This window comes from Silene latifolia, chromosome X, assembly GCF_048544455.1.
Source record: "Silene latifolia isolate original U9 population chromosome X, ASM4854445v1, whole genome shotgun sequence".
Lineage (NCBI taxonomy): Eukaryota > Viridiplantae > Streptophyta > Magnoliopsida > Caryophyllales > Caryophyllaceae > Silene > Silene latifolia.
Window position 1 is genome coordinate 121,198,741 of NC_133537.1, and position 72,089 is coordinate 121,270,829.

Sequence of the window (72,089 nt, forward strand, 5' to 3'; positions counted from 1 at the left end):
AGATGGGGTGACCTTGTGTGGTCCCTCGGTGCTGACTCGATTTATGACGTGACGGTGTTTGACCGAACCTTTGACACGAGTCCAATCATGACGGCGCGACGCCATTGGACGGGTCTTGTGGTGAGACGACTCATAAGTAAAGACCCATAAGTACGTTTGCTTTGACTCGATAGACACGAGGCGGAATTGGAATGGTGGACTGAAGTTTTCGAAAATAGGAATTTTCAAAAAGATTCATTTGTCACTTTAATGGGCGGCTTCCAAAGATAGAGATCTCCGCAAGTCGATCAGTTGAAAGGGGTTGTCTTAAGTTTATTTGCAAAAGACGGTTAGAGTTTGAGTCGGCTCGGAAGACAGTGCATTGTTTCCCAAGACGGTTTTGAAATTCAAAATTGCATGTTTTGAAGATCGAGTTTGAAATGTTTGAAGAGGTCTCGGGGACGGTGCATGGTCCTCGGGATCCCGAAAGTGTCTCGAGAAAAGGGTGTGTGCTTTTCTCGGGCTTTAAAAGAGCCATTGTCGGCGCGAAACGGGTTAAAATCCGTGTCTAGACGCGGCGATTATAACGGCGTAAAAAGGTGATTTGAAATGGTTATACAAAACCGGGTTTGAAAATCGTCATTACGACGGCCTAGAAAGGCGTGTTGAAATGGTTATACGGAACTGAGTTTGAAAATCGTCATTACGACGGCCTAGAAAGGTGTGTTGAAATGGTTATACAAAACCGGGTTTGAAAATCGTCATTATGACGGCCTAGAAAGGCGTGTTGAAATGGTTATACAAAACCGGGTTTAAAAATCGTCATTATGACGGCCTAGAAAGGCGTGTTGAAATGGTTATACAAAACCGAGTTTGAAAATCGTCATTACGACGGCTTAGAAAGGCGTGTTGAAATGGTTATACAAAACCGAGTTTGAAAATCGTCATTACGACGGCTTAGAAAGGCGTGCATCGGTCGGCGAAAGACCGAGGTTTGAAATGGCCATTATAACGGCGTGAAAAGGGTGTTTTTGAAAGTATGAAAATGACACGGAAGGACTTATGATGAAGTAGCACATAAGCACTCACAGTTCATTATATTATGCATTATGCTGACACGGGTTTTGGCTTAAAAGGGTGGGTTACACACCAAGCAATCAAACCCCGATTTGCGAGAGGGATACCAATCCAAACAAAATGTGTAAGGAGGGTGCCCTAGCCTCGTGCTCGAAAGTGATGAAAGCTCTTTGACGAAACAGAAATGTGTAACGTCAACGGTATGCTTGACTCAATCGGGATTCGAAACGCGGGGATGAGAAAACTCATGCCGACGAAACGAGCCAATTGGTCGAAAAGGGTTAGGTTGTGGTCCCGGACAAGGAACCCGACCGTGACCGTAATATCAATTAATGCATTCCAACCAAGACCTCGTTCGAGTCTCACCATCTAGGGATCACAAAGACGTAAGTGTCCTAGTTTTCCCCAGCGGAGTCGCCAATCTGTGGACATGGCCCACCTGCAGGTCCGGTTCGATCTGCGGACATACAACGGTCTTTTTGAATGCCACGTTCGGCGGCGTAAAGGTGCTTTCGACCGGATCGTTTTATATCGGTCGGTTTCGTCTCGGTAAGGGTCTCAAAACGATTAGAGATGTTCAGAGTCGCCACCAAGCATTTGTGGGATGCCTGGAACCCGTTCGAATTCCACTTTATACCTCGGTCAAATCGAAGCACAAAGCAGCGTTTGACATAGGTACTAAAGATAAGGAAATCGTCCCTCTTTAGCATCCTATCTCTAGAATGACTCTCGTACGCCCTGGATAAGGTCGTCCACTATCCAAAGTTTCTGAGTAAGAGGTGAAGGTATGTATTGGGAAGCCCGTTAATCAGACACCCAATCCCGCCCCCGTTTAGCGGCCTATACTGATCGATCTTGGTTGGTTGAATGCAAAAGTTGATAAAACGGATTAAATGCATGAATGCGCATCCAATAATTTAAACCTAACATGTGAGAGCTTTCTATGTCGGTTGATTTAATCCAAGTATCAAGTATAAGATGTCGAGTTAGATTAATGGTTGATTTGCATGCAAGACGGAAATTAAACATCCATTTACCGTATTAGGTTTAGGGTGCATAACATGATCCATTTGTCTTAGTAAGGCATTTTGCAAATATGGTTTGAACAGTCGTCTGATCCATCCTATATCCGGGTTAATCGGAGTCGGGATCGTCCTAGACTAATGCTGGAAAGGAACAGGCCCTGTACCAGACGGCTGCATGAGGCGCGAGCCAGCCGGCGGTGTAAGGGGCCTCCCTCTGGTTTTCAAAATGAGAAATGAAGAGCCTATTTAGGCGCGGGTTAGCCCACCGTTTAGGCGCGGGTTAGCCCACCCGGTTTGATTTGAAAGGGTCGTTTAGACCGCATTTGTTGATTTGAAGAACTAGACTAGAATAATCATCATTATTTGATAATATCCGGTGTCGGGTTCGATTTGACAAACTTGACATGAATAGTTTTGAAAAATGATTATGGACTAATTGTTTTAAGTCCATTTGAATGTAATTAGTCGATACTCGTCATCCTACTCGGGTTAAAATCCGGCATGGTATGTAAAACCAAGGATGATTTTGTGTTGGTGACTAACATGTTTGTTTGGAAATGTAAAAAAATGAAATAAAAGGCTTTAAAATACCTTCTAAATGTCATTAACCAAATATTATCACCGAAACACGGATTTAACCGTCATGGTATGAGGAACCAAGGGTGAAAAAAGCTTTATGGTTAAAACATGTGAAATGAAACAAAAAGGTTTCGAAAATACTTGAAATGGTAAAAACCGATTACAAATATGAAAAATGGATTAAGGGAAATGACGAGAACAAACACGGTTGATTTCTGGTCTGAATACCCCATTTAGGCGCGGGCGATTGGCGACCTAAGGGGCTTCGCCTCGGACCAAAAATCGATTTTGGCTCGTTTATTCCATGTTTTGGTTCATGTTATGCATGTTTTAGCACGTTAGAGTCATGAAACAAATGAAAACATAATGAAAGAGGATTTTTACACCCTCATACTTACATGTTTGGTTATGGCGAGTGACCGACGTAAGTGTAATAACTCGTTTGATCGGAAAAAACTCGATTTAAAACCGTTTTGGTAAGTAAAAGAGTGTTTTAAAAGTTTAGTGATGGTGTAGTGGGTGGTCGGTCAAGTGGTTTAATGCATGATGACGGTACCAAATAATATGTAAGGCTCGTGTTTACGATCTGTAGGTCGTAAATACGCGTCGGATTGTGACTTTAGAAGTCGAGTCGAGAATTTTAAGGGAGAAAAGAGGGGGCGGACACTCGCGTAAGTCTCAAATGGGTGGCATTTGAGGGGTATTTATAGGAGAATGAGTGGTTGTGTGAGTTTTGAGTGACGTGGCCACCTGGGCTGCTCAAAGAGGCGCGAGCCATGTCGCGGGTCTTCGAGCTGTGTTGTCACTTTCACAACAAACACAATCATGATTTGTTCTATCCTAGGTTTTGTAGTCACATGTTTGGTACTTGACCATTCATGAATCTGGGAAAACTTAAGGTAGAAGGTTTGAAATGTTTGTTTTTGGTTGCTGACTCGGTTTGACTCATTGTTGGAGTCGGGATTTGAACTTTTGAGTCGGTTTTTGGTCCGGTGCCGGTTTTGACTCTAGTTAGTGTCATTGCGACCCCGTCGTCGTGCATTAAACACTCCAGGTATTTTTGAAATGTTTTGAGATGTTTTATTTTCGAAATCCTTTTAAGTTTTCCGACGTAAAGTTGTACACAAACTGTCGATCAAACGCCGCGATTCCAAAACATGTTGTAGTCCGATAATCATCGGGTGTTTGTCGGAGTCTCAGCAGATACTGGGTATCTACAGGACTACAATATAGAGATAATCTATCATGAAGGGAAAGCTAATATGGTGGCCGATGCCTTGAGTAGGAAGTCGGTGCACTCCTTGTGTACCAGATTGTCCATGCTAAGGTTGAAGGAAGAAGTGAGGAAAATGGGTATCCATGTGATACGGAAGAGGGAAGCAATAGAGATTTTACAAAGGTCGCCCGAGTTGTATGATGAAATCCGGGGAAGGCAAGCAAGTGATGTGAAGATCCAAGAGTGGAAAGGAGCACTGGAAAGGGGAGAGCCCTTAAGATTTGAGTGGCATGATGATGGAAGTCTTAGATTCAAGGGTAGATGGTGTATACCAAGCGATGATGAGCTTAAGAGGAAGATAATTAATGAAGCTCATAACACGCCTTATTCGGTGCACCCGGGTGGCGGTAAGTTGTACAAGGATCTTAAGCAGACCTTTTGGTGGTCAAACATGAAGAAGGAAGTGGCGGAATTTGTGGCAAGATGCTTGACTTGCCAAAGAGTGAATGGGGAACACAAGAGACCACAAGGGAAAGTGTAACCTTTAGATGTGCCGGAATGGAAGTGGGAGTCGATATCTATGGATTTCATAGTCGGACTACCATGAACTCAAAAGGGGAACAACATGATTTGGGTCATTGTGGATAGGTTCACCAAGTCGGCTCATTTTATCGCAATGAAGGACACTTGGAGCAAGGTAGAGTTGGCAAATGCCTATTGTAAATATGTGGTCAAACTTCATGGATTTCCAAAGGACATTGTGTCGGACCGAGATTCGCTATTTATTTCAAGATTTTGGCAAGAACTTCAAAGCTCTTTGGGCACCCAATTGAAGATGAGTACGGTCTTCCACCCGGCAACAGATGGACAAATGGAGAAGACCATCCAAATATTGGAAGATATGTTGAGAGCTTGTGTCTTGGAATTTGGAGGCTCTTGGGAAGAAAGGCTACATTTGATTGAGTTATCCTAGAACAATAGCTACCATGCTAGCATTGGCATGGCACCGTTTGAAGTTTTATATGGGAGAAAATGTCGAAGCCCGATATGTTGGGACGGTAGCACCGAAGCCGTGATAATCCGAGAGAAGATGAGAGCGACACAAGATAGGTAAAAGAGTTATGCCGATTTGAGGCGGAGCAACATCGAATTCGCGGTAAGGGATAAACTGTTACTCAAAGTCTCACCCATGAGAGGGGTAATGAGATTTGGAAAGAGAGGCAAATTGAGCTAAAAGTTTATTGGTCCCTATGAGATATTGGATAGAGTCGGGAAAGTGGCCTACCGTTTAACACTTCCCCTGGCCTTGGGCTGAGTTCACAATGTCTTTAACGTGTCTCAATTGCATAAATACATAAGTGACCCTTATCATGTACTCGAGGCGGAGATGATCAAACTAGATGATGCTCTAATGTATGTGGAAACACCCAAGGAAATCCTAGAACGAAAGGTTAGGAAGACAAGACATGGCGAAACGGCCTTGGTGAAAGTGTTATGGTCCAACCATCTTGTAGAAGAGGCTACTTGGGAGGCCGAGGAAAACATGAAAGGGCGATACCCTCACTTTTTCGCGTAGGTATGAGTTTGGTTACGTGGACGTAACCGTGTTTCTAGAGGAGTAGGGCGTATTACGCAAGTACAAGTATCACGAGTTTTCTTAATTCTTTTACTTAGCCTAATTCATGATACCCGACTCACCGCTTTTCACCTTGAGAATTTCATGGGATATAGAATTTTGTCTTTTATAGTGTCGGGTGTGAACTTCGGGGACAAAGTTCTTTTTAAGGGGGGAGATTGTAATACCTTGTATTTACAAAGACTTAGACTTGACCGGGAAGATGAGCCACTCGACCGAGTGGAGGACCGAGTACCCCTTGACAGTGGGCTGGAAGTCTGGAAAAGTGGTCACTCGACCGAGTGACCATCCACTCGACCGAGGTGAGCTCTCATTCGATCGAGTTGACCGACCACTCGACCGAGTGTCGGTCGAGTGCAGCTTTTACGAGAAATTTGTTTGGTGAGATGTCGCTTTCATGGCTTATCTCTTCAGATTTTCCACCTAAAACCCTTCCGAAACACTATTTCACCACTCTCTAAACTTCTCCAACATCTCTCTAAAATATCCACCAAAAAATCCTCTCAAAAACCCTAGCATCCAAGTGAATAATCCTTGCCTTCTTGTTCATCCATCTTGTTTGTAAGTTGATCTATACTCCACTTCCTCTAATCTTGTCTTAGTAATCTTAATTATCCTAGTATACTACCTCATAATTAAGTAGGTTATGAGAATTAAGAGGAGTAATTAAATAGTTTAATTAGTAGATTTATTATAATGTTTTATAGTAATGATTGTAGTTATTAATATGTGTAGGGAGCTTCATTGAGGAGCACTTCTAGTGAGTAGCTTGTGGATTTGTGAAGATAAGCTTGAGGTAGGGTTTTCCCTACTTAGCTATAATGATATGGGTGTTTAATTGTGCATTTATTATCATTAATTACATTTGTCTCATGATAGTTACATTATAAAATGTTTTGATAAGTAGGGTTTACCACATAAGATGACTTATTGGTAATTATGTGAAAGTAAGTATGGTGAATTGTCACAAGGATAATTACATTGCATTATAACATGTTAAAGAGAAATTAAATGAGAAGAAATGGATTAGTGAATAATTGAGCATGATTATACTTGTTGTATTGATATGGTTGCATAGTTGTGTTGGTTAGACTTGTTTGGTTTGTTCATGGCTTGGTTGACAATGGAGGTTAGTGAAGGGTTATTGGTTACGATTTTGGAGACGGAAGGCGGTTGGGAAACCGTCTTCCGCTCAAGTCACCCTTAGAGCTTCCCACTCCAAGGGGGATGTGCATATTTAGTACTTGGGTTATGGAGGGACTCATGTGGTGCGGCACGACGTCTAGAAGGGGACTCGAGTCGCACTCGGGCCTGGTACCACGAACGTGTTCCGAGTACCTTGTGTTGATAGTGACGTCGTGGGCATGTCCCGGTTACCGGATTGTGGAGGTGTATGTTTGAGGATGGCTTTCATGTATTTTCATATCTTGTTGGTATGTTGGTTATTGCTTTTGCATTGTCACATGAGTAAGTAGGATTAGTAATTCCATTCATTGAGCATTTATATCGTTAAGCTAACACTTGGGTTTTGAATTATCTGTGGTGAACCATATGGTGATTTCCGCTCATATGGGGAGCAGTGTTGACAGGTTAGCATGACAGCTTCAAGGACTTGGGGAGCGGTCTTCTTTAGTCGTCACCATTCTTGTTTATCTTAGGTTTTGACATTTAACTGCATTCACTTCAATTTGGTTATACTATTGGAATGGCTTTTATATCCCTTAAACTTGTAACCGTTTAACTTCCTACAACTTATCTATTTATATTATGCTAAGTACTTCTTTACTTAATTGTTCGCACTACAAACTTGGGAAACCAAGCCTTGTAATGCATCCATGTGTTGGGAATGCCTAGATGAAAGGATCCTGACTTATGGGGTTGTTACAACTTAAGTGGGCAAGGCTGTGGTCCCCCGCTGGTGGTGAGGGTCTCCTGTTGCGATGAGAACCTGGCACGGCTATACACTTCGGTGTGTTGTCGGTTACTGATTACGGATGGAGTTTGGAGGAATGTGTGTTGATTGGCTTGGATGTTATTTGATATCTTTCCTATCTTGTTTATGCAGTGAACTAACTCCGTTTATGTTTTACAAAACTGTGGTGATCCATTCGGGGATGGTGAGCAGTTGATTGAAAGGTGATGATGTATGATAGCTGCGGGATCGAGGAAGGGAGTGTCATCACCTAGAGTATTAGCTTCCGTCGTAATGTCTTTTGATGCTTTTTCAGCTGTAGTTGGTTTACATTTCTTTATACTTTGGATTTTGGTTTTGAGACATGTAATAAGTTTAACTATATAATTTATTAATTGTTCTTTGATGGTCCCTATTGATATGCTTACCTCGGGCAATCGAGATGGTAACACCTTTATATGCTAGGGTGATCCTTGGTAAGGCACCTTAGTATATGGGGGTGTTACAAAGTGGTATCAGAGAGACAATTTTGGAACCTAAAACAAATGAACCAAATGGATATAGGGTGTCTAAATAAAATGCACTCGGGTAGGAATTGTTTGGAGTTACCACAAAGGTTTGGGAGACGTCCTAAAACCGCAAATTGCCTATACAATTTCGAGCCAGTCACTACGAGGATGTCTTGGGATTTGTTATTTGTAATGCGTTGTTGTTGCATGATAGAGTGGATGTGATTGTTGGCTTGAAAAGTTTATATGATATGGAAGGGATGAAGGATATGATGTGATATGGCATAAAGGTGAACATGACTTATAGCATGCATGTATATTGTATGTTGTGTGTGATTTAAATGTTGGTATGATAAGAACTTATCTAGTATAATGGTTTTAGAGGTACTGAGTTGTTATTGTCTGCGTTATTGTTGTTTAAGTTGTTTGGGTAAGAAAGATTGATTTGTAAGAAGTCCGATTTTGGGAAGGCTGACTTTATATGGTCGTAAATTGAGTTCTAGGAATGATATTGATGTGATTCCAATTGGAGGTGATATCTTGTTCTCTTACGATTCTAACGATAGGTCACATGCCCAAAATGACCAAGAAACGAGTGAGATACGACTGTTTACGAAAAGTGGACGTTGCTAAGAACTTGCAGGAACTCGACCGAGTAGCTTGTGAATTCGGCCGAGTAACCCCTATTCGACCGAGTAAACTTTCTGTGATCATTTGGGTCAGCTTCTGGAGTTTGGAACTCGGTCGAGTTGTATAGTTACTCGACCGAGTGTCTTGTACTCGACCGAGTACATCATGTACTCGACCGATTACGTCATGTACTCAACCGAGTACCTCTTTGGGCAGTCGTTTTGAGTCGGCCTCTATGTTCTTACATTTGTTTTGAGTCATAGGTTGTGTGCACACGTATGTCTTGGGTCTTAAAGTATTCTTGTACATATGTGACGGTCCTGATATGTAAGTTACTAGATAGTATGATGTGGAGAATACCAGCTTATGAAAGATATGCGATTGGTACAGAGGAGATGAGTACACGTGATTGGGATGGATAGTGGAAAGAATAAGCGAAGTTGACGAGTTATTGAGATAAGGCACACATTCTGTGAGCTATGGTGAGTGAATTAGTCATTGGCTTAAGTGGTGTAGTGATGGCCGTATATGGTCGAGTGATGATGAGAGTGGTAATGTAAATTCGAGGAATGTGAGAAAGAAAGGTTGAAATGAGGGATGTGAAAATTATGGTAATTTGGGATATATAGTGATTTTTGGAGAGAGATGATTATGACGATGTTGGGTGAGGAGATGTATAATGGAAGGTTGTGATAAAAAAATGGAAAAGATTGGTGCCTAGTGTATAATCATTTGGGAGGTCACGGGATGAAGTGAATCTTTGTTTTCTAGAATTATTAAAAGAAGATGTAATCAATTAAGGAGAAATCATTGAGTGGGTAGATCTATCGGTGGAGAGTATGAGTGAGAACCATGATGAGATGGATTGTTGATAAGAAATGAATGAAAGATAATGATATAGACTAATGGAATTTGATTTTGGAAGTAATGAGAAGAGAAGGATGATGGTAAGTTGAGTGAATGTTCACAAGAATTAGGAGACACGAAAGTAAGGAATCATGGAGTTGGATGATACTATCATGAGGGTGTGAGTTAAGGGATATATATTACGTGCAGGACGACTTGTTAGTCATGAGTTTTGAGAAATTAAAAGAGTAGAAAGTTGATAGAGTATTTGCATGGTATGAGACTATGGTGGTGAGCTAGGTGACGATATAATCAAGTATAAAATTTGAATAGTTGTTGAGGTAGTTTTGTTTATTGATTTGATGTTCGTTATTTAGGATGATAACCAAAGAGATGAAATGAATTGTTATATTTAGAGGTGATGGTAAGAGAGTAGCTATATGAAAGATGGTGGTGTCGTGGCGTTGTCACTAGTGATTAAGGATGATGTTAAATAGGGAAGTTAGCCGTTCTAAAGAGGCTGATTTTGTGGAGGCCTGATTGGTATGTCTTGTTGGGAGAGAGTATAAGATGTGGATATAAGAGGTGTTTGCAAGTAGTTGGGTACTTATGATATAGTTACGTTTGTCGGGTGGTGATAGTTGTGCGGATGGGAGAATATGTTATGCAGGGCATCTGAGTTAAGCTCGAGTAAGAGATATCCATTATCAAGTGGTAACTTACGTGATTAGGATTGGCTAGTTAGATTTGATTATGGGTCTATGATGTGTGTAAGTAATTGTGCTAGGTTATGACCTAATGAGTAGTGGTATGGTACGATGTTCAAAAGTTGTTATCTGGTTGTTCCATGTAACTTGTTGCGTTGTTGGATGAGTCGTGAGATGATTGTTGTGCCGGGACACTGTTTATTAGTATGTGGATGTTGTGTTCCGGGTTGCGATCCGTGCACGGTACTCCATGTTGGGATATAGGTATCTTCACATTGCGGTGCGACTGTTGGTGGCGGTGTTGCGATGTCGTCATCGATTGTGGTGGAGTAGGCGGAATACTGGTGAGACGAACTTTTGAAAGTAAATGTCAGCCTATTATGAGCATATAGATTGTTATTCTGTTTACTGCTGTTTTCTACGATTTCCGGCTTGTAGGTGAGAGTAGAGTATAATATGGAAGAGAGTTGTGCATGTGGTTGTTGTTGTCATAGAACAATGATACTTTGTTGATGGGACATAGTTGTGGGAATAATTTCGATCTTGTTTTAGATAAGACATTGTTGACATAGTTGTGGCAAGTAATTGTGGGAGCATGTGTATAGTGAGCTAGAAGCTGCATGTGGTTCATAATCTTGATCGGGGCAGTAAGTATGGAGTATTAGGAATTAGTATCATATTAAGCTATGGACAAGTTTGGCGGCAGGAAAAGGGAAATTTGAGGACCTAGGGAGTGTGTAACAATTCATGGATCGTGGGTGATGTTGTGGGGTTAGGTACGTGAATAGGGAAGAATGTGGTTGTGGGGTAATGTGGAAGAGTTGAAGTAGTGGTTATGCTAAGGGTTTTGGTGGTATATGTTAGGTGGTGTGCGGAGTGATATGAGGTATGGAACTGTTAGAGAAAGAGAGCCTTGGATATGAGAATGGTTGTCGGTGTTGAGGTTGTAGTCGGTGATCGGTGACATGAAATGGTAATAATGGGAAGAAATAGCTAAGGATATAGTACTAGTTGGGTTACGAGGATGTAACGTTTATCTTAAGAGTTGTAGGATGCGACAGAGGAAGCTTGATGATTATGCTTGTTGCAGTGTATTTGGAAGTTTTAGTCTTGGTTTAGAATAAGGATGGACTTGTGGTTGATATTTAGTAAAAGTAAAGGCTATGCTTGTAGTAGTATGTATTTTATATGTATGGTTATGGACTAAGGTCGTAGGTAAGTATGGTTGCGATAGTGTTGATGGTTTTAGTGGTGACGTTTATGAGTGTGAGTAAACTTCGAGGATGAAGTTCATTTTAAGGATGGTAGAATGTAACATCTCGCTTGGTGGATTGTGTTGGTATTGGATTTGCTAGTGAGCGGTATGGAAGTAAGACAAAGTTGGCGGCGCTGGTGTTGTTGGTGTTCGATAATAGTATGAAGTTAGGAGGGCTATTCTATGGTTGATGCTATGTTGTGAACTATGTTGTTGAGGTAGACGTTGTTGGGTGAGTTAGTGTCAAGGTTGGAGGATGGGAGTTGAGTGGTGTTGGTGGTATGTGAGCGTGCTATGTAGGTATGGGTGTGAACATCGAGGACGAAGTTCGTTTAAAGGAGGGAAGACTATGATACTACGGTTTTCGGGTCCTTAGTTAATCGGTAGAGTAGGTAGTCCTCGACCGAGTAAGTTGTCATGTGACTTCTGGTCAGGTTACTGTCTAGGAGCACTCGACCGAGTAGTGAGATCCTCGCCCGAGTACCCCAGGTACTCGACCGAGTACCCCAGGTACTCGACCGAGTACCCTGTCTGATGGGATTAATTTCCGCGGTTTTAATTAAAATGATTAGAGAAATATAAGTAGCGAGTTGAGCAGTTTCTAAATAATTATTTTACAAAACTTAACGACGCTCTAAACTCCTCTAATCATCTTCATCATTTTCTAAGACAAGGTTGATCGATTGTGAGCTTTTGGATATCGTTTCCGTGTCGATTGTATTTGTAAGTCTCTAGTATTCCTAATCAGTTTATTATTATTATTGTTAGAATTTGTACAAACCCTAATTTGAGTTAATTTGGAGGAATGGTTTATAGTGATGGTATGTGATTATTGTGTGTAGGTGACGGCGTTATGGAGAATTTTTATTGATTGCTTGTGTGTGCTTGGATTGCAAAAGGCATGGTTTCCGTACTCAGTTGACTGTATAAATAAGTATAAGATGGTGAGTGAGTTACTGGCATGATTACTTTTATTGTTGAGATTGTTACCTTGGATTTGGCATGTCTATATTGGTATTGTGAGCTTGGTTGTTTGATTGTCTTTGGTTCGCGAGGTGCGCCCTCGGCTGAGTGGAGTCATCTTCGGGAATGGCTTCATGCCCTTGATTCGCCCCTTGTGGTTCCCATTACAAGGGGGATGTGCACATTAATGGACGTGGGTTATTCGCTCGTTGCGATGAGCGGGGCTTAGGTGGGTAAGGCTACGGTCCCCCACTGGCGGTGAGGGTCTCCTATTGCGATGGGAACCTGGCGGGGCTATACACTACGGTGTGTAGTCGGTTACTGATTACAGATGGAGTTTGGAGGAATGTGTGTTAATTGGCTTGGATGTTGTTTGCTATCTTTCTTATCTTGTTTATGTAGTGAACTGACCCCGTTTATGTTTTACAAAACTGTGGTGATCCATTTAGGGATGGTGAGCAGTGGATTGACAGGTGATGATGTATGATAGCTGCGGGATTGAGGAAGGGAGTGTCATCACCTAGAGTCTTAGCTTCTGCCGTCATGATTCTTTTGATGCTGTTTCAGCTGTAGTTGGTTTACATTTCTTTATACTTTGGATTTTGGTTTTGAGACATGTAATAAGTTTAACTATACAATTTATTAAATGTTCTTTGATGGTCCCTATTGATATGCTTACCTCGGGCAACCGAGATGGTAACACCTTTATATGCTAGGGTGGTCCTTGGTAAGACACCTTGGTATATGGGGGTGTTACACTTATTGTCTCACGCACGTTCGCTTTTTACCGAAATAGTCTTTGACTATTTACAGTTAAGAATACCTGCCCTTAAAACTTTCATGCAAAATATATAATACGACACGTAAATTGGTAAATTTGTGAGAAGTTCTTTGTAAACAATGTCCTTTGTGTGGCGTTGATACATTTGGTCTCTATTATCGATGAGAACCTTAATTAATCCCTCGGATGACGTTGACCTTGACGCTTTTATATAAAGCTGGCTATTACTAAAAATTGGTTTCGGCAGATAAATTTAGACATTATTAACTGTTTGTCTCCGCTTAAGATCGAAAGGAATCTGTGATCTAAGAAAGTTATTACTATCACCGGGTTCAATACAATGCCTTTTGCTGACTATAGAACTCGTAATTATCTTCCCTTGTACTATGATTTTTCCAAAACGATTGATATTAAGAGAGGCCCGTTTACATAATCCTCTTATGGAGTTAATGTTCCTCAACAACATAACTGGAATGCCACACCATTATGAGTTATATTAAAAAAAATGCATCATGTATACTGTTTTGGTAAGATTTTACCGACTAAAGATTTGTCAGTCAATGTAGTTATTCCAATTAAAATACGATATCAAGGACTTAAGTAGATCGGTAATAAGAACATAGCGAGAACAAAAGTAAACAACTAGTACGAAAGAAAGAAAAACGAAAAAGAAAGAGAGACAAGTGACACAAGCAAAATGGTGACGCGGGAAACCCAAAATGTGGGAAAAACCGGGGGGAAATGGTATCGCACCAATGATCCACTTGTAGTAATAGTATCCGAGGGTAAACCTGGCTGGAACGATGAGGAGGTACACCAGTGATCTCCAAACGACTAAGTACAATTGAGATGAACGGTGTATTAATTTTTAAGTGTGTAGATGATATTATTTGTTTCGAGTGGCGAATGATATTTCTTCGAGTGGAGCCAATGATGGATGCCCATGAATCTGAGGTTCGTTGCCCTTTTATAGTCCTCCCTTGAGTTGTTGTACATGCTCCCTACAAATGCACAGCCATACGCTCCACTTTCTATGAAATAGGAAGTGGTGGCTGACTTTGGCAAAGCTTCCGCTGATCGCTGCGATGTTCCTGCTGACCATTTCAACGTTCCTGCTGGCTGTTTGTTATTTAATTCAAATGTGGCCTTTTTATCACTCGTATGTCTAGGTTCATCCCCCTTATTCTTCCTTGCGTCTAACAGCATGCTGCCTTGTCATTGATCCGTGTGCCTTTACTTTGTCCAATCGCGAGTTGTCACGTCATGATGAGAATGAATGGGTATTTTTTACAGATACAATTACCCCCAAGCAACTGCCAGGTTCTGTTCTTGCTCGATGGATGCTGGGAGTTGCTTCCCTCATGGGCGCTGCATGTAGTGGTGATGTGGAAGGAGGCAAAGCGGAGCTTGAGCTCCTTCGCCACTTCCAGGTAGGCTATCATTTTAGGATCCCTGGCCGTGTATACGTTATTCACATGGTTTACGATCAGTTGGGAGTCATTATACACCTCGATGCTGCTGATTTGCAATTTTAAGGCTAATTGGAGTCCTAAGATTAGGGCCTCGTATTCAGCCTCATTATTTGTTGCTTTGAACTCACACCGTACTGCCTGTATTATTTGTTTCCCCTGAGGTGATTTCAGGACCAGCCCTACCCCTGCTCCCTTCGTATTGGATGCCGCATCAGCATGTAACTCCCATACCTGCTCTCCTTTAGCCTCACTTAGGGTCAATATTTCACTGCCGGCTTATTCTTGAAGGGTGGGACTAAAGTCTAACACAAAGTCAGCTAGGGCTTGGGACTTCATGGCTGTTCGGGGTTCAAATTTCAGGTCGTACCCACTCAGGTGGTTAGACCACTTAACCATCCTCCCTGACAGTTAGTGTTTCCTCATTATGGTTTTCAGGGGGTAGTTGGTCACGACTGAAATTGTATGTGACTCAAAATAGGGACGCAATTTGTACGAAGCAGTAACAAGTGCTAAAACGAGTTTTCCTAGGGATGTGTACCTGGTCTCTACAGGAAACAGAGACTTGCTTATATAGTATACTCGTTTCTGCATTCCTTCGTGCTCTCGTACCAGTACAGCGTTTACAGCCGCCTCTGTTACTGATAGATACAAGTACAACGGTTCTCCCTGTTCTGGCTTGGAGAGAAGAGGAGGGGTGCTTAGGTACTGCTTGAGCTCCCTAAATGCCTTTTCATGCTCTTGCGTTCACTCAAACATCTGGCTCTTCCTTAGGATGTCATATAACAATCGACACCTGTCTGAGGACCTTGATATGAACCGGTTTAGGGCTGCTACCCGACATGTGAGCCTCTGTACGTCCTGTGGCTTTTGAGGAGATTCTAACTGAAGTACTGCTTTGATTTGCTCCGTGCTGGCCTCTATCCCTCTTTGCGTCACCAAGTATCCCAGGAATTTCCCAGAGGAGACTCAAAAAGTGCATTTCAGGAGGTTCAGCTTCATATGGTATTTTCTAAGGATCGAGAAGGTATTCTCCAGGTAGAACATATGTTGTTAAGCCTTCTTAGATTTGACTACCATATCATCAATGTAGACTTCTATTGTTCTCCATATCTCCTCCTTGAACATTCTGTTCACCAGGCGCTGATAGGTGGAACCAGCATTCTTGAGGCCAAAGGGCATCACATTGTAGCAGTACAAGCCTCTATCAGATCTGAAGGCTGTTTTCTCCTGATCCTTAGGGTCCATCTTTATTTGGTTGTACCCACTCCAGGCGTCAAGGAATATAAGTAGCTCATGCCCTGCTGTAGCGTATACCATGGAATCAATGTGCGGCAGAGGGAACGGGTCTTTTGGGCAAGCTTTGTTACGATCTGTGAAATCGACACATACTCTCCACTTGTTGTTCTTCTTAGGTACAACCACAACATTCGAGAGCCATTCTGGGTAGTTAACTTCCCTGATCTTGCCTGCTGCCAGGAGGTTGTCTACCTCCTAGTTTATCACCTCGTTCCTTTCAGGAGCAAATTTTCGCCTTTTCTGCTGGACTGGAGGAAAGCTGGGGTTTACATTTAACCGTTGTATAATTACACTTGGATCTATGCCAATCATGTCGCTATGGGACCAAGCGAAACAATCCATGTTAGTACGTAGAAATTCAATTATCTGCTCACGGATGTTACCTGCACAATTAGCTCCCACTAGCACTGTTCTTGCTGGAAACTGTGGGTCCAGGTTTACTTCGTCGAATTCCTCCTGGGGAGGTGCGATATACTCCCTCTGGACGCACAGTTTCTATAATTGCTATGCTGGACCAGCTGCAGTGGGTTTCAGAGCGTTCTTGTAGCCATCCCGAGCTTCATTTTGATCTCCCCGTATCTCCTGTACCCCCCAGGGTTTAGGGAACTTCAGGCACTAATGGTACGTTGATGGTACCGCTTTTATTTCGTGGATCCAGGGCCTGCCAAGTATCACGTTATAAGTTGACGGACCATCAATGACCAAGTACCGTACCTGTTTGTTCATACCCCTTGCAAAGGTAGGTATCACTATTTCTCCAAGGGATTAATTAGTTTCTCCGCTGAAGCCTACCAATGATGATGCCTTGTGCACCAGGTCTTTCTCGCTGAACCCCATGTTCTTCAAGGTTTCCAGCATTATCAGATTCACAGAGCTTCCTGTATCTACCAATATCTTTTTAACAAGGCAATTCCCTATAGAAAGGGTAATGATCAAGGCGTCATGGTGGTGTTCTGCCTCATCAGGTACGTCTGCCTCGTCGAATAAGATTGCTGGTAGATCCTGTCTGCTGACCCTGAGGGAGAACTCTGGTTTATGTCATTTAGTCGGTTGCATGGCGCTTTGCTACTGAATAAGTGAGACCACATATCTCCGACCCCTCTGTGATGACGCTCACGACCTTTGAGTAATGTGGAGGTGGGGATGGTTGGGCCTGGTCAGCAGTATTGACCTTTCCAGATTTCGCCCCCTTGGGGAGCAGGTGATCCAAGCATCCAGCATTTTAGAGGTGCTTCACTTCCTTTCGTAGTACTATACAATCTTCTGTATTGTGGCCAATATCGTTGTGCTATTCACACCTTTTGCTGGCATCTCTTCTGTCGTTCTCCCTGGGGGTAGGCTTCTTGGGCCACCTAGCCCTCTGCCCTAGCTCCCTGATTACCTTCATTACCCCAGCAAGTCCAGTGGTGAACCCATACTCGCTGAGCTTAGGTGGAGACTCGGTGCTCTCTGTTTCTCCTGAGACTTTGTTTACCGTGTTCTTGCTGTAGGGTTTGGCTCTTTCATTCCTTTTCTCTGTTGTGATTTTTTTGCTGGACGACTCTGTTCCATACAGGTCCCTTTTATCCTGATCCTCCTATAGGCGATAAGTAGCCTCTGCCATTTACTTGACTTCCTTAAAGGTGGCGCATGGATGCTTGGTGAGATCCTTGTACAAATCAGAGTCGCGATGCAGTCCCCTTCTAAAGGCGTTGACTGCCGTTATAGGGTCGCACCTAGGGATAGATATTTTTTCTACATTGAATCTGGCGAGATAATCCATGGTGGACTCCTCGAACCTCTGGACGATCCGGTATAAATCACTGGATAATTTTTTTGGCTTGCGACTGCTTGCAAACTGCTGACTGAAAACGTTCACTAACCCCGCGAAGCCGGAAATAGACTTGTTGGGAAGGTTAACGAACCACTAGAGTGCGGCTCCTGACAAGGTGGAACTGAATCCTTTGCACATACATGCCTCCTTTTCAGGCCCTGTTGCTGCAACCACCATCATTTTCGGTTTGTACTGGTTGATGTGCTCCATCGGATCCTCTGTTCCATCATACAACGTCATTGTTGGTGTGGTGAACCCCTTTGGCATGCTGACAAGGGCAATGCTATCCACGAAGGGGGAATCCGCATAGCACTCCGGGGTTGCTACCTCCATGGCGTGGTAACCCTGGAACCTTACTGAGTAAGGACCTGATATCCTGCAACTGTTATTCTACATGGCTTCCTACCCCCACACCCTGGTTGTGGGGTACTAAGTAGATCCCATATGGATTTGGTGTTCCTTCTCGCATGTAAGGAGGTACCATGTAGCTTCTAGGTAATGGTGTTTAGTTCACAATAGGCCTGAACTGACTGTCTGGAGTATATGGCATATAAGAGCATATCCCAGGATATCCGTTTCCTGCTGACTGTTCCCCTGGATTGCTCCCTGGTACTACTGGCGTACTACTGGTTCTTGATATGGGATCTCGAGTTAGTGCTCCTAATCCCACAGGATTGAGTACCATGTGGTACGTTTGTGGCACCCTTGGTGGTGGTGGAACCCCTGGTGGTTGGATCATACCTTGGGTGGCCACCGTTCCTGTTGGATATACTTGCTCCGGTGGCGTTGTTACCCCTGGTGGCAGCATATCCATATCGAGCCTGGTTACTAGATTTTGCGACATTAGCCTCCCTGAGTACTCCCTGACATTCCCCTGGCCGAGTGTTGACCTGGCCATCTGCTGGGTCGTTCCCAGGGGTGACACTGGATCTATCTTCTCCTGCAAGGACTGGTTGTCCCTTTGTAACCCAATCACCGCTTGCTGCAAGGATGTCATCCCTTGGAGCAACTGTAACACCCCGATATTCAGAGGAGCCTTAACTAGGCCTTCCTTAGCATATAAGGGTGTTACCATCTCGGTTGCCCGAGGTAAGTAATCATCAAACGTCAATAAAAGAACTATTAAGCTTTATTACAAGTGATTCAAACCAAAATACAATACAAGGTACAACTCAAAGACTACTCGCTATGACCATCATATCTCGTGAAGACTCATCCCCTGCCCGGACTCCAGCTATCATCGACGCCAACACCTGCTAAGACCGACTGCTCACCATAAGGGATCACGGCAGACACATAACAAACAACAACCACACAAGGTCAGTACTGAGATGAGAAAGACAACTACACACAACAATACAAATAGTGACACCAGTCCCAACTGCAACCTCAACAATCCAACCAAACGCCCATCGATCCCTTTGGACCAATCTCGCAGTGGGGGACCGCACTGTTCCCACCTAAGCCCCGCTCATCGTACGAGCGATAACCCGGCTCATTAATGTGCACATCCCCTTCCGTGGCGGGTTCCACGAAGGGCGAAACTAGGGCGTGAAGTCACTCCCGCAGCGACCCCACTCAGCCGAGAACGCATCTCGAGAACCATCACAACGATCACAACCACAACCACAACACAATACAATTACTATGTCACGCAACCACAATACTATCACAACGACCGACACACTAGACGATCTACAGCAACTGAGTAGGCGAACCTACCTTTAAGCAACCGCAACCAATCCACGCTGATAGATAACACATCCAGCGACCAAGCAAAGCCTATTATCACCATACAAATATCTATTACTACAAGCAAAACCCTAACTATGGAAACACAGGCACGGATGATGATTATGACATACCTAATAGGGAGAGACAAGGCAAAAGACCGCTACCCGACTCAAGGGACGCTCTTCTAAGGCACAAGGATCTTCACAAGGGCTTCCATGGAGGTTTTGAGGTGAAGGAAGGGAAAAAGAGGCGGCTGAAGGATAGGAGGAAAGTGGCGAAAGTGATTTGCGGATTTAACAAAACGCGATATAAAACCCCCGCTGAAAACCAGGCACTCGATCGAGTACCCAACATACTCGATCGAGTAACCCCCTACTCGATCGAGTGCCCTAGTTACTCGATCGAGTAGCCTCTACTCTATCGAGTACCACTCTTAACACGCAGCTCAAAGAGGTTTTGGCATACTTTTCTAAGATTACTCCCGTTCCCGAGGACAGTCAACGATGGTCAAAGGGTCCTAAAAGGGCGGGTATTACAGTCTTCCCCCCTTAAAAAAGAACTTCGTCCCCGAAGTTCAACTCACCTCTCCTGCTCACAACACGGAACTCACACAACCTTACCAAACTTCCCGGTCAAACCATTACCTCTTGAAACTACCATCCCCCCCCATGTCATCATCATCACCGACCACATTTATACCTATCGACTCTTGCCACTATCATGCAAACTTTATCACAGTCAACCGTTATTTTATATATATATAAAACGTCCAACTTGCAATGTGAAACGTCATTCGTGATCTCCCAACATACCATAACACTTATCGAGTTGTCAATCTAGAACATGTCTCATATAAAACATTTCATGTGGTGTGACTACTACCGCCTTGTTATTTGGCAACACGATTCCATCATAAGGAAACATACAATCACACTCACTTTCATTTTAAAGGACTAAGATAATTCGTTATGCTAAAGCAGATCATAACATCAACAACATTTTAAACAACTACCGACAACGTTATAACCACGCAAAACATTATCCATACATGATACCAACAATATTACAAACAACTATTAACAACATTATGAACGAGCAAGACATTATTCAAAACAACCTTTTTATTCCGCGACATTACTCTTCCCCTCTAAAAAGGAACTTCGTCCCCGAAGTTCACCACCCCAAATTATCACGTATATAATTTACTACTTGTATCCTAATCATTAAAGATAACCATATTATTTATTATGGACATTACTCACTAATTATACACTCGTTAAATTAAAAATCATACACACGTCACCGGAATAACAAGCCACCGATTGATAACACATATTAATATGGTAAGCACAAAAGTACGAGAAGCTACAACTCCGATAAATAGGTCGTAAAAAGGCGCATACAAAATAAAAGCAACAAGAAATTATTACCGCCTCCCTAATTGGGACAGATACGCTTATAAAACTTCAATCATGACTTGTAACATGTGAAATTAACGGTTCAAATGTGTTACTACGCACTCGCAACAACTTTAAACATTAAACTTGCAATTATAAAACAATTGAACATTTTGAATTTTCAAAAACCCCCAGTAATGCTGACACTCGATCGAGTAAGTATAGACTCGATCGAGTGCCATGCTACTCGATCGAGTGTCTTGGCTACTCGATCGAGTAGCCCGAGATCAGAATGCTTTTTCTCATGTCATCCTGCAGCTACTCGATAGAGTACGGGGTACTCTATCGAGTACCTACAGGCCAACTCCTCATAAATCTGTCACGAGCTAACACCAATGCGTATACTTGACATATAAAATCGAGTCGGGACGACTCCCCGACTTCTAATACCCTGCAAACAGTTAGAATATCAAATTCGGCCTTATGGCCAATCATACAGGTCCAACTAAGTCTCAAAACAAAAGGAAACAACTATCAAAGTCTAACAACAATACCACCATCTAACATCAACTACTATCAACACTCACGAACGAAGATAAAACAAGGAGTATCACTCCCTGCTTCTTTCGCTCGAACATCACCTCATCATCACCACCACCACCACCGGATGAACCTACTCCCGCATCACCCCCCGCTCCCGCTCCGGGCCCACGTACCAAGGCGTCAAGCCTCCATAAGGAAAGGACCGAGGTGCTCCCCATGTCGATTGTTCCACCCCGTAGGCATGGAAAACCCCCGAGTAATTCCCAACGCCACTCCACTGAGACCGGATGCGGTCCCTCGGTCCCTATCCCGAGTGTACGCCATCTCATGCATGTTCCGGAGTGTCAAGGTAGATGACACTCTCTCCGCTAGGTAATTGGATCGCGTCTCCGGGGTGTCGAGGTAAGGGTAGTACGGGAGGGGCTGCCGCTTCTTTGCGGTGGTGCTGCGGGTCGTGGCCTAGCCTCCGGGGCCCTCTCCCTCACTCGACGGGGTCCCCTCACCACTCTGGGTCTCTCCACCCTCTGAACTTCCGCATTCTCGCCCTTCGTCGGCTCCGCATCTCCGGAGGATCGTGCCATCAATGAGATAGGTCTCGGTGGCGGGGTGTGTCCTCATCCTCCTCCTCCTCCTCCTCATCGTCCCCATCCACAGTCACCACGCGGTTCCAAGGGCTCGTGGGCTGGGAGGTGCTCGGAGCGGAATCTTCATCCAACTCATGCCAAGCACCCTCCACGCTAGGCTACCGTCAGCCAAGGTTCTCAACCATTTCAGGTCGAGATAGTACTCACGATCCATGGTAGGCACAGGGGTGGCTAGAGGCACGTACACTGAGGAAGCCTCAAAGGAGGTTAGCTTTTCAGCTAACCGAGTGGCAATGGCACCACAACTCAGGTATCGAGAATTAGAAGAAGCCATTAAGGCAAGAGCAGCACAAACTATGGAAGGAGCATTGAAGACCACTTTCTTGGTCCGCTCCGGGTTCAGATACGACATCAAAAGTAAGACCTCATGGTTGTTCAACTTACATCGATATCCTTCCTATCATAGAGGAGGTTTGAAAGAGAACGGAGGAAGATTCTCAAGGTGATGTCGAACGTCATTAATCAAAGATATTGCTCGCGGTGGGAGCTTGCTTCCCAGTCAAGCAAGGCATTAGGCGGCAGACGCCGCACTCTGCTGGAATGTCGGTGATGGAGTCCTTGGGAGGCTTAGCCAACCCAAGGTGAGAAGCAAACAAATCCATGGTCAACAAGAAGCTGGTATTCATCAATCTAAACTCGACAGTCTGACCCGCTGGGTCATAGTTAAAGGAACTCATGAATTCTAGGGTGAGAAAAGGGTAAGTGTGCTTCCTCAGCCGGTACAAACCCGTAAACCCCAAGGTCTCGAATATATGACGGACATCCGTCTCTATTTCCAACTCTTCCAACACAGCGGTGTCAATACACTTTGTGGGTCTCATCTTGCGTTTTGTTAAAGCTACAAAACGCTCCCTTTGCTTAAAGTCGACAAAAACAACAGAAGGGTACTCAGAGACTGCGGGTACTACCGGTCCACTAGCCTCCCCACTCTCAAGTGGATCAACCCTTCCCCGTTTACTCTGACGGGTTCCAAGGTTTAGTCTCGGCATCTGTTTTAGTTATAAGTCCAAACAACTTGTATAAACATCCAAACACTTATTTCATGTAACTTGAATTCACATATCCAGCTAAGCACATAATTTTCCAACAATTTTGACATGTGAAGCACATAACTCATGTGATTAACCTTGAATATCAAGATAAGTGCACATGTTTATCAACAGTTTCCAATTTTGACATACAAGTTCAAGCAATTTGTATAAAACATGTAGGCATACACTTCACACAATTCGAGTTTTATATAATTGGCAACTTCACTAACTCGTTAACCAATTCCATACTCGAGGCTCATAGTTAATGTCATTAAACTTAGATGTTTCGCTAGGTATTCATATATCATCAATAGTTTCCTCAATTTTTGCCCTATGATCTCAGTTTGTAGCCACTTATAAACCATAATTACGAAAGTTTGGCATGTGGACACATATACTCAGCAATTTGAATATCCTAGCATGCTTCTAAAGGTCGTTCCATTTACATTGCAAACTACATGTCACTAATGCAAGAGAAAGAATAATTTATGACAAATCAATATCACTCTTCACTATTATGTAAAACAACTCAGTCAAAATTTTCAGACGGTCTTTACAGCTGTGAAAATTATGGCATGTATTCATCAATCATTGGTTCTATTATCATATTGAAGTCCAATTCATACTTATATTGTCAATTACAACATCAATCTTCTAATTCTAAGTCACGAATTTCTCATAAGGCACTCTTAAGACGGAGTTTTAAGGCGACTTTCTAAGGGTAAAATCATCAAAATCTATCCTCCAACATGATATAAACCATAGTTAAAGCTCAATTTTACTATCTAATCATTATAAAACAACCAAAAATCGATTTTCAATTTGGAAACCCTAGAAATTTCGGGTTCAACTATTGCAATTTCCAATCTAATTTACAGCATATAATCACCAACAACCATGAAAAAGAGGGCATATGAATCATATTTCGACTATCTAAAGCAACTATTACATCATGAGAATTGAAAATTTCAGATTATCTCATCATTCTAACACATTCAAAGTAACATATCACATAAATTAAGAAGAATAACATACCTTGATTGATTAGTAAGATAAAGAAACGAATTAAACAAGAAAATCAACCCCAATAATCACCACTAACCCAAGAGAAAGAGAAGCTTTGAGAGAGGTTAAGGGATTTGAGAGGAGAAGTAAGGAATTGAGAGTGATATAGGGTGGTTGTGTCGAAATATGGAGGAATAAGAAGAAGAAATAGAAAGGTGAAGGGTTTTAAGAAAACCCGTAGAAATCACTGTACAGTAACCTACTCGATCGAGTGCCCGGGGTACTCGATCGAGTACCACCCTACTCGATCGAGTAGGAGCTAAATCATCGAGTAACTGCGGGAATTTTCCCACATCCCGACATCATAGCTTCCTAATTAGATCGAGTGAGGTCTACTCGGTCAAGTAAGCACTCGCACTCGGTCGAGTATAGTTAAGTACTCGATCAAAAATACGAAGTAACTTTGAAGATTCCTGCAAAAACAACACCACGTGTCGATTCCAGTTAAGTTCGGAATTCGACACTAATTATCGCATTCAATCACGTTTTATAACCATCGTCACGCAAAATACAACTCTCCAACAACTAAGAGACATAACACGTGACGTTATACAAATTACCCAACTCGGTCTACCTGTCACCGAGTTATGTATAAATCTAGCCGTGTCATTTTATTACATTTAACTTACTTTACATGCTATTACTAAACTCGCGTTTACATCAAATTGAAGCGTATAATTAACACTAATTCATTCTTTTACATATTGCATAAATGCATACTTTTTTAAAACAACTTAATCTACCATGTTTCACATTCTATCATAAGCAATTTAATTTGCATAAATCAACTATTACGCAGCGGAAAAATTTCAACTGAATAGCAAAACATAAACACATTACCACATACCTGATTCGGGTCATTACTCATCTACACTATAATTATCATTATAATCATTGCGGTAGTATCTACAAGTTCACTTGCAACTTCCGTCATCATTAACTTTATGACAAACACCTACGTGTTCGCTATTCACACTACACATTCAAATGCACACTTTCACTCATCTCCATGACGTACAATCTCGTCACATAACTCCTAGCTATCCTATAAACTCACTAACCATCCAACGAGCTTCAATAATCCCGTCAATGACTACCATACTCGGCCCAAACATTACTATCACACCTCTATTAATTCTAACAAAACTTAACCAGAGATAGCTCCGGCACAATTAACATACATAGAACACATAGACACACGGACTCCACATTCCCATCCCATGTGACTGGCTTAAGTGTCATGGGGCCAAGATTTTGAAATGAGGGCGCCTACTCACCCAAAATCTAGCATCAGCCGGGGCTCCCATTACACATACACCAGGTTCATTTTATTAGACTCCCTACGTTCATTCTGTTCATTTGTTACAGGTTCCAAAATCGTCGCTCTGATACCACTTTGTAACACCCCGATATTCAGAGGAGCCTTAACTAGGCCTTCCTTAGCATATAAGGGTGTTACCATCTCGGTTGCCCGAGGTAAGTAATCATCAAACGTCAATAAAAGAACTATTAAGCTTTATTACATGTGATTCAAACCAAAATACAATACAAGGTACAACTCAAAGACTACTCGCTATGACCATCATATCTCGTGAAGACTCATCCCCTGCCTTTGGGACTCCGGCTATCATCGACACCAACACCTTAAGACCGATTGCTCACCATAAGGGATCACGGCGGACACATAACAAACAAACAACCACACAAGGTCGATGATCGAGATGAGAAAGACAACTACACACAACAATACAAATAGTGACACCGGTCCCAATCGCAACCTCAACAATCCAACCAAACTCCATCGATCGTCCCTTTGGACCAATCCCCGCCGATGGGGGACCGCAGCCGTTCCCACCTAAGCCCCGCTCATCGTACGAGCGATAACCCCGCTCATTAATGTGCACATCCCCTTCCGTGGCGGGTTCCACGAAGGGCGAAACTAGGCGTGAAGTCACTCAAGCGACCCCCACTCGAGAACGCATCTCGAGAACCATCACAACGATCACAACCACAACCACAACACAATACAATTACTATGTCACGCAACCACAATACTATCACAACGACCGACACACTAGACGATCTACAGCAACTGAGTAGGCGAACCTACCTTTAAGCAACCGCAACCAATCCACGACGAGATAACACATCCAGCGACCAAGCAAAGCCTATTATCACCATACAAATATCTATTACTACAAGCAAAACCCTAACTATGGAAACACAGGCACGGATGATGATTATGACATACCTAATAGGGAGAGACAAGGCAAAAGACCGCTACCCGACTCAAGGGACGCTCTTCTAAGGCACAAGGATCTTCACAAGGGCTTCCATGGAGGTTTTGAGGTGAAGGAAAGGGAAAGAGGCGGCTGAAGGATAGGAGGAAAGTGGCGAAAGTGATTTGCGGATTTAACAAAACGCGATATAAAACCCCAATGAAAACCAGGCACTCGATCAGTACCCAACATACTCGATCGAGTAACCCCTACTCGATCGAGTGCCCTAGTTACTCGATCGAGTAGCCTCTACTCTATCGAGTACCACTCTTAACACGCAGCTCAAAGAGGTTTTGGCATACTTTTCTAAGATTACTCCGTTCAGGGACGGTCAACGATGGTCAAAGGGTCCTAAAAGGGCGGGTATTACAGCAACTGCTGCACCGGATCCGGTTGTGATGCTCCTGGGAGACGGGCTCCTATCAGGTGTCCCGGTGATCCTGGGCGCTGCGGACTCCCCTCCTTATTAGGCTTTGGCTCAGGATTAATAACTGGTGATTTGTCAGCCTTCCCTGCTCCCAAATCTGTGATTTTGGGGGAGTAAGGAGGCTTTGCTGATACTTGGGGCAGAGCCTGGCCTGCAGTCACTATGGTGGTAGGGACCGCCGTTGTTGGAACATAGAAGGTTGCTGGCGTCGCCCCTACTACAGGAGTTTGCGCTGATGTACTCATCGGATCTGATACGTTCTGATTGGATCCTGACATGACCAACTATAGAGATGTTAGGATATTTCGAAAACAGGTATTTTATCTAAGATTTAACCACAATGCCCCACGGTGGGCGCCAAACTGTTTTGGTAAGATTTTACCGACTAAAGATTTGTGAGTCAATGCGGCTATTCCAATTAAAATACGATATCAAGGACTTAAGTAGATCGGTAATAAGAACATAGCAAGAACGAAAGTAAACAACTAGTACGAAAGAAAGACAAACGAAAAAGAAAGAGAGACAAGTGACACAAGCAAAATGGTGATGCGGGAAACCCAAAATGTGGGAAAAACCGCGGGGGGAAATGGTATCCCACCAATGATCCACTAGTAGTAATAGTATCCGAGGGTGAACCTAGCTGGAACGATCAGGAGGTACAGCAGTGATCTCCAAACGACTGAGTACAATTGAGATGAACGGTGTATTAATTTCTAAGTGTGTAGATGATATTATTTGTTTCAGGTGGCGAATGATATTTCTTCGAGTGGAGCCAATGATGAATGCCCTTGAATCTGAGGTTCGTTGCCTTTTTATAGTCCTCCCTTGAGTTGTTGCACATGCTCCCTACAAATGCTCAACCATACGCTCCACTTCCTATGAAATAGGAAGTGGTTGCTGACTTTGTCAAAGCTTCTGCTGATCACTGCAATGTTCCTGCTAACCATTTCAACGTTCCTGGTGGCTGTTTGTTATTTAATTCAAACGTGGCCTTTTTATCACTCGTATGTCTAGGTTCATCGCCCCTTATTCTTCCTTGCGTCTAACAGCCTGCTGCCTTGTCATTGATCCGTGTGCCTTTGCTTTGTCCAATCGCGAGTTGCCAGGTCATGATGAGAATGAAAGGGTATTTTTACCCATACATATACTCACTTCCCTTCTTAAACATCTTTCATCTTGCTTCTTAGAAGGCCAAACTTTTATAACTTTGACCATTAATATGTCAAAAATCATGGTGAAGCTGTTAGTTATTTAGACCATATTAGACTCATTTTATGATGTCAAAAATTACTAACTAATTTTATGAAGTGGTCTAAATCTACATGCATGCAAAGATAAATAACATAAAGATGGTATAAAACCATCTTAAGAAAAATTTCCTTACAATGATGGTGGAAATTTATATGAGCACAACTCAAGGACTCCTTCCTTGATGTTGTTCTTGAGCTAATAGATAGTGCGTGATCCTCTAAATCCCAAATTACCAACTTAGGTAATCTCCTTTGGTGACACCCAAGATTATCCCAAAAGACTACTAAAATTACTAACTAGATAATAGTAGTAGTATCCTTGTATTATGTGAATTTGATGTACTAATTAGTATTATTACTTTGATAATATTATTAGTTTATTTTTATATGTGTTTTTGATGTAAAAGATGAACAAAAAGAAAAAGAAAAATGTGGTCTTAAAGTGGCTACTACAAGCTACAAAGACCAATTTTTTCTTCAAATTTTTCTCAACTTCATAAATGGTGGAATAACATGGGTATATATAGGCAAATTGGGGAGACAAAGGTGAGTGTAAAATGCCACATAAAGGACATATGTAAGTCCTTAAAAATCTAGTGCATATGGACCATTTTGGGTCCATTTTGGTTTTCGACATTTGCCCCACAAATGCTTATAAGTCTTATATTTAATTATCTTATATAATTAAATATTAATTTAATTATTTAACACTTAAATAATTCAAATTAACTATTAATGACTACTTTACTATTAAGTAATCATAAAACCATTTTATCAATATAAAATGTGTCAATATAACCCTATTTAGCTATTTTACAAGCTCTTGTAAATTTCAAACAGCTAATAATCTCCACTTCATAACTTATTCACATATCGTATAAAATTAATTAATTAACAATTAATTAATAAATTTATATTTATATTTATAAATTAATTATCACATAATTAAATATTAGATCCCCTCGTCCCGAGTTCGTAACCCGTCATCAAATAATACATTCACGCGACTAATTAAAAGTCAAATAATACAAGGAATTAATTATCTCGTATCTCATACAAACAATTAATTCATTCTTTTTGGGCATCATCCTATAGGTGTGACCTAAAGGGATCAACAGATCACCGCCGTCACACGACAGTAATGTCAAACTCTAGTCAGCCAATCATTACCGATTAAGGATGACCAGCTGACAAATAAATAAATAAATAAGTCCCTGATATTCCTTTAACGAGATTTAATATGTAAACGCACTTATTGTGGAGGACACTACTCCAACAATCTCCCACTTGTCCGACACAAGTGTGCGTTACCAATTCTCTTGTCCAATAATATCTCCCACTCAATGCAATATGTCTTTCAGGTCGTTCTTGCACGTGATCATATCATAAACTGGTTTCCTCGATTAGGAGAATGACTGTCTGACCGGATAATCTACTATAGATCTCATCCGAGCGTGGCCACGCATTTCCAATCACCTCTCCTTGAGTGGCCTTGAGATAAAATAAGACATAAATGGACAATCTCGTTGACCTATTTTCTTTGTTCGATATAGATCACAATGACCCAATAAATGCTCATCAGCCTCCTTTTACGGCGCGACCTAGAAGAAAAACCTAAGCCATCGGAAAACCGTACCAACTCAGACAAACAGTCACCAGTCTAAAGAAATGACTCGAAGGAATAAATAGAAATCCTTGCCACGACCCAGCAACAAAAGGACTCTACAAACGGTCATTGTCCGACAAATCGTCTCACAATCTGCCAATTTAATCGATCAGCCATCACTATGACCATATGACAGTCGAACTTGTCATCTATCGCCTTACAATCTAGTCACTCCGAGACGTCAACTCATTAAGTAACTAGGGACAAAATACAATGTTAATCCAGTTCACTTTAATAATGTTCGACATTGTCACTACAACCTATTAAGACAAAACAAAGTATTTTAAATTCAGATATAAAACTGAATACAACGTTTATTGTAATTACCATATTTGAAATAATAAATACAATATCTTAATTATTACATATCATATAATTTACAACAGTTCTGGCATTCGTCTCAATCCCATCGAAACTACATGACTATCATGTTTAGCTTGAGACAATGGCTTGGTTAAAGGATCGATGTTGTCGATTTGTCCCAACCTTACTGCATTTGTAATTTCCTTCCTTTCAATTAAATCTCTAATAACATGAAACTTCCTAAGTACGTGTCTAGACTTGTTACTAGACTTGGCTCTTTTGCTTGAAAAATTGCCCCACTGTTATCACATTACAAAGTGATAGGATCCTCGGCGGTCGGAACTACTTTCAGTCCCTCTAATAATTACCTAACCCAAACAACTTCCTTTGCAGCTTCAGAGGCTGCAATGTACTCAACTTCCGTTGTAGAATCAGCAGTCACAGACTCCTTAAAACTTCTCCAGCAAACCGCCCCTCTGTTCAACAAAAAGACAAAACCAGCCTGGGATTTCAAATCATCCCTATCGGTTTGGAAACTGGCATCCGTATAACCTCTTATACGTAATTCAGATTCTCCTTCAAACACTAAGAATGAATCCTTAGTCCTTCTCAAGTACTTCAGAATATTCTTGATGGCTATCCAGTGACTCCCACCTAGAGTTTTCCGATATCAACTCGTCATACTCAAAGTATACGAGACGTCTGGACGAGAACACATCATAGCATACATGATCGATCCAACAGCGGAAGCATAGGGAATCAATTTCATGCGTTCAATATCCTTAGGCTTAGTAGGACACTGTGACTTACTCAAAGTAATCCCACTTCCTATAGGTAGAAAACCTCTCTTGGAGTTTTTTTATATTGAATCGGTCAAGAATCTTATCGATATAGGCTTCTTGACTTAAAGCTAATATCCTTTTGGATCTATCCCTATAGATCCGGATACCCAAGATGCACTGAGCTTCTCCAAAATCTTTCATTTGGAAGTGATTTCCTAACCACTTCTTGACAGAAGCAAGCATATCTACATTATTCCCAATGAGTAATATGTCGTCCACATAAAGAAGTAAGAAAACAACTTTACTCCCACTAAACTTCATGTATAAACATGGTTCCTCAACACTTCGAGAAAAACCATTCTGTTTAATAACATGATCAAAACGATGATTCCAACTCCTTGACGCTCGCTTAAGACCATAAATGGATCTCTTAAGTTTGCATACTTTGTTAGGATTTTTAGGATCCACAAAACCTTCAAGTTGTGTCATAAACACTTTCTCTTCCAGAAACCCGTTCAGGAAGGCGGTTTTGACATCCATTTCCCATATCTAATAATCATGAAATGTAGCAATCGCTAACATTATCCGAACAGATCTAAGCATAGCAACTGGTGCAAAAGTAAAACCTCATAGTCACCATCTTCCTAGATAACACCAAGGTATCTATCAGGTTGGCGATTAACCCTCTCTAACCTCCTAGGTTCAGAAGGAAAAATAACTGATTCAGATGTAAAAGGAACATCTTCCTGTAATGTCACATCAGTTTGTTGCTCTTGAACTTCATCAAGTTCAAATTTTCTCCCACTCTGTCTTCTAGAAATAAACTCTTTTTCTAGAAAGACAGCTTCACGAGCCACAAACACTTTGTTCTCGCTACTATTGTAGAAGTAATATCCACAAGTTTCCTTAGGGTAGCCTACAAAAATACATTTGTCAGAATGAGGTGCAAGCTTATCGTCAGACTTGCTCTTGACATAAGCATCACAACCCCATACTTTCATGTATCGCAAATTCGGAACTTTCCCTTTCCATATGTCATATGGAGTTTTGTCAGTTGCTTTAGTGGGACTTTGATTAAGTGAGCGTATCGCAGATGAAATGGCAAATCCCCAAAATGACTTAGGTAACTCAGTTTGACTCATCAATGATCGGACCATATCTAATAAAGTTCGATTCCTCCTTTCAGCCACACCATTTAATTGTGGTGTGCCAGGAGGAGTTAACTGAGATACAATACCACAGTCTTTAAGGTGATCTCTAAAGTCGTTGCTTAGATATTCCCCACCACGATCTGATCGTAATGTTTTAATCTTCTTATTTAATTGGTTTTTTACTTCATTCTGAAATTCTTTTAACTTGTCAAAAGCTTCGCTTTTATACCTCATTAAGTAGATATACCCATATCTACTCATGTCATCGGTAAAAGTAATGAAGTACTCATAATTACCTCTAGCAGTGACTGTTATTGGTCAACATACATCTGTGTATAATAAACCCAACAACTCACTAGCTCGAGATTATTTTCCTAGAAAACGTGCACGATTCATCTTGCTAAGATGACAAGATTCGCATGTACCAAATGATTCGAAATTAAAAGGTTTAATTATACCAGTCGACACTAGTCTTTTAATGCGTTTCTCGTTAATGTGTCCTAATCGACAATGCCATAAATAAGATTGATCGGGATCACCTGATTTGAGTCTTTTATTATCTAAATGATAAACATCGTTGCAAGTGTCTAGAATATAAATACCATTGATTGAAATAGCTTCGCTATATACAATCCCATTAAGGGAAAAAGTAGAACACTTATTTTTTGTTACAAAATCAAAACCTTCTGTGTCTAACACAGATACTGATAATATATTTCTAGACAACGCTGGCACAAAATAACAATTATTAAGAAATAACTGCAACCCCGAAGCTAAATTAACTACATAGGTTCGTACTGAGACGGCAGCTACTTTAGATCTGTTTCCCATTCGGAGATCAACATCACCCTTGTTTAGCTTTCTTATGCTTTTTAGGCCCTGCAAATGATTGCACAAGTGAGAACCACAACCAGTATCTAATACCCAAGTTGTATTTGAAGCATAATTTATGTATATCATAAAACATTTGGTTGAGAAATTACATGTTGGCTTCACAATGCCAGCTTTAATGTCATCTAAGTATTTTGTGAAATTACGCCTCCAATGTCCCTTATTATTATAATAATTACAAGTATCTTTAAGAGGATTACCCTTCTTAGGCTTCGGCTTGGTAGAGCAACTCGCAATTGCTTTACCTTTGCCCTCCACCTGTACTGCTTCTTACTTGCGTTCCTCTTAAACTGCTTCTTCCCCTTCACATTGATCGCAAGTACATCCCTCCTCGTACTCCCACTCAATCTCATGTCCTTCCCTGCTTGTACAAGCAGAGAATGGAGCTCATGGAAACTTTTTCTCATGTTTGTCATATTATAATTTACCCTAAATTGGGTAAATCCTTTGACGTGAGAGAGAGAGTTGAGCACTCGGTCCACCACAAGCTCGTCGGGAATCTTACATCCCAACCCCTCTAGAGTTTCCACGTACTCAATCATTTTAAGTACGTGTGAACTTACAGGTTGACCATCTATGAGGTTAGCCTCAAAGAAATGAACTGTGGTGTCATACTGATTTATCCTCGGGGCTTGAGAAAACATAGTAGAAAGCCTCGAGAATACTTCATGTGCATTGCGGAACTTGACACATTGCCTTTGTGAAGCAGGATCCATTGAAAAAATCAAAACATTTTTTATTGCAGCAGATTCCTTTTGATAATCATTAAAAGCCTCCCTTACATCGGCAGTGGCCCTAGAACTAGGCAAAGGGGGAGAGTGATGTGACCATAATTAGAGCATATTTAGTCCCCGAATTAGCCTTGTTCCCATGCTTTTTAGTGCATATTTGGGTCATTTATTGTCTTTAGTTCTTTGTTTTGCATATTCTTTGAGGTTTTGTGTCCTTGGTAGGAAAGGAGTGCAAACCTTGCATTTTCATGGCAAAATGAGGCTAAATTGATTGAATTCAATGACCAAGCATCAAGGAGAGACAAGATTAGAAGGCTTTTGTACATACTATAGTAGATGGGAAATGATGAGCAAAGATCCTTGCATCCCCGAGGAAATCCTCAAGGATTTTACGAAGAAAAAGGAAGAAAAGAAGAAGGAACAAGACTGCCTGACAATCCGTGCGGATTGCCTAGAAGACGCCCGTCCACCACCCAGAACCCGTGCGTCTTTCTCCACAAGACGCCCGGGCAGAACCTCCAGAAGACGCCCATCTTCACCCTTTGGACGCCCGTCCAGGAGCTGCCAAATCTGTCCGTCCCGTGCTAAAGACGCACGGATTCCCAAACAGTCCCATTTCGTCTTCTTCAAGCTTCAAGGAAGGATGCGCATCTTTTTCTAGAGACCGGAGTCTCCCTAGAGACCGGAGTCTCCCTAGAGATCGGAGTCTCCCTAAGAGACCGGCGATTCCTCAACAACGGACTTAATCGTCATTTAAGCCTTTAGTTAACCCTAATTCATGCACCTAATCCCCACTATAAATACCCCATTAGTCTAATTAGAAGAGCATGTTCTTCTTAGAAATCTTTAGTGTAGTTAATATCAATCAAATCTCTCTTTAGTCTTGTAATCAACTTTTTAATCAAGTTTTAATACAAGTTTTATTTCCTTAACCTCTCTCTTGTTCATCCTTTATTTTGGGTAATTGAAGATTATTTGGGTTATTATTGGGAGATTGACAACCTTCCAATCAAGCATCAAGTACTTCTTTTATTCTTTGCTTTATTATTGGAATCATTAGTAGGTATAATCCTCTTAATCCCTTTTTAATTATTGTTAATCACTTTCATTTATTCATCATGTTTCACTTTGTTGGTATGATTGACAACCTTGCTAGTATGTTCAACATGATAATGAGTGAGTAGTTTCCTTAGCTAGGGTTAATGGGTAATTAGGGGAAACCAACATGGGGAATGATTCATGCTTAAATTAATATGCTTTCATAGTTCATTTGCTTGCTTGTTGTGATCTCAACTTATGCACATGTTATGTTTGATGAAATGTGAGCCTATGAATGCTTGCATTTTTTACCCATCACCTATCTTTTCAAAGAGACTTGTAAGACATCAACCAACTCGAGTCTCATTAGACCATGCATATTGTTGAGTAGGGAAGATTAAGTCGACTTGTAGGTGTTGTACAATCTAATCGATTCGGCTCCGGGACCCAAACTTTCTTAGGATTGTAAGATATAAACCAACTCGATCCATCACAACAATAATTGCTTGCTTATAACTTGAAAATATGTTTGTATGATCAATTCCCATGAATCCCCTATGACCCCATGACACCCTAGTGCCTTTTATCAATTGTTTACATCCCTTTTAATTCATCTTGCTTGTTTACTTTCATTGCTATTTAGTTTAGTGATCTTCTACTTCAAACCCCAATTGTGACACCCCTTAAGGCACCACTAGTTACAATAGAAATCTCATCTCAATTCCCGTCCCTTGGGATCCGACCTTTACTTGCCTCTTTACTAATTGTAGAGTTGTTGGTGAAGTTATAAATTGTGTTTTGGTCTAGGTGCTCCTAACGACAAGTACTGAAAAACCAAGCCCCACGAGGGAATCACACCGACCAAAAATGGCGCCGTTGCCGGGGACGGTGTTAACTTGATTTAGATTTTCTTACATTGTTATTAGTTGTGTCTTTCTTTGCCTTGGGGAAGTAAAACTCCTCAAGGTTTGTTCTAATTATTTTCGAGTTGTTTGATATTTTGCATGTCTAGAAGATCACAATGTGACTTGTTACCCTTTGATCACGAAATTGAAAGAACTTTGACAACCAATAGAAGACTTGTTAGGAGAACTTTGAGAGGTATTAGTGAGGTTGTAGATATTCAACCAAATACTATTGAGTTCATCAACCCTTTTGCAAGAGAAGGTGAGGAGAACCCAACACAAAATCTACCCACAATGCCTAAGTTTTCGTCACATTCCGTACCCACCGAGGAGAACCTACCCAATGGTACTCCCACACCACAACATCTAACCGGAAATTTCATTACCAAATCCGCATTTATCCAATTAGTCGAAAGAAGCCAATTTGGGGGGATGCCTAGTGAAGACCCTCATTCTCATATGGAGACTTTTTGTGACTATTGTGATGCGATTTCTCAAACCGGTGTAACTCAAGACCAAATTCGATGGGTCTTATTTCCTTTTTCTCTAATTGGCACCGTGAAACAATGGTTGAAAGGCCTTGATAAGGCTACTCTCGGAATTGATTCTTGGAAAAAGTTGGCTCTAGCTTTCTACAAAAAGTTCTATCCATCGGAAAAGACTAACATGCTAAGAGCTCAAATTACGGGCTTTAAGCAAAGGGATGAAGAATCTTTGTATGAAGCTTGGGAGAGATTCAAGGGAATTTGTCGCTCATGTCCTCATCATGGACTTAGCGAGTGGTTCTTGGTACAACAATTTTGTAACGGTCTTTATGAAGATTCAAGGAACATTCTCAACATGGGATCAAATGGAATGTTCACCGAAGTTGATGACAATCAAACTTGGAACAAAATTGAGGAAATGGCGGTCCATAACTCACAATATAGTAGACCTCGCAAGGCTACTAGAGGAGGAAAGCATGAAGTGGACTCCATTACTCAATTGGGTGCTCAACTTAGTGCTCACATTGATACCATCAATTTGAAGTTTGAAAATGCTATGGCTAGACTTGAAGAAGCCTCAAAATCACCAAAGCATCATGCTAATGCCATGACGGCATCTTCATCAATCCCAAGTGGGATATGTGAGAATGGTGGAACTTTGGGACATGACCAAAGTGAATGTAGGGGAACAAATGAACAAGTGAATGCTTTCCAAGCATACAAAAGTGGTACCCCTTATTCAAACTATTACAATGAAAACACCAAATTCCATCCAAATCTCTCATACAAAAGCCAAAATGTTCAAAACCCTCAACCAACATGCACCCCACCTCCCATGAGAAACCAAAATCAAAGACCCTTTTACAACCAAAACCAAGGTTACCAAAATCAAACTCCATACAATCAACAAAATGACCAAGGTTTTGATGTTCAAAAAGTGGTCCTCCAAATGCAAAAGAATCAATAAGAGTTTTTCACTCAAATGCAAAAGGATAGTCAAGCAAAGGAAATCACCATCAACAACATCCTAGCTCACACCAAAATGTTGGAAACCCAATTAACTCAACTAGCATCTTCAAGCTCACAAAGACAAAAAGGGCAATTACCACCTTAAAGTAATCCCCCAAGACATGAAACGGTTAGTATCATTCACTAGAGGAGTGGTACAAGGTATGAAGCACCAAAGAAGCAAGTTGAGGATGAAGTTGTGGAAGCTAGTGACAAAGAAGAAATTGTGCAAAACTCCAAGGATGGAGAACCATCAAAAGAAGAAATTTCAAAGAAAAATGAAGACAAGGTCAAGGAGAAGGAGTCCATTGTGATTAGACTTCCTTTTCCAAGTCGTCAAGCCAAGCCCAAATTTGATGACCAACTTGGAAAATTTATGGAAATTGTGAAGAATTTGGAAGTCTCAATTCCTTTCACGGAATTAATCAATCACGTGCCGGCCTATGCAAAATACATGAAAGACATCCTCACAAAGAAGAAGTCAATCCGGAAGCTTGAGACAATCGCCTTCACTAAGGTCAGTAGTGCAATACTTCAAGGGAGTTCACCTCCAAAACTCAAAGATCCGGGAAGCTTCTCAATACGGGGTAGCATTGGCGACACCACAATCAACAAAGCCTTATGTGATCTAGGGGCTAGTGTGAGTGTTATGCCGTACTCGGTGAGTAAAAGGCTAGGGATGGGAGAGCTTAAATGCACCAATATCACACTCCAAATGGCCGATAGATCAACGAAGACACCATTAGGGATATGGGAAGATGTTCCCGTAAGAGTTGGGAAATTTTTCATCCCGGTGGACTTTGTCATTGTTGACATGGAAGAAGATTCCAACATTCCAATCATTCTAGGAAGACCTTTCTTACACACCGCGGGTGCGGTGATTGATGTGAAGCATGGAGAGCTCACTCTAGAAGTGGGAGATGAGAGCATAACTTTCAATCTTGACAAGACCATGAGAGCTCCCCGTTTGCATGAACCATGTTTTATGGTTGATCATTATAGCCGAAAGGATGATAGGAAGAAGTCGGAATTCCAATGGAAGAAGAAAATTTAAGATGCTCCATTCAAAGAGCAAGTGAATTGTAACAAAGAGAGCTTGAAAAGCTCACCAAAGTCAAGCAATGAAGAGGATGGCCTCATTGGCCAAGACAAGAAAGTGGGAGAGTTGTCTCTATCAACTCAAGAGATCTTTAGTGATCAAGTAGATGAAGTTTGTGGTCTTTGGGACGATGAGTTTGAAGGGATTTTCAATCCCTATATTGGTAATGCTATCGATCAAGACCGACAACAAGGGTAAAGGTCTATTGAAGATCTTTATCTTGATAACGAACAAGCTTTTGACTACTTTTTCAAGGTGTTGAGCAACATCAACAACACCTTGGACATGCCCCCATGACATCTCACTAAGGATGAGAGTTTGGTGGAGTCCTCCCTAAACCACCATTTTTAAATATTTCTAACCCCCTAACTCGCATTTTAATTCTTACATTGCATTTTTGTCATTTTTGGATTTTTATGCTTTGATCAAGATAATTATCATTTTCGAGAGAAGTGAGGGAGGGACTAATTATTTAATTGATGTGTAGTGCTTTAGCTTAGTGTGGGGATAGAAATTGCCTAGGCTATTCATGCCTTAGTAGTGCCCCTACAATGAAGAACACGGGATTTGAAGAATGAAAAATGACACGGGATATGCAAGTGCACGGATGGACTGAATCCCGGTAAAAACAGGGAGAATCCGAGCGTCTTCATGGGAATCCGCCCGTCTTCAGGCAATCCGGGCGTCTTTGTCAAAATCCGCCCGTCCATCCGAATCGAAAATTTGAAATTTTGGGACTGTTGAAGAATCCGATCGTCCTGGTAAAGAAGACGCTCGTCTTCAGAAATCCGCCCGTCTTGGAAGGAAAGACGCCCGTCTTTTTGCCTGTGAAAAACAAGAAATCTCACTGTCTGAGAATCCGCCCGTCTTGAGCAGAAGACGCTCGTCCTGCAGTCGATAAATCAGAGCGTCTTTGCTGAAAGACGCCCGTCTTTAGGCGAGAATCCTGGACCAAAAAGAGGCAGAATCCGAGCGTCCCGAAGGAAAGACGCCCGTCTTCCCCTGCAATTCAAAAATTTTCGGGTATTTTAAATACCCCATCCTACATTCATTTATTCATTCCTTCATTCAAAACACTACCCATAAACCCCAAAACTCAAAACCCTCATCCTCTCCATCACCAAAACAAGATTTCCTCAACCAAATTCAACAAAATCAAATCCAAACTTCCTTCTAACAACAATTAATCACTCATCTTCCAACAAAAACCAAACCAAGCACCAAAATCTTCAACCTTTGAGTCGATTTTTGAAATTATAAAGGCAAAGCCTTTCATCTTAAAATAAATTTGGGTATAATTGGAAATTGAAGATTTTCACTCTTTTCTTGGTTAAATCATCAATGGCAAGAACAAAAGGATCAACAAAGGCACCTAAGGAAAATGCACTCTCAACAAGACAAAAAAGTCTTTAATCAAAGAAAGCCTCATTGGCTATGGTGGTAGCTAGTTCAAACTTGGAAGTTCGACAACAACAACCTCCCTTGGAAGCAACAACATCAACAACTCCGGAAATCGCTCAATTATCAAACTATCCGGAGGTAATTTTCATTTCTAACTCCTACAAGAATACATTTGCCAAGTATGATAGAAAATCCTTTCTATCCACCAAATTCATATGTGAAGATGCCTTGAATAAATTGGGTGTCCTTGAACAAACAAAAGCCTTCTTTGAAGCCATGGGGTTGGGAAAATTGTTTGCTACAAGAGAATTGACATACCCCTCCCTTACCTTAGAATTCTTGAGTTCTTTGAAAGTTACTAAGGTAGAGACTAGAGAAAACATCGAGTTCCGCCTTGCTAATGTGAGTAGGCGCATCACCTTTGATGAATTGGGTAAAGTATTGGGTCTTAGTGATTCACCTAGTTATTTCAAGAATCCCGAAAAGTATGACCCCGCTCCTCTTTGGGAGGCGATTTCCGGGAGGAAATTTGAGAACTATCATGCTAGTCGCGCTCTATTAGTCCGCCATCCGGGCATTAGAGTGTGGCACAAGGTCATCGGGAATACTATCATTGCAAGAAAAGACACTAACCACTTTACCAAGCTCGATTGTGTTCTTCTTGAGTCGGCCTTAAATATTGGAAGGGAATTCACCAAGCCTTTCAATTCTCTAAGGCTTTTGGTGGAAAGATGGCTAAATGTTGATTGTGGAAAGCAAGGCACCACTGTTATTGTAAATGGAGGTCTAGTCACTCTTTTGGCTAAGTACTTTGATCCGAATTTCAACAAGGATAGCAAGTATGTGGCGAAAAAGGGGGGTTATCTCATTGACATGAATGCCATGATTAACAAGTACAAGTGGGTCACTCATAACCCTCTTGACACCAAATATGGGTGGCTCACCAATGAGGCTAGATCTTTTACTTTGCCTTCCAAGATATGCCGTTTGAGTGTCCATCGGACCAACTACCTTCTTCCCCTCTCAAAATAAGCCGAATACACCATCCGTCAACGAAGGGGTGAAATTAAAATGCCCTCCTCCTCCATTGTCACACCACCCTATCCTTTCAAGTATCACGAGTTCAAACCCGAAGGTGTTAAAGCAAGCAATGACTACATGACTCTACTTATGCAAGAGATGCATAAACAAGCTTTTAAGGATCGGGAAGATGCATACTTAGCCCAATATCCACCCCTCCTTCATTTAGCTAGGCAAGGACTACTTGATCCTTCATGTCCTTTGCCTATTGGACGGATAGGGAAGTCTTCTTTCCAAGTGCATCTAGGGGTGAGATTTCGGGTGACGATGAGGTTGTCGATGATAAGTTTGTTGATGATAGCATTGATGAAGAGGTTAATGAAGAAGAAGAAGAGGATGATGAAGGAAGTGAGCAAGGAAGTGAAGAGGGAAGTGGTGATGAGTCCACTTCTATTGAGGAAGATGATAACAATGATGATATGGTGGAAGACTAGCAAGCTTTGGAGGCTCCTACCCTCTTGAGGTTTGTCTACTTCTTTCTTTGTTTTATTTATTTTATCTTGATCATAGTTGGAGAGTCCTAGCAACATAGAGGACTAACACCTCGGCTCCATTGAGGTGTTCTTATTTCATTGTTCCCACTTTTGAAAATCCAAATTGACAATTTAGTTTCATGCATTGCATCTTGTGTGCATGAACTACCCCAACTTTAGGACATTAGAAATAATGTCTATCTCGGTTTGGGGAAGTACATGCATACGCAACGGGAGGTAATCTAAATTACGCTCTCCGTCATAAATAAAAACCATGCATCATGTAGTGTAGATTAGTGTAGCTTGCATTTAGTGTAGAATTCATGCATCATGTTTGCATAATTTCCCATCATTTTGGCCATTGAGGACAATGCCCATATTAGTGTGGGGATGGGGAATTCTAACTTAACTTTTATTCAAAAATCAAAAAAATCAAAAAAAATTAAAAAAACCATAAAAATTTGAAAAATTTGAAAAAACCAAAAACAAGTTCATTTCCTTTGTAGTGTAGTCATGTATATATTGTTGTATATATTGTGTTTGTTCTATCCTTGTTCACATTGATTGACTACGCCACATCTGAGACATGAGGATATTGAAGACCGCATGGTATGATCTTTCCAATCTCCTTTTTCCTCTTTATGTTAATGACTATGTGGCTTTATTTTGATTGATGCGGTATAACAATGTGAACTTAGGACTTGCATTTAGTTTATATGTCATATTAGTTGGTAGAATCATTTGTATTAGGATGTATATATGCTAGTTGCATCATGGCATGTAGTTGCATGTTAGAAAAATATTGCGAAACCGTCTACTTGGGAAGTTTGACAAGTGTATATAGGCCCTAGTAGATGCTTTTTATTCTTAAGACTTTGTTTGTTAGAATACTTGTAAAACACCCTAGGATGTGTCATGCTAGTATCCTTTGACCCATGGATTAAGGCCTAGTCAAGAGTACCTTGTGGTGTGATAACTCCTTGGCTACCGTTTATTCCAAGGTGACCCTTGAAACCATGCATCCATCCATCATCCATGTTCTACCACATTTTTGTCATCAAAGGGAATGGGCACAAAAAGAAATCAATTTCAGTTCAATGAAATGAAAAGTGAAAGAAAGTTTGCAAAAAAATGCATCAAAAGAAAAGAGGAGCAAAAATAGAACTCCTAAAGCTTCAAATATAAGGCACTCTCACTACATATGGGGTGACTTTGAAAATGTTCAAAAAGAAATGCAAAAAGTTGAATGTTGTCAAGTGTTGAAATGCCAAACATCAAAGAAATGGAAAAAGAAAGTGTTCTCAAATGTTATATACCACAAGAAATTGGGGGGAAAACAAAAACAAAGCAAACTCCCAAAGTGAAACTCAATTTCTAATGATCCCTTTATCCATCGTATCCATTTTTGTGCATGGTAGAGAGGGGACGACCCTTCTTCTTGTCTAGGCAAGAGGGGGAATTCCGCGATCCTCCAGTGTTTCTAACACCATAGGGAGTCTATTCTTGACAAAAGCATTTAACGATTGAGGACAAAGGTACCCTAGCTTGACACAACTTGGAGGTGAATTATTGGTATCCTTCTAGGCTTAGTAGTTTGAAAAAATTGCATCTATGAAGGAATGTGTACCCTTGAATTGCTCCCCTTGTAGATAATTTCCGCCACTTAGATGAGGACAGTGGCTATTCTTTTGTAGATGCATCCATTACTTGATTTTGTGTGCTTAATGTTTGGATGTGTCGCCATTTTAGCAAGACCCACCTTGCCTTGCAAGAAGGCATCCTACCTCATGGTTGTCTTGTTGTGAGTTGAAGAGGCGGAGTGAGACCCGCTAATTGTCTCATATCGGCTATGTTATTAGGTTAGTTTAAATAATGGTCCTAGTCTTTGTCACCTCTTTACTCGGGACGAGCAAAGGTTCGGTTTGGAGATATTTGATGTGACCATAATTAGAGCATATGTAGTCCCCGAATTAGCCTTGTTCCAATGCTTTTTAGTGCATATTTGGGTCATTTATTGTTTTTAGTTCTTTGTTTTGCATATTCTTTGAGGTTTTGTGTCCTTGGTAGGAAAGGAGTGCAAACCTTGCATTTTCATGGCAAAATGAGGCTAAATTGATTGAATTCAATGACCAAGCATCAAGGAGAGACAAGATTAGAAGGCCTTTGTACATACTATAGTAGATGGGCAATGATGAGAAAAGATCCTTGCATCCCCGAGGAAATCCTCAAGGATTTTATGAAGAAAAAGGAAGAAAAGAAGAAGGAACAAGACTGCCTACAATCCGTGCGGATTTCCTAGAAGACGCTCGTCCACCACCCACAACCCGTGCGTCTTCCTCCACAAGACGCCCGGGTAGAACCTCCAGAAGACGCCCGTCTTCACTCTTTGGACGCCCGTCCAGGAGCTGCCAAATCCGCCCGTCCCGTGCTAAAGACACCCGGATTCCCAGACAGTCCCATTTCGTCTTCTTCAAGCTTCAAGGAAGGATGCACATCTTTTTCTAGAGACCGGAATCTCCCTAGAGACCGGAGTCTCCCTAAGAGACCGGCGATTCCTCATAATGGGACTTAATCGTCAATTAAGCCCTTAGTTAACCCTAATTCATGCACCTAATCCCCACTATAAATACCCCATTAGTCTAATTAGAAGAGCATGTTCTTCTTAGCAATCTTTAGTGTAGTTAATATCAATCAAATCTCTCTTTAATCTTGTAATCAACATTTTAATCAAGTTTTAATACAAGTTTTATTTCCTTAATCTCTCTCTTGTTCATCCTTTATTTTGGGTAATTGAAGATTATTTGGGTTATTATTGGGAGATTGACAACCTTCCAATCAAGCATCAAGTACTTCTTTTATTCTTTGCTTTATTATTGGAATCATTAGTAGGTATAATCCTCTTAATCCCTTTTTAATTATTGTTAATCACTTTCATTTATTCATCATGTTTCACTTTGTTGGTATGATTGACAACCTTGCTAGCATGTTCAACATGATAATGAGTGAGTAGTTTCCTTAGCTAGGGTAAATGGGTAATTAGGGGAAACCAACATGGAGGATGATTCATGCTTAAATTAATATGTTTTCATAGTTTATTTGCTTGCTTGTTGTGATCTCAACTTATGCACATGCTATGTTTGATGAAATGCGAGCCTATGAATCCTTGCATTTTTTACCCATCACCTATCTTTTCAATGAGACTTGTAAGACATAAACCTACTCGAGTCTCATTAGACCATGCATATAGTTGAGTAGGGAAGATTAAGTCGACTTGTAGGTGTTGTACAATCTAATCGATTCAGCTCCGGGACCCAAACTTTCCTAGGATTGTAAGATATAAACCAACTCGATCCATCACAACAAAAATTGCTTGCTTATAACTTGAGAATATGTTTGTATGATCAATTCCCATGAATCCCCTATGACCCCATGACACCCTAGTGCCTTTTATCAATTGTTTACATCCCTTTTAATTCATCTTGCTTGTTTACTTTCATTGCTATTTAGTTTAGTGATCTTCTATTTCAAACCGCAATTGTGACACCCCTTAAGGCACCACTAGTTACAATAGAAATCTCATCTCAATTCCCGTCCCTTGGGATCCGACCTTTACTTGCCTCTTTATTAATTGTAGAGTTGTTGGTGAAGTTATAAATTGTGTTTTGGTCTAGGTGCTCCTAACGACAAGTACTGAAAAACTAAGCCCCACGAGAGAATCACACCGACCAGAGAGGGATCGACAAGGTACCGTAATTTGCCATCACCTGCGGCAGCTAATCGAAGTTGTTCCTCCCAATCTTTAAAATTACTACCGTCGGCTTTTAATACATATTTGTCCATAAAAGAACGAAGCCATGAATCTCTAGCTATAGTGACGGTTTGACTAGTAGAAGCCATCGTGATTAAAACAAAGGAAATGAAAGGAAAGATTAACATTTATCGTCTAAATATTTTAACTTGTGAAACTATTTTAACAAGTTCCCATTTATATAACGATCTCTCACTGAATTATATAAATTATTCCAAGATCAAATTTTATATAAACACGGGCACGGTGGACCGATTCAACCTATATTTATATAAATTTGGTGAGTCAACAATTTTGACTGATTCTACTACTAGAACTCTTGGTCGACGGATTTTCTTAAAAACTATCTTTTAGCCCCAGAAATAATGATGGGCACGGTGGACCACTTCAACCCATAATTATTCTATTGAGTCCAACCAATTTTCACGCGTAATAACTTTTATTACCCTACTTACCCAACGTAAAAAGAGTGTACCTCGGTGATCCGAACCTACCTCTAATAAAGAATGGATTCATAGGTGCTATTATTTGGTAAGGCTAATCTCAATTTTCAAACAAAGGTGAGAGATCTTATCAATTTAATTGTCTATCACTTTTAAGTGAACAAAATTGGTGAATGCTAGACAATTAAATCGATAACAATAAAACAAAACATGTAGTGACGATTTGGCATGAATGCATAAATATAAACAAACAAGTCCTAATATGGCCACTTAGTTAATCTAATTAACTTAAACTATTACACTTCGGAAACCAACTCCTTGGTCCCTTGAGTCTTCATACAATTGGCCTCCTTCTTTAGGATTTCAGAACGCCTTTCCAAAAACACCGTCTTCATGAAAACTCCATCTTTAGATGCTTCTTTTAACTAATAATAATTAAATTACATAACAATTTCCTATTATACAATTTATAATAAAATTTAAAAAAAACTATTAATTAATTACAAATTGAGCGATGCGAAATCGCAATTAATTACAAAACAAGTCGATATTCCCTTACATTACGGGAAATACCAACTTCTAACTATGGCCATATTAGGAAAACATACATAATTGTAATACTAAAAAATAAAATATTCATCCATATGAATAAAAAAAAATGCATTAATGTAAAATGACATGCCAAATCGTCTAACTTACCAACAACGATCATTTGAGCTTGCTTTGACGGAATTTTTACCAATAAAAATTCATAATCAATTCTTAAAAAAAATTCAGATTTACTTTTCATACTAATCTGGTCTAATATAAAACTAATTATTCTCACTAATTATCTTTAATTTATATGGGATTAAAACAAAAACTATAACAAAAAGACATAATAATTCACAATTATTATGGAAAAATTCCATTTAATTAAAATATTTATGGAAAAATAAATTTTAAGATTTTTTACATTATGGTCTTTCACCAAAATGACATGCATGTGAAAATTTTTGGTTTTAAAATTTATTTAAAACAATTTCACAATTTTTCTCGCAAAAACGGCTATTTTACGATTTAATTCTAAAAATTGAAACGACTTTGAAATAACATTTAGTAAATTTTGGAACAATTTACAGGACCTAAAATTCCAAAAATTTCAAGCGCAAAAATTAAATCAATATTTATTTGTAAAATAACCATTATTTACCAATTTTTATCAAATAAAAATCAATAAACTACCTAAATTAATCACATTAATTTAAAGTTTCTATTTTTCTCATAAATAGAACATGCATGTGGTTATTTATAAATAAATATGCATAAAATTAACATGCAACATAATTTAATTAACTCTTAATTAATTTCAGTGCATTTTTACTCAATTTTATGCCATTTTAAGTCATAAAAAGTGAATAAATATAACAAAAATCAAATTTTCGTCCCATATCATTCTAAGACCAGATTATTTACATGCAAGACCATATTATGTGATAAAACAAATTTTAACAACAAAATATCAAATTTTATTAATTTATCTCATAAATTACTAAAATCGTCTTCAGACTATATGCATGTATGTAACAATGCTCTGATACCACTTGTTAGTTATTTAGACCATATTAGACTCATTTTATGATGTCAAAAATTACTAACTAATTTTATGAAGTGGTCTAAATCTACATGCATGCAAAGATAAATAACATAAAGATGGTATAAAACCATCTTAAGAGAAATTTCCTTACATTGATGGTGGAAATTTATATGGGCACAACTCAAGGACTCCTTCCTTGATGTTGTTCTTGAGCTAATAGATAGTGGGTGATCCTCCAAAACCCAAATTACTAACTTAGGTAATCTCCTTTGGTGACACCCAATATTATCCCAAAAGACTACTAAAATTACTAACTAGATAATAATAGTATTATCCTTGTATTATGTGAATTTGATGTACTAATTAATATTATTACTTTGATAATATTATTAGTTTATTTTTATATGTGTTTTTGATGTAAAAGATGAACAAAAATAAGAAGAAAAATGTGGTCTTAAAGTGGCTACTACAAGCTACAAAGACCAAAATTTTCTTCAAATTTTTCCCAACTTCATATATGGTGGAATAACATGGGTATATATAGGCAAATTGGGGAGAGAAAGGTGAGTGGAAAATGCCACATAAAGGACACATGTAAGTCCTTAAAAAACCAGTGCATATGGACCATTTTGGGTCCATTTCGGTTTTTGACATTTGCCCCACAAATGCTTATAAGTCTTATATTTAATTATCTTACATAATTAAATATTAATTTAATTATTTAACACTTAAATAATACAAATTAACTACTAATGACTACTTAACTATTAAGTAATCATAAAACCATTTTATCAAAATAAAATGTGTCAATATAACCCTATTTAGCTATTTTACAACCTCTTGTAAATTTCAAACAGCTAATAATCTCCACTTCATAACTTATACACATATCGTATAAAATTAATTAATTAACAATTAATTAATAAATTTTAATTTATATTTATTAATTAATTATCACATAATTAATAATAGATCCCCTCGTCCCGAGTTCGTAACCCGTCATCAAATAATACATTCACGCGACTAATTAAAAGTCAAATAATACAAGAAATTAATTATCTCGTACCTCATACAAACAATTAATTCATTCTTTTTGGGCGTCATCCTATAGGTGTGACCTAAAGGGTTCAACTGATCACCGCCGTCACACGACAGTAATGTCAAACTCTAGTCAGCCAATCATTACCGATTAACGATGACCATCTAACAAATAAATAAATAAGTCCCTGATATTACTTTAATGAGATTTAATATGTAAATGCACTTATTGCGGAGGACACTACTCCAACACAAACTACCGCATTGATGACTGTGTAAAAGCAATACAAAAGATCATTACGAAGAGGATTTACATTTAGTGTGAAATTTCTAAAAGATAACGAATTTTGCTACTTAAGTCTAACCTTACTAAAGTACTAATACCAAGTATCGCATAACGAAAAGAAAAAACGACTGCCTAAAGCAAGGATGTCATACGGGGGAGGGGACGTGACGATTATAGGTCTTCTCATACCCGTATTTAATGGAAAAATTACTTGCTCCCTAATTGTCGCATTACCTGGCCTGTCGCGGGTAAAAAAATTTAAAACTGTAACCGAGTCAACTTGTGGAGATCTTAAAATAGTTTTATACTCATTTATTCTATATCTTTCTCAAATAATTCTCAAAATATTTTTACCCATGTTTAACACTCATGGTTGACATGATTTAAAATTCAGTTTGAGCCTAAAACTTTATTTATATTCGCTGCATCCAAGATAAATGCGATATAATAGGACACTTGTCATAGATTTTCCCTTTTTATCAAATTTACTTCTTTTTAATGTAGAGCTAACTATTTTTATTCTTACATGAAAAGCTAACGTTTAGTTTGAACCAATTGCTTATTATTCTATTCCTCACGATTATTATAGAGTATATTTGTAATTTGTGTTATAATGTCTAATTGCTAATATTTATTCTGAACCAGTACTTATTTATTCTATCAATCAAGTTTATAAAATTAAAAGGAACTTGAGATCAACTCCTAACAATAAGCTCAAAAAGCAATTTAACATGGGCAGACATAAATAAGAAATTAATTTGATATGAGGAAGGTCGGGAGATTATGAAATTTTCATATTCAGGCTCTGTATCTAAGAAATAAGCTTAAGCTTATTTGACCAAAATTTTATTTATCTTAATTTCTTATAAGTATTTGGTAGATAAATTATTTACCAAAATAGGAGTAGCATGTGAGAAATAAGTTACATGTTCGTTATTTTTAATCCTTCAATTTAAAATATTAAATATGGAGTATTTATATGTCCTTTTATGTCATTTTACTAAAAAAACAGCTACATTTCGGTTAGTTTTCCAAACATTTTTTTATTTAATCAGTTAGTTAACTTATCAACTCCTAATTTTCAGTTACCTTTTAAGCTACTTTATTTAGGTTTAGTTAACTTTTTAGTATGGCTAATGAAATCTGGGATATAGTATATGAATACGTACTTTGTATATTATTAATTAATATACCATATAATTTGTTACATTGTGTATTTAGAGTAGCACCTACTATTATTCTTTTAATCTTTCCAATTTTTCATAAGTCCAACACTCAAAATATAAATGGTTAAAAAAGTTTTGATTTTTTTGCATTGTAATTAGTTTTTTTGTTCTTTGTGTTTAAGTTAAGAAAAATTGTGCATTAAATATAATTTTATCCTTGAAAATTGAATCTAAGAAAAAATTAATATTATGTAATGGTTAGATTACAATTGATCATAAGTTCATCATATATGAATAATACTATGAGTTGCTCCAAGCTTTAAGTTGTTCAAACCACCAAATTTTACTTCAGTTATTCTCGGTTTCGTTTCTCTACGACCTAATGATCTACACATTCTTATGTAGAGTAAATTAATGAAACAAAATAGTACTCCCTCTAACCCGATCAATAGTTTACACTTTCCTATTTGAGGTGAATCAATCAATAGTTTACACTTTTCTTTTCTAGTAAATAAACAAACTCATGTGGATGGAGACCATTTTATTTCCTCCTCATTTGGAGTTGTTTTTGTAACACTACCATCTACCAAGGAGCCTTAACAAGACCTTCCCCAGCAGATAAGGGCGTTACCATCTCGGTCGCCCGAGGAATAGTAAATATCATAACGTCAATGAAAGAACAATTAAGTTTATTACAAGTTTAACTTGACAAAAGAAAAGATACAACTGATAACAAACACTATCAACTACGGTGATACTATCCATGCCATGACTCAGTGAAAGACTCGTCCCTCCAGAGCACCCAACTAAGCTCCACATATCAACACCTGCTAAGACTGACTGCTCACCATAATAGATCACGACATACACAACACAAGAAGAAACATAGACAACACCACATGAGGTCAGTAATTGAAGAAATACAAAACACAAATTATGGCATATACAAAGCCAACTCCACCTCCAATAACCCATCAATCATCTGACTACCTGAATGTAAAGTCTTGCCAGAATATCGGTCGTAACAGATATTCCACACCGCTAGTGGGAGACCGCGGCCGTTCCCACCTAAGCCTCGCTCATCTCCATCGAGCAAACAACCCATATTCCTTAATGTGCACATCCCCCTTGTGGTGGGAACCACAAGGGGCGAATCAAGGGGGTGAAGCCATTCCCGAGATGACTCCACTCAGCCGAGGATGCACCTCGCAAACCACAGACAATCAACAACAGCCAACTACAATACCAATGTAAACAAAACCAATACCAACTAATCAACAAAACCAACATACCAAACAATCAACGGTACTGAGTAAGAAAACCTACTTAGCAATCAACAGCAACACCGCATACGACCATATGACGATAAGCAACCACCTTTACCACCTATTATAAACAGTATGTCAAACCCTATTACTACCAATCACAACCACAACCAAAACTAAGGAAGACGATGATGATGATGAGTTACCTACGCTTAGTGTTCCGGCGACAAGATCGCTAGCCGACTCATGCCTCCCATCCCCACGGTATCTCAAAGCACAAAGGGTTCCAAGGGATGAAGGTTGGTGAAGGAGAGAGATATATCGATGATTAGGTTTAGGAAGAAATGAAATGAAAACTGATTTTGGGTTGACGACTTCACGATTTATATTTTACCGCTGAACTCGACTTACTCGATCGAGTAGGGAACTTACTCGATCGAGTAGCCTCTACTCGATCGAGTCACTGAGCTACTCGATCGAGTAGCCTATGCTAGATCGATCTTCCTAATCCCACGGGTTACTATAACGTAAGATCGAACCAACAAAGGTCTCAAGAGGTCTAGACAAGTGTCTAAGGTCAGTCAACGATGGTCAACGGGTCCCTAACGGGGCGGGTATTACAGTCTTCCCCCCATAAAAAGAACTTCGTCCCCGAAGTTCAACTCATCATCTCTCACAGCCCCAAGGTGCAACGTAACTTAAGGTAACTGAGGACAACTCATCCCGACAAGAACAATTTTAACCATGCCAATTACTCATCATCATCATCTATTTATGCGAAGGTGACCATCAAACACAACTTCCCTCCGAGTCATCAACCACGTATTACACACAAAAGACACACTACTACAGACTGTTACTTTTATCTTACCAACCAAATTTAACACCGCACAACTCCATACACCATACATATCATACACATTTGGCACGAACACTCTACTTACTCATCTAACAATTAATCATTAAACATCCAATATACAATGAATTATCAACCAGTTATTCAATAAATGATTCAACGCCCATTTAAATTATTTACGCAACTTCTTATATTGCACAACAATTAAATTACTTAATAATTTTACTTAACAACTACTTACATTACTTTCCCGCAACCAAAGTTTAATTTTATTTAACAAAATAAAGTAACAACATAGTGAACTTTTACCAATAAATTGCTCAAAACACGATATTTTTGACATTTTTCCCAAGCAACATTACTCTTCCCCTCTCAAAAGGAACTTCATCCCTGAAGTTCACTTTTAAGACGAATTATAACCATACAAAAAGATGGAAACAAATAGTTACAATATAACCTACTTTGACATTACTTCGTAGAACATGTGCTCATGTGAATACATTTAACGAAAATAACACACACATAATATGATTAAATTATGCGCAGCGATACCAAGCCAATATATGCGGAAATTAACTTAACTGTTTATGTGACATTACGAAAACATGATTATTCGACATAACTATCTTTGAAATTATTACCAACGATGATATAAACTTAACCACTGTTTAGAATGATACTCAGGAAACTAGTTAAGCACATAGGATTAGCACTAGTGTAAACCGTATTGATATCACATGTATTGCAATATAAAGCATAAAAACGTGATTACTAGCCATGGGAACGAAATATGTTATCAACAAAATACTCTCATGATGCCAACTAAAAAATGGAAACGGATTCAAAGAACAACAGGGGGCACTCGATCGAGTTGGGGTTACTCGATCGAGTTAAGCGTACTCGATCGAGTACCTAAAGATCAGAATGCTCTCTAACTGGTCATAAATAGGTACTCGATCGAGTAGCTGAAGGTCAGATTACTCCCAAAATGCGACATCAAGCAATGAAAGTCTACTAATCTCCGGGGTTTCATCCTCGTCATCACATACCTGCATAACAAGTTTAGAAATCCAACAAAATACGGCCTTAGGGCCAACTACAAAACAAAAATAAATCCAAGTACAATTAAAACAAATGTAACAAATGACATAAGTCCTCTAAACAACACCAACAAGAAATCTCTCGAGGTCGCCACCTCGGTCCTACTCCATCTCCTCATCTTCTCCTTCTGATGTGCCAGCTCCTGACGTGCCTCCTCTGGTGGTTTCTTCCGTGCCAGGGTCTCCTCCTGCTCTCCATGGTGCAAGGCACCCATATGGGTAGCTCGTGGGCTCTCCCCATGTAGCCGGGTCAACTCCGTAGGAATGAAACACGCCGCTATCATTCCCCACACCTCTCCACCAAACTGGATGGGCCAAGTTGGTTCTAATACCCTGCACATAGGCCATCTCATAGAGGTTCCGAAGCACCAAGGCATTGGACACCCTCTCTATGAGCTCACTCACCTGCATCTGGGGGCTAAAAGGGGAAGGGTAGCTGGGTTACTGGTACCGAGCTGGACCGGGCTGGACTGGCTGAGACTCTTCGACCACCTCTCTCACTCTCTTGGGGCCTCTCCGTACCCTTGGTAACAGGTCCTCTGGTCGAGCGTGGTCTCCCCCGACCGGCTCAGGCATCTCCTTCAAATGGTCATCCATGATCAGGTATATCTGACAGGTAGGGTCGGGCTCATCATCATCTGAGTCCGATGCAAACACAGTCGCATTCAACGGCTCAGTCACTGGAACATGGTCCGGGTCGGGTACTCTCATCTAACTCCTACCTCTCACCCTCCAAGATAACCCACCATCATCCAACACCCTCAGCCACTTCTGAGCGATGAAGTAAGCCCTGCTCATAACGGGAACAACCCGAACCAAAGGTTTGAGAGTCAAAGAGGCCTCAAAGCTAGTCAACCTCTCAGCTAGGCGGGTGGCAATAGCACCACAACTGAGGTGACGGGTCGGAGACTTGACCATCAAGGCCAAACTAGCACACACGATAGCCGGGGCACTATAAGCAACGTGCTCGACTTGGGTGGGGTTCAGGTAGGCGACCAACAACATAACCTTGTGTGAGTTGAGCTTACTCACATCCTTCTTATCCTAGAGTAAACAGGGCAGGGCTCAGAGAAAGATCTTCAAAGTAGCATTCTGAACATCATTAATTAACATGTTACTTGAAGTAGGAGTAGGTCTACCGGTGAAACAAGGCATGTAGCTACTGGCACCACACTCAGTCGGGACATCTCTAAGATATCCCTTCTTGGCTCATGAAAGCCTCGGGTGATCGGCGAACTGGTCAAGGGTCAGGTAGAAACTAGTGTTCATCAACCGGAACGCTACTGTCTTCTCCACCACATCATAAACGAAGGAACTAATGAATTCTAAGGTCAGAAAAGGATAAGAGTGTTTCCTTAGGTGATACAACCCCTCCAAACCCAGTATCTCAAAGATGTGTCTCACATCTACTTCTATTTTCATGTCCTCCAAAATACCCGTGTCGATGCACCTAGTGGGTCTCATGCGACGACTCATCAACTCTACGAAAGCATCTCTTTCTTTAAAATCAGCAAAGATCACCGTAGAGTAGTCAGGAACTGTAATGCCCCGTAATTTAATAATATTTATGAGAATATATAATGTAATTCAAATAATTAACTAATGACATTTATAATAATAATAATTGCAAATAAGACGATAATTAAATAATAAAGTAAGTAAGCAAGTCGGGAATTGGACTTGACTGGTGTTAGGACATTGGGTCGTGTGATATAGGTAGGTGGACCGATTTTTATTGGTCTAGTGTGTGTGTTGGTCGGGATTTGTATCCGGATTTAATAATAATAATAAGAATAAAATTAGCAATTCCTACAATAATTAAATAAGGCAATAGTTTCCTAATTAGTATCTTAGACTCTCTAAACCTAGGCTATATATAAAAAACAAATCTGAAAATTAGTTCATAAAAATACAAGAAAGGAGATTTAAGAGACGGAAACAAATAAACGATAAAAGGTAAGGTCGTCGTAATTTATGTTTATATTATCTTAATCAATTAAGTTATCGTTTGCACACCGTTTAAACCACCATGAATAGTGCGGATGACCTTAGTAGCTGCCCTTGACCGTAGAGACTATAGTAGGACCATTGTTGACCGTCGTTGACCACCGTGATAGGCGGAATTGGCGACTAATGGGGTGGGGTGTGCCGTGAACCTTAAGACGGAGTTTGTACCTTGTGTGGTTGTCGACTTGACTTGGTACTTGGGTGGTTGGTTATGTCGGCTAGAGGCGGTCCTATTGGTGGTGTTGGGGTGGTGAGCCGTGGTGGTTGGTACGGTGGCTGTTGAGTGTGGTGGTTGTTGCGTGTTGTGTCGTTTATACGGGTCTTGTGTTGTGTATGGGTGGTTGTGGGTTGTCGTGTGGGGTCATGGCAGGTGGTGGGACCACTGTGGGTCAAGGGAGACCACGATGGTGGCCCTTGGTTGTCGTGAGGTGGTGTAAGGTGGTGAGTGAATGTGTGGGTTTAGTTATGTCGAGTTTGTGGGGTTGTTTAGGGTGTGTTTGGTTGGGTTTCAGAGGGCGGTTTAGCAGGTGGTGTGGACGCGGGCCCACAGGGGCGAAAAGCGAAACAAGCTTTTCACTCTTTGTGTTTATTTGCATTTGTGGAGTCGCCACCAATTTATTGTGGAAAATTGGAAACCGTTCGAATATCTCGTGTCATGTCAAGACACAAAGTAATGACATGAACACTAAGCACTCGTTACCCTTAGCATTCTATGTCTAGAATGACTCTCGTGGATGCCAATGAACACGGATGTTCACAGAGATCTGGAGTAAGGGGTGAGGGTACGTATTAGGAAGCTCTTTTGATCGAACACCTAATCCCACCCGCCTCGATAGCGGCCTCTACTAATGATTAGGGAAATTTTCTATACTCGATGTATTGTCAATTTATATGCATGCAATGCAACATCCAACATTTTAATCCTAACATGTGAGAATTAGACTAAGTCGGTTAACACGTAATTTAACATACAAGTGGGTCGAAGTAAGAATTTAGATTGATTACATATGAAAACATACAAGCAATAATAAAAGGAATACAATAATGAAAATTACAATAAAGAAAATTACAATAATTACAATGGATTAATGATTTATGTCGAAAATACATTTAAAATGGATAATTTTAGAAAAGAAAGAATAAATAAATGAACGAACAGGAATTAGGGTGATAATACGAGTAATAGTTGATTAATACGTAAACTAATAAACTAGGTCAAGGCAAAACGGGAGTTCAGAGACAGAAATCAACCAGGAACAGGCGCAGTAGAGCTGCGTCCCTTGGAAGAGGCGCAGCAATTGCTGCATCCGTTCCTTGGCTCAGTTCTGGCTGTGACGCCGGAATCGCAAATTGTAAATATTCGTTGGTGATTTTAATGATCGATTATGAATAATTGACTCGGATGAAGGTGATCATCAGATTATTTACATGTGAATGAGGTCATAAAAACGATAAAACATGAACGAAACTAATTAATACGAGTTAATACAAGATTAAAAGGATTATTTACAAGTACAATTAAAATTAGGTTAAACAAATTATTAATGATGAATTAATGATGGATATGATAAATAACAGATGGGAATATATCAAAGATCGAATTCCAGAGACTCAATATTAATGAATCGAATCTCTAAAACCCATATTGAGTTTAATGACGAATACCCGCAAATATTGGTTATAAGGGATTTAAGTTGGGATTTAATGACGAATTAAATACTAACGATGATGAATAATATATTACATGTTAGAATTATTATGCTTAAATTATTATATCAAAGAATCGAAGAACAAACGAAAGAAAATTAAAGAAACGAATTGACAAAAGACGAAGGAAGAAGAAAGGAAGCGAGGCTGCTGGCGGACCCCTCACGAAGAGGCAAGAAAGTCTGCGTCCCTTCAAGAGAGCGCGCGGCAGCTTTCTGCGTCCTTTCTTGACGGTTGTCTTCTGATAATCCGTGAAAGGAGTTTAAAACATGGTTTTATAAATCGGCTTTAAGAGTATTTTCAACATAAATCTTACATTATGATTACAAAAATAAACAACAATAAATAAAATAAGGATTATACACCCTCAGACTTACATGTTGGACGAAACGAGATGAACTAAGTATACGTTTAGTGATGCTCGACTCGAATGTAGACGAAAGTGCCCTCTAGGAGGAAAACGAACAAGATTGATTAAAGTTGATTATTGTTGAGTTGGTCAAATTGGTCGGTCATGCAAAACGCGGCTGGTACTCAGAAATATCCGAGCTTACGTGGTCGAAAGTTCAAGCACGTAGACGCCAAAAAGTAAGAACGTGGTCTAGAATGCAAAGGGAGAAGATAAGGGCGGACACTCGCGTGAGAAATATGTGAGACCGAAGGTCTCTATTTATACGAATCACACGGAGGAAATAGTGTTTTTCGGCGAAACTTTGGAAGTGAATCTCGAAAAGATATGAAAAGATACGACAAAATACGCAGAAAAGGACTTGGGAAGAGGCGCAGCAGGCACTGCGTCTCTTGGAAGAGGCGCAGCACCTGCTGCGTCCTTTCCAAAATGGTTTCCTTCTGCGGAAGAAAGATTTCCGTGTTTTGGTTATGGAATAACGGATTAATCTTGTTTTCCTTAATATTTTGTGTGAATATTACGGGAAATTCTTTACCAAAGATTAAAAGATTGCAAAATATAGAATAGAAATATCCGGAACATTCCAGAACATTCTGACTCGGTTTTAGAAAATGAAGACGGTTTTTTGACCCAGACTCCAAATGTACTCTAATTACTGCCAAAACGACCGTATCGGCACGTAGATGACAATTAAGAGGTAGACACAAGTGTTTGAGCGACCACTTGACGATAAACTTACGAACTGTCACAAATCCTTCCGCGTACCAAACATGCGGCCAAATCATCACGTCGTGGTAAGATATTAAACGTACAAATAATAAATCTAAACTAAGCAAGAAGTAAGGTTGGGTAATATGTCATTGGCTTAGGTGACCTTTATACTAAGCCAATAGTTGGCATATACATAGCATTCCAAGCATGCTAAGCATACATCTTGTGATCATATGCATACCCATATAACACATCTTTAGCATATAATTTCCGTACCCTAACTTGTTCCTTTATATCTCTTAGGATGTTTTCTAAACCTACTACTGTAGATACCTCATTTCTGCACCTTCCGGAAACCACCCGGTGATGATGGGGCCGCATGTTTGGCACGCGGAACGATTTATGACAGTTCATAAGTTTATCGTCAAGTGATTGCTCAAACACTGATGTCTACCTCTTAGTTGTCATATACGCGCCGATACGGTCGTTTTGACAGTAATTAGAGTACATTTGGAGTCCGAGCCTAAAACCGTCTTCATTTTCTGATAACCGCTAAATCCCGAGTCAGAATGTTCTGGATTGTTCAGGATATTTCTATTCCATATTTTATAAATCTTTCACAATCTTTTATTCTTTGGTAAAGTATTTCCGTAATATTCATACAAAATATTAAGGAAAATAAGATTATCCCGTCATTCCATAAACCAAACACGGAAATCTTTCTTTCGTAGGAGGAAACCACTTGGGAACAGAGCACGCAGCAGGTGCTGCGCCTCTTCCAAGAGACGCAGTGACTGCTGCGCCTCTTCCCAAGTCCTTTTCTGCGTATTTTCCGTATCTTTTTCATATCTTTTCGAGATTCACTTCCAAAGTCTCTCTGGAAACCCTATTCCTTCACGTGATTAGTATAAATAGGAGCCTTCGCTCCTCACATTTCTCACGCGAGTGTCCGCCCTTCTTTTCTCCCTTTGCATTCTAGACCACGTTCTTACTTTTTGGCGTCTACGTGCTTGAACTTTCGACCACGTAAGCTCGGATCCTTCTGAGTACCAGCCTCGTTTTGCATGACCGACCAATTTGACCAACTCCACATCAATCAACTTAACTAATCTTAATCGTTTTCCTCTTACGAGGGCACTTTTGTTACATTCGAGTCGAGCATCACTAATCATAAACTTAGTTCATCTCGTTTCGTCAAACATGTAAGTCTGAGGGTGTAAATCTCTCTTTTATTATTGTTATTTACCTTTTGTATCATTAATGTAAGGTTTATGTCAAAAATACTTGTTAAAACCGATTTCTAAAACCTTTCTTTAAAACCCTTTTTACGGATTACCAGAAGATAACCGTCGAGAAAGGACGCGGCAACTGCTGCGCCTCTTCGAAGGAGCGCAGTACCTGCTGCGCCTCTTCGTGAGGCTGCCGCAGTTCCTGCTTCCTTTCTTCTTCCTTCGTCCTCTGTAAATTCGTTAATTTTTACTTGTTTTCGTTTATTCTTCAATTCTTTGACATACAATCATAATAATTTCACATGTATATTGTTTAAAATCATTAATACGTTTAATTCATCATTAAATTCGACTTAAATCCCTTGTAATCCAATATTTGCGGGTTTTCGTCATTAAACTCAATCCGGGTTGTAGAAATTCGATTTGTTCATATTGAGTTTCTGGAATTCGATCTTTGATATATTTTAATCTGTCTTTTGTCGTATTCGTCATCAATTCGTTGTTAATTCATCATGTTTAACCTATTTAGTTCACCTATGTCACTAATCAATCTTTTATTCATGTAATTAATTCATTCGTATTCGTTTCATCCATGTTTTATCGCTTTTATGACTCGTTCATATGTAATTAAATCAATTAAATCACTTTCATCCGAGTAAATATATTAATTAATCCATTAAATCATCAACTCACATTAATGATTTGCAGTTCCGGCTACACAGCCAGAACTCACCCTTGGAACAGACGCAGCAACTGTTGCGCCTCTTCCAAAGGGCGCAGTCCTGCTGCGCCTGTTCCAGGTTGATTTCTGCCTCTGAACTCCCTTTCTGCCTTGACCTGTTTAATTAGTCTACGTATAATCTACTATTAACCGTATTATCACCTACTGATTTGTTCGTTGATTCATTCTTTTATTTTTTTTCTCAAATTATCCGTTTTAGGAGTATTTTCGACATAAATCACCAAACCCGATGTAATTATTGTATCCTTTATTATTTATCATTGTATTTTTTATCATTTGTATGTTTTCACATGTAATTGAACCTAAATTCCCAACTTCGACCTAATTGTATGCTAATTAATTGTTTACCGACTTAGTCTAATTCTCACATGCTAGGATTAAAACTTGGATGTTGCATTGCATGCATATAATCGACGATATATCAAGTATGAATAACTTCCCTAATCATTAGTATGTAGAGGCCGCTATCGAGGCGGGCGGGATTAGGTGTTCGATCAAAAGAGCTTCCTAATACGTACCCTCACCCCTTACTCCAGATCTCTGTGAACATCCGTGTTCATTGGCATCCACAAAAGTCATTCTAGACATAGAATGCTAAGGGTAACGAGTTCTTGGTGTTCATGTCACTACTTTGTGTCTTGACATGACACGAGGTATTCGAACGGTTCCAATTTCCCATAAAAATTGGTGGCGACTCCACAAATGCAAACGCTTGTTTCCCAAGCGCCCCTGTGGCCCCATGTCCACAACTACTCGCCCCAAAGGCTTAATCATGTTTCCAGACTCGGATTGGAACGAGCATTGCAAGGCTTTAGAATCTCATATGAATGCTTATGGAGCTCGATGGAGTCGGAATTACTTAACTAACACTTGTCTTAGAACCTATACTTTGGTTAGTACCTTACCTTCTTCTGGACCCTTAGGTAAGGTTAGAGCAAGTTACAGGGCAGAGTACACTACACACAATCGAAGACTTAAGGAGAACTCTAGATACTGTAATGGATATCCCGATCCTCCACATCTCACTTATAAGCCTGTCTCACGAAGACTAAAATACTTAGTTTATGTATGTTGGGCGGATAGCCATAACACCAACCTTAAACCTAAACGAGTCATCCATACCTTTAGGAGTAGTGATAAGGAGGTGGAGTCGTATATTTTCCTAGGGGAAGGGAAGAGGGAAACCTGTGAGGTGATAGAGATTAGCGATGATGAGGAAGAGGAAGTAAATACCATGTGGATGGGACCGTTGGACGATGATAATGATAACTTCAGCCTCGTCAACAGAGAACCTCGGATTACAAGCTAGATGAAGATGTGCTATATCTTGATCAAGCAAAGGCACCAAATCCGGAACCAAGGAGGCATAACTGGGCTCGTTTTGGGAATAAACTTCGGAGGGTTATATAAAACAAGGAAAGATTAACTAAACATTTATGGGTATCTTTTGCTATAGATTATTATTTATCCTGGCAATGTATTCGCCAGTAATTAAGTAAAGTAGTTAAGTCTAAATAAAGATTTATTCGAATATGCTATACAATGTGGATTTTGCTATTTTAACGTAATTCGAAAATTGTTATTCATTTATCCATCAATTAATGTTATGTTAAAAATATAAAGTTGTATTATGCTACAATGTGTGTTACATGTTCTTATGAGGTTACAATAAATGGTTTACTTATTGCCGTTGTTTGGTATCTTGAAACTTGGAGGACGAAGTTAATTTTAAGGGGGATAGAATGTGATACTAGAAATGTTTTTGAGTTATTGTTCTGACATCTTTTGATAAGTTGGTGTAGTGATAATAGTATATGGGAAATTGTGTTATCATAAGTTGGGATAGTGCTCAATCGTATGGATGTTGATAAGATGTTGTTATAGTATTTTTGGGCGAACTTCGAAGACGAAATTCATTTTAAGGGGGGAAGACTGTAATACCCCGTAATTTAATAATATTAATGAGAATAAATAATGTAATTCAAATAATTAATTAATAACATTTATAATAATAATTGCAAATACGACGATAATTAAATAATAAAGTAAGCAAGCAAGTCGGGAATTGGACTTGACTGGTGTTAGGACATTGGGCCATGTGATATAGGTAGGTGGACGGATTATTATTGGTCTAGTGTGTGTGTTGGTCGGGATTTGTATCGATATTTAATAATAATAATAATAGGAATAAAATTAGTAATTCCTATAATAATTAAATAAGGCAATAGTTTCCTAATTAGTATCTTAGACTCTCTAAACCTAAGCTATATATAAAAAAATAATCAGAAAAATAGTTCATAAAAATAGAAGAAAGAAGATTTAAGAGACAAGAGCAAATAAGCGATAAAAAGTAAGATCGTCGTAATTTATGTTTATATTATCTTAATCAATTAAGTTATCGTTTGCACACCGTTTAGACCACCGTGAACAGTGCCAATGACCTTAGTAGCTGCCCTTGACTGTAGTGATTATAGTAGGACCATTGTTGACCGTCGTTGACCACCGTGATAGGCAGAATTGGCGTCTAATTGGGGGGAGGGGGTGCCGTGAACCTTAAAACGGAGTTTGTACCTTATATGGTTGTCGACTTGACTTGGGAATTGGGTGGTTGGTTATGTCGGCTAGGGGCGGTCATATTGGTGGTGTTGGGATGGTGAGCCGTGGTGGTTGGTACGGTGGCTGTTGAGTGTAGTTGTTGTTGCGTGTTGTGTCGTTAATACAGGCCTTGTGTCGTGTATGGGTGGTCGTGGGTTGTCGTGTGGCGTCATGGCAAGTGGTGGGACCACCGTGGGTCAAGGGAGACCACGATGGTGGCCCCTGGTTGTCGTGAGGTGGTGTAAAGTGGTGAGTGAATGTGTGGGTTTAGTTGTGTCGGGTTTGTTGGGTTGTTTAGGGCGTGTTTGGTTGGGTTGCAGAGGGCGGTTTAGCAGGTGGTCACTGGTGGTGGTTGGGGTGCGTCGTGGTGCAGGGTAGTGGCTGCTAGGTTGGGTGGTGTCGGAGGTGGCTGAAAGAGTCGGGTTTTGGCGGTTTAAGGAGGGGTGTCGAGTATGGTTGAAAATGGGTATGGGTGGTGTTGTGAGGTGGTTTTACGGGATGATATGGGTATTGGGTATTTGGGTTCAAATATTTATAAGACGGATTTTACGTATCGTATTACATTACACGAGAAAATAATTAATGAAAATAAATCATAGTTGATTAAAATATAATAATGTATTTAATAATTTATAATTAAATTATAAGTACTATTTATATATAGGTAACGGACTTGTGAAGCGGGTTTGTTGAAGAATACTTTTAGTAGATTGCATTAATTGGAGCAATTGCTTGCCAGGTAGGTTAACTACTCAACTATGCTATTTGGTAATTGGTGATGGTTAAAGATGGATTTGTTATAATTGTTGTCTTGACCATATCGTCATAATTGTTGTGTTAAGCATGTTGATATAATTGTTGTCTTGCGTATCTCATAATCATATTATTATCGCTGTTCGTTGGTTCTCTATTGTTGGTTGGTATTGTGAAAGAGGATTGGCAATGCTTTTGAGATTATTTGGTCGGTCAGGCATGGGGATGAGGAAGAGCCGTGGTCCTGTACGGTTTTGGTCGGCCAGGCACGGTGGTGTTCGAAGGTTGCCGTGGACCTAAGCAGTACACCGTGTGGTGTCGGTTGTGTGGTGTTTTGTGTTGTGGCACACGGTTTGGCCGTGTGAGTGTGACGGTCTTGGTTTGCGTTTCTTTATTATATCTTATTACAAGTTATCATATTATTGTTGTTGTTTAGTTATCCTGCTCAACCTCGTGGTTGACAGTGTATTCGTGAACAGCTGTGATGAACCATAATGGGGAGCAGCCTTGCAGGTATTAAAGATTAGTTGACTTGGGGAGCTTACGGGAATGCGTGAGGATTTGGCCAGTCTACCTAGAAGTCTAGACCACACAGATTATTTAGTCACTTATTTATTTTCCATTAAGTGTTGCAATGTAGTTTTAAGTTAAGTTTTAGTTAGTCATGTTGTAATAAATATGTAATCACTAAACTTTTAATTTTAAAGTACTTTGGTTTGTTGAACTTTGTTATTCACTACCTCGGGAAACTGAGATAGTAACGCGCCTATTTATTTGGGAATGTCTAGCTAAAGGCTCCTAAATAAATGGGGGTGTTACAATAACTGGTGGAACAGTAGGCCCCTGACTTCCTTCCCCTACTCCAGGCTCAACGGCTCATGACCTCTTGCTTTGGCGGATTGCAGCTGCAGCTCTCGACATCTATTTCAACATGGTTTTAGCCACACACATCGGGTTTTACATAATCTCTGACACCCCCATACTCCAAGTGCCTTACCAGGACCACTCAGGTATAGGAACATCACCATCTCGGTTACCCGAGGCAATGATAATCATAAGACAATAAAGAAACGTACTTTAAAAGTAAATATAATTTAAGTGATTACATGTCTTAAACCAAAACAAACAAATGAAATACAACCAATCCGAACCTGAATAACTAAAGGAGATCGTCTGACACAGTGGAAGACTCTTCTAACTACAAGTGATGACTCATCCCTGCTATCCCATACGTTTCGTCCCATACCTATTCAATAACTGCTCACCACCCCCGAATGGATCACCACAGTTTTAATAACATTTAAACAGGGTCAGTACTAATCAAACAATACAATCACAATAAGACAAGTATCAAAACAGCTCAATCGTCACATCAACCCGAACTCCATCACCAACTCCTCAATACTGACTACACACTAAAGTGTGTAGCCCTGCCAGAGTACCCATCGCAACAGGTTACTCCTCGCCGCCAGTGGGGGACCACAGCCGTTCCCACCTAAGCCCCGCTCATCTCCGTCGAGCGATAAACCCAAATCCATTAATGTTCACATCCCTTCTGTGGCGGGTTCCACAGAAGGCGAATCATGGGCGTGAAGCCACTCTCGCAAGTGACTCCACTCAGCTAGGGACGCACCCCGAAGAACACAGACAGATACAATCAATCATAACAATCAACAGCAACCAAATCCAACAACCGTCACAATACGAGTATGATACTTTACAACAATCACAATCAACAATCAACACATTATGTGACTAATACTGAGTAGGGAAAACCCTACCTGGAATGCAAACACAAGTAGGCGATCTCAACAGCTGTCTCAAAACCTCTCCTCTACGAATCCTCCTCATATCACATAATCACATAATCACAATCTAACATTAACAAATCATAAAACCCCCCAATTCCCAAAATTAGGGTTTAAACAAAGTCAACTAAATACTATAAAATTGGTATGTAGATCTTACCCTTGACGCAAAAAACACTATGGTGCAAAGAACAGGATGATCCGACACTCCTAGCCTTGGGGATTTGCCAACAACGCGACGAGAGAGGTCTACGTAACTCCCTTTTCTTTTGAAAGGTTTAGAAAGGTTAAAAAGTGATGAAAAACACTGACGGAAACCTTTTATATTAAACTCGCGTTATTAGCAAAACCCGTCAAAACAACCCCGTAAAACACACTTACTCGATCGAGTAACTAACGTACTCGATCGAGTGCCCCTTACTCGATCGAGTACCCAACTTACTCGATCGAGTACCCTACTGAGCGGACTCTTTTGTTTTGCGTCAAAAACTACTTACTCGACAGAGTAAGCCCCACTCGATAGAGTACCCATAGACATAGAAAACCGTAGTATTACAGTCTTCCCTCCTTAAAAAGAACTTCATCCCCGAAGTTCAACCCATACCCAAAAACAAACATACTAACTCGATCAAGACACAACAACCAACTAAGAACTCAAAACACAACCCTAACCGACCAAACATGAACTCGTAACACCAATTCCACCAACTATTCCTACCTCCACAACATGGCTCACGATATCGTACCAACTCCATTATATCTCTCTTGACACTAACCCCATACACTACCAACTATCGTCCACAAACGCTGCTAGCTCCGTAATATATCATCCACTAGCAAATCCAATATCAAGACCCTCATAAACATCAAACGGAATGTTACATTCTACCACCCTTAAAAGGAACTTCGCCCTCGAAGTTTACTCACACTCATAACATCATCATCCAACTGTCAACACTATCGAAATATTCTCCCACTCCTAAACATTGAACTACCACAAGCCCAGCCATGGCCTTTTAACACTATCAACCACAATATATACAAATCCATTCTTTATGCTACACCAACACTCTACTTCCAATTATACTACGACATACACAACCCTCAAACGCTCTTTGCCGCATCTTACTCCTCTTAAGACACATGTTACGTCCTTGTAACTCAATAATACTAGATCCTTAGCTATATCCTCTCATTATCTTCATGACCACCACATGTCAAAGATAACCGCCTATACCCTCACACCTATAACCATTTCTATTTCCAAGGCTCTCTTACTTAAACAGTTCTCATACCTCAACTTATTCTGCACTCCATCTAACCAATACCACAAAATCCTGATCATAAGAGACACTCTAACTCTACCACATTACCGCAACAGACATACCTCTCTATATAAACTATATAAAACTCCTATCACCAAAAGCATAACTCACGATCCACACTTGTTACGTACACTCACACTAGATCCTCAAGTTCCTTTCTTTCATTACCGCAAAACTCATTCATAACTCAACATGACACCAATTCCCAACACCATATACTCACTGTCTCAACTAAAGATTATGAACCGCCTGCAGCTTTCAGATCATTACCACACATGTTCTACAAATCCCTTGCCATGACTATGTGCATCGGTGCCTCATCTACAACAAGATCAAATGTATTGTAACAACTTCTGACAACTGTGTCCCATCAATAGAATATCACTATACCATGACAACAACGAAAACATATACAACTCTCTTTCATATCATACTATACCCTCATTCCCAAACTTAACTGGTAAGAAACATCAATAAACAAAACATCTGTCTATCTGTACAAACTGAAACTCACAGGAAGCAACATCAAACAAAACAACAATTTATGTATAACTGGTATGTACCTTCGAAACTCGAATCATAATCATCCCGCCTACTCCACCAACACCGGTGACGGCATCGCAACACCGCCACCAACAGCCACACCGCAGTGCAAAAATACCCGCATCACAACACTAAGTACCGTGCCCGGATCACCACCCGAGGCACCACAACCACACCGATAGACATCGCAACATACACAATCCCATAAACACTGACTCAGAAATAACTTCTCGGACAAGAAAACTTACTCAAATCCACTTTACTAAATTACAACGCAACATATTATATGAATAAACGGACAAGCACCTCATGAACATCATCCCTACCATTTTACGGAATACACATGTATTATAAATACACATACAATTATAACTAACCATGCCAGATCAATCAAACTATTACCATTTTTTTTTTAAATCATTCAATTAGGTTACCGTACTCAACATATAGAAAATTCAGATAACAACTTTATAATTATCACATAATACCACTTCTTGTGAGGTCAAAACCTCACACAAACATTAATACACATCATAGACCCGTAATCATATCCAACTAGTCAATCCTGATCACGTAAGTTACCACCTGACAAAGGTTACCTCTCACCCGAGCTTAACGCGTATGCCCCTCATAACATGTTCTCCCATTCGCATATCCATCACCATATGCCAGATGTAACCATACCATTAATACTCAACTACTAAAAACCGCCTCACATAACCATATCTTATACTCTCTCACAACCATACATATTAATCTGGTCTCTACAAAATCAACCTCTTTAGAATTGTTATCTTTCTTATCCATCATCACCTTTAACCGCTATTGGCAATACCACAATACCACAACTGCTCGTATAACAATCTCTTACACTCACTTCTAAATATAACAGTTCATTTCCTATCTTCGGTTAGCATCCCAAATAACTAATATAGAATCCATCAATAAAATTACCTAAACATTATTTCCAATTCCATCCTTAATTGTATCGTCACCCAACTCACCACCAAGATCTCATATCGTGCAAATTTTATTTTTATTTTATTTTTATTTTTTTACCCAACTTTTTACTTTCCTTAATTCCTCGAAACGCATGATTATCATGTTGTCCTAAAACTCCTATATAACTGTTAACTCCAATCCTCATGATAGCATCATACATCTCGACGATTCCTTACTTTTATATCACATGACTCCGGTGAACATTTTCCTAATTTTACTCCCCTCATTCTTTTCTTTTTACACTCGACAAAAGCAATTAACCATTCAACTCCTTATTACTTCTTCTTAACTCTTTAGTGCTCCGGTTACCTTCTCATTGCTCCAAAACTCACATCTCATTATTTCATATCGATATCATCTCACTCTTTCTTACCATAGCTATTCTCTTATTATGCTATCATTCACCCTTGCCACTAATCCATCCATAAAATCAACGTTTACTTGTTCAAACAATTGCATCTCCTTTTTTTTTTCATCTCTAGAAATCAAAATTCATTTTATACCGTTAATTGCCCAAGGAAATCACACATTAGTTTCACCTCTTGATAACACAAATTCCCAAACTCACTTACTATCTGCAAATCCTCGTCGCGACATGTCTCCATTAAGTTCACTATACACCACTCTTCTCAATCCCTCTAAAACGGCCTTTCATTATATATATATTCTTAACCAACACAATTCATAACCATCTCCCTCCATAATTCTTTACACATATCAAGTTGCTACTATCACATTCTTCCTTTCAATCTATTCATTCTCACGCTCCTTAGACTCACATCATCCCATACCCATATTTACTTACTTTTACATTACTCAACACAAAATCATATCACTAATCTCTTCTCACAAAACATGCTCCATGCCTTAATAAGCCTTACCAATCCTTCTTTTCTTTTTACACTATCCATCACAACCGCATATAACTCATGTCCTCCCACCGAATTCATACCCACCATAAGATGCCACTCACTACACCATAATATTGGGTAACTTACGCATCAAGACCAACATACATGTAAAACAATGCATAAAGAAGCAAAATAAAACCTTTGAATTAAACATGATATGCAAGAAGTCAAAAGATAAGCATATGACCCAAAACAGGGGTCACTAGATCGAGTACAGGCCATTCGATCGAGTAAATGACTTACTCGATCGAGTAGGTGAAAGTCAGAGACACGTATAACAAATTACCAGGACTACTCGATCGAGTAAGGGCTACTCGATCGAGTACCAAGAGGTGCACTCGATCGAGTAAGGGCCACTCGATCGAGTACCAAGAGGTGCACTCGATCGAGTAAGGGCCACTCGATCGAGTACCCTACGCATTTCTCAACACTGTCCATTTTTCGTAAAACGGTCATAACTCACTCATTTCTTGGTCGTTTTAGGCGTGTGACCTATCGTTAGAATCGTAACAGAACAAGATATCACCTCCAATTGGAATCACATTAAAATGATTCATCAATCTCAAGTTATAATAGTTTAAAGACAACTTCTCTATAATCGATAAACACAACTACTTGATTTTTACTTCCAAACATCTTATATGATAACAAGGTAAACAAAAACAACTCAATACTCATAAAACCAGTATTCCTAATCACATGTTACTATCTCCAAAAGCCAAGCAACAACATTCATCATACACATATATTATTTAACTTGGTAATCATGCTTTTTTCCCACGTGCTTTTATTCTATACCTTTACGTACAACAATAACATATTATACGACATAAAATGCCCTATTCACATGTTACTAGCATAGCAAAAGTTGAAAATCCACTTCCATCACATAAACATGTTCTCCACATGAATTTCATATTCTCATACAATTCCTTACTTCATCTTTTCAAACCAATTCATAGATCATATTCATACCCGTATTCATATAATTTATTCATCCAATTATATGCATATAAACAACAGTAACTAGTAGCAATTCTCACCACAATTCATGTTATCATGAAAAATTACCTTTATCTTTTCCACCACACATCCATTCAACTATATAACACTCATCCATCCAACACATTCATACAACACATCACCCAACATACGCAATAGAACATTAGTAAACACATAGTGATTCCATGCCACCCCATAGTGACCGGTTCAAAATTGTAGGGCGAGTTCGCGACTTTAGGACGTCTCCCAAGTCTTTGCATTAGCTCCTACAACTTCAACCCCGGGTTCATTTTATTTTGACTCCCTATGTTCATTAGATTCATTGGTTACAGGTTTCAAGATCGTCTCTCTGATACCACTTTGTGACACCCCCATACTCCAAGTGCCTTACCAGGACCACTCAAGTATAGGAACATCACCATCTCGGTTACCCGAGACAATGATAATCATAAGACAATAAAGAAATGTACTTTAAAAGTAAATATAATTTAAGTGATTACATGTCTCAAACCAAAACAAACAAATGAAATACAACCAATCCGAAACTGAATAACTAAAGGACATCGTCTGACACAGCGGAAGACTCTTCTAACTACAAGTGATGACTCATCCCTGCTATCCCATACGCATCGTCCCATACCTATTCAATAACTGCTCACCACCCCCGAATGGATCACCACAGTTTTTAAAACATTTAAACGGGGTCAGTACTAATCACACAATACAATCACAATAAGACAAGTATCAAAACAGCTCAATCGTCACATCAACCCGAACTTCATCACCAACTCCTCAATACTGACTACACACTAAAGTGTGTAGTCCTGCCAGAGTACCCATCGCAACAGGTTACTCCTCGCCGTTAGTGGGGGACCGCAGCCGTTCCCACCTAAGCCCCGCTCATCTCCGTCGAACGATAAACCCAAATCCATTAATGTGCACATCCCTTCTGTGGCGGGTTCCACAGAAGGCGAATCATGGGCGTGAAGCCACTCCCGCAAGTGACTCCCCTCAGCTAGGGACGCACCCCGAAGAACACAGACAGATACAATCAATCACAACAATCAACAGCAACCAAATCCAACAACCGTCACAATACGAGTATGATACTTTACAACAATCACAATAAACAATCAACACATTATGTGACTAATACTGAGTAGGGAAAACCCTACCTGGAATGCAAACACAAGCAGACGATCTCAACAGCTGTTTCAAAACCTCTCCTCTACGAATCCTCCTTCTATCACATAATCACATAATCACAATCTAACATTAACAAATCATAAAAACCCCCAATTCCCAAAATTAGGGTTTAAACAAAGTCAACTAAATACTATAAAATTGGTATGTAGATCTTACCCTTGACGCAAGAAACGCTATGCTGCAAAGAACAAGATGATCCGACACTCCTAGCCTTGGGGATTTGCCAACAATGCGACGAGAGAGGACTACGTAACTCCTTTTTCTTTTGAAAGGTTTAGAAAGGTTAAACAGTGATGAAATAAACTGCCGGAAATCTTTTATATTAAACTCGCGTTATTAGCAAAACCCGTCAAAACAACCCCGTAAAACACACTTACTCGATCGAGTAACTAACGTACTCAATCGAGTGCCCCTTACTCGATCAAGTACCCAACTTACTCGATCGAGTACCCTACAGGCAGACTACTATTTTGCGTCAAAAACTACTTACTCGACAGAGTAAGCCCCACTCGATAGAGTACCCATAGACATAGAAAACCGTAGTATTACATAATCAAAGTAAACTTTCCAAAGGATTCATGTGGAGAAAACAACAACTAAAGTGGGTTTATTCGCCGAAACAAGTAAAATTTGAGACAAAACAAGAATTTTCCACTTCCCTTTACTCTTATAATTCTATAAAAAGATGGTTTCAAATCTTCAAAACATCAAGTTTCACAAGTGGTAGAAGTAACCTTGATCTCTTAAAATAAACTTCACAAATTGATTGTTATCGCCAAAAATTGGGGCCAAATTTCAGTTTTGGGCACTTTTAAGATGAAGTTTTAAGGGGAAAATTTGGAGGAAATTAATCAAAATCAAGCACTAAACATGATTCTAGTAGCATTTTCTACTCTATTTCAACCTTTAAAGATGCAAAATATGAACAAAATTCAAATTTTAAAAGCAAACCCTAGAAAATTTGGTTCATTTATAGTCATAAATCGGTTCAATTTCTCACTTCCTAACATCAACAACAATGATTCAAGGTGATTGTTATCAAAATCCAGCAATTATAATGCAAAAATTTTGGGTATAAATCGAAATTTCAGAAAATCCAACACTATTACATACTACAAATTGATTAAAATCAAAGAAGAGGGTAGATGTTTACCTTGAATAAGTTGCAAATGGATTGAAGGAAGAACTAGAAGGATTTAGGAGAAAATCAAACACAAATTACACCAAAAATTGTAGAGGAAGAAATTTTAATAGGGTTTGAGGTTTTAGAAAGCTAGTAAATAAAGAAAAGAATTAAGAGAAAGAGGGTATAAGTCTCGAAAAATCTCGTGTACTGTAGCGTACTTACTCGGTCGAGTAACTGCGGTACTCGATCGAGTCGCCTCTACTCGATCGAGTTAGGGTTACTCGATCGAGTTTCCGCTGGGCAGAATAGACAATGATTCTGTTTTTCAGCGAATTCGATCAAGTGACCCAACTACTAGATCGAGTAAGGCCTACTCGGTCATGTATGAACTCGTAC

At 39.8% G+C, this 72,089-nt stretch overlaps 1 non-coding gene across 1 annotated transcript; it reads right to left on the reverse strand.

Moving 5' to 3' along the window:
• Positions 1-36,199: 36,199 nt before the first annotated feature.
• Positions 36,200-36,306, reverse strand: LOC141626088 (small nucleolar RNA R71). Its single transcript, XR_012535814.1, has one exon. It is a non-coding gene; the product is annotated as a small nucleolar RNA R71 (small nucleolar RNA).
• Between the last annotated feature and the right edge of the window lie 35,783 nt (positions 36,307-72,089).